This window comes from Raphanus sativus, chromosome 4, assembly GCF_000801105.2.
Source record: "Raphanus sativus cultivar WK10039 chromosome 4, ASM80110v3, whole genome shotgun sequence".
Classification (NCBI taxonomy): domain Eukaryota; kingdom Viridiplantae; phylum Streptophyta; class Magnoliopsida; order Brassicales; family Brassicaceae; genus Raphanus; species Raphanus sativus.
Window position 1 is genome coordinate 7,664,351 of NC_079514.1, and position 52,661 is coordinate 7,717,011.

At 37.3% G+C, this 52,661-nt stretch overlaps 11 protein-coding genes, 1 long non-coding RNA gene, 4 other non-coding genes and 1 pseudogene across 18 annotated transcripts; 6 read left to right on the forward strand and 11 right to left on the reverse strand.

Annotated features, from left to right (window-relative positions):
- Positions 1-6,682: 6,682 nt before the first annotated feature.
- Positions 6,683-7,757, forward strand: LOC130511815 (uncharacterized). Its single transcript, XR_008945338.1, has 3 exons — positions 6,683-7,179; positions 7,301-7,329; positions 7,408-7,757. It is a non-coding gene; the product is annotated as an uncharacterized LOC130511815 (long non-coding RNA).
- Positions 7,758-9,366: 1,609 nt separating this feature from the next.
- LOC108849158 (uncharacterized) lies at positions 9,367-10,593 on the reverse strand. Its single transcript, XM_018622671.2, has 2 exons — positions 10,461-10,593; positions 9,367-10,275 (listed from the first exon to the last, which is right to left on the reverse strand). The coding sequence occupies exon 2, from the start codon at positions 10,253-10,255 to the stop codon at positions 9,503-9,505; it is 753 nt and encodes a 250-aa protein (XP_018478173.1). The 5' UTR covers positions 10,256-10,275; positions 10,461-10,593; the 3' UTR covers positions 9,367-9,502.
- A 247-nt stretch (positions 10,594-10,840) lies between these two features.
- Positions 10,841-12,292, forward strand: LOC108849159 (autophagy-related protein 8f). The gene is made up of 6 exons (XM_018622672.2): positions 10,841-10,961; positions 11,196-11,244; positions 11,323-11,378; positions 11,694-11,746; positions 11,822-11,940; positions 12,048-12,292. Exons 2-6 carry the CDS (start codon positions 11,208-11,210, stop codon positions 12,146-12,148), a joined length of 366 nt encoding a protein of 121 aa, XP_018478174.1. The 5' UTR covers positions 10,841-10,961; positions 11,196-11,207; the 3' UTR covers positions 12,149-12,292.
- A 7,085-nt stretch (positions 12,293-19,377) lies between these two features.
- LOC130511089 (cysteine proteinase inhibitor 4-like) lies at positions 19,378-19,728 on the forward strand. Its single transcript, XM_057007920.1, has one exon. The coding sequence runs from the start codon at positions 19,378-19,380 to the stop codon at positions 19,726-19,728; it is 351 nt and encodes a 116-aa protein (XP_056863900.1).
- Positions 19,729-20,570: 842 nt separating this feature from the next.
- LOC130511780 (inositol transporter 4-like) lies at positions 20,571-22,987 on the reverse strand. The gene is made up of 3 exons (XM_057009382.1): positions 22,838-22,987; positions 22,026-22,654; positions 20,571-21,914 (listed from the first exon to the last, which is right to left on the reverse strand). Exons 2-3 carry the CDS (start codon positions 22,566-22,568, stop codon positions 20,709-20,711), a joined length of 1,749 nt encoding a protein of 582 aa, XP_056865362.1. The 5' UTR covers positions 22,569-22,654; positions 22,838-22,987; the 3' UTR covers positions 20,571-20,708.
- Positions 22,988-24,123: 1,136 nt separating this feature from the next.
- On the reverse strand, positions 24,124-24,204 carry TRNAL-CAG (transfer RNA leucine (anticodon CAG)). The gene has a single exon. It is a non-coding gene; the product is annotated as a tRNA-Leu (tRNA).
- Positions 24,205-25,396: 1,192 nt separating this feature from the next.
- On the reverse strand, positions 25,397-25,495 carry LOC130512066 (small nucleolar RNA R30/Z108). Its single transcript, XR_008945627.1, has one exon. It is a non-coding gene; the product is annotated as a small nucleolar RNA R30/Z108 (small nucleolar RNA).
- Positions 25,496-25,689: 194 nt separating this feature from the next.
- Positions 25,690-25,777, reverse strand: LOC130512180 (small nucleolar RNA Z221/R21b). The gene has a single exon (XR_008945740.1). It is a non-coding gene; the product is annotated as a small nucleolar RNA Z221/R21b (small nucleolar RNA).
- A 208-nt stretch (positions 25,778-25,985) lies between these two features.
- On the reverse strand, positions 25,986-26,059 carry TRNAT-AGU (transfer RNA threonine (anticodon AGU)). Its single transcript has one exon. It is a non-coding gene; the product is annotated as a tRNA-Thr (tRNA).
- A 624-nt stretch (positions 26,060-26,683) lies between these two features.
- On the reverse strand, positions 26,684-28,111 carry LOC108850156 (uncharacterized). 2 transcript variants are annotated; one of them, XM_057007700.1, is made up of 5 exons: positions 28,016-28,111; positions 27,388-27,698; positions 27,170-27,319; positions 26,982-27,080; positions 26,684-26,861 (listed from the first exon to the last, which is right to left on the reverse strand). In XM_057007700.1, the coding sequence occupies exons 2-5, from the start codon at positions 27,674-27,676 to the stop codon at positions 26,830-26,832; spliced, it is 570 nt and encodes a 189-aa protein (XP_056863680.1). In that variant the 5' UTR covers positions 27,677-27,698; positions 28,016-28,111; the 3' UTR covers positions 26,684-26,829. The 2 variants fall into 2 exon arrangements, with proteins under 2 accessions (XP_056863680.1, XP_056863679.1); XM_057007699.1 differs by having other exon boundaries at positions 27,388-27,677; positions 28,016-28,094.
- Positions 28,112-30,014: 1,903 nt separating this feature from the next.
- On the reverse strand, positions 30,015-30,687 carry LOC108849411 (NADH-ubiquinone oxidoreductase 20.9 kDa subunit). The gene is made up of 2 exons (XM_018622963.2): positions 30,447-30,687; positions 30,015-30,353 (listed from the first exon to the last, which is right to left on the reverse strand). The coding sequence occupies exons 1-2, from the start codon at positions 30,598-30,600 to the stop codon at positions 30,175-30,177; spliced, it is 333 nt and encodes a 110-aa protein (XP_018478465.1). The 5' UTR covers positions 30,601-30,687; the 3' UTR covers positions 30,015-30,174.
- Positions 30,688-36,825: 6,138 nt separating this feature from the next.
- Positions 36,826-38,283, forward strand: LOC108850157 (protein GET1-like). Of its 2 annotated transcripts, none has more exons than XM_057007903.1 (8): positions 36,826-36,951; positions 37,062-37,139; positions 37,215-37,306; positions 37,412-37,482; positions 37,637-37,701; positions 37,793-37,874; positions 37,951-38,000; positions 38,096-38,283. In XM_057007903.1, the coding sequence occupies exons 2-8, from the start codon at positions 37,083-37,085 to the stop codon at positions 38,165-38,167; spliced, it is 489 nt and encodes a 162-aa protein (XP_056863883.1). In that variant the 5' UTR covers positions 36,826-36,951; positions 37,062-37,082; the 3' UTR covers positions 38,168-38,283. The 2 variants fall into 2 exon arrangements, with proteins under 2 accessions (XP_056863883.1, XP_056863884.1); XM_057007904.1 differs by having other exon boundaries at positions 36,827-36,951; positions 37,218-37,306.
- Positions 38,284-38,845: 562 nt separating this feature from the next.
- Positions 38,846-40,100, forward strand: LOC108855332 (CASP-like protein 2B1). Its single transcript, XM_018629126.2, has 3 exons — positions 38,846-39,135; positions 39,248-39,380; positions 39,693-40,100. Exons 1-3 carry the CDS (start codon positions 38,933-38,935, stop codon positions 39,954-39,956), a joined length of 600 nt encoding a protein of 199 aa, XP_018484628.2. The 5' UTR covers positions 38,846-38,932; the 3' UTR covers positions 39,957-40,100.
- LOC108855331 (transcription factor bHLH3) lies at positions 40,013-41,866 on the reverse strand. The gene has a single exon (XM_018629125.2). It carries the CDS (start codon positions 41,531-41,533, stop codon positions 40,163-40,165), a length of 1,371 nt encoding a protein of 456 aa, XP_018484627.2. The 5' UTR covers positions 41,534-41,866; the 3' UTR covers positions 40,013-40,162.
- A 1,480-nt stretch (positions 41,867-43,346) lies between these two features.
- Positions 43,347-44,088, forward strand: LOC108848733 (uncharacterized). The gene has a single exon (XM_018622164.2). It carries the CDS (start codon positions 43,375-43,377, stop codon positions 43,948-43,950), a length of 576 nt encoding a protein of 191 aa, XP_018477666.1. The 5' UTR covers positions 43,347-43,374; the 3' UTR covers positions 43,951-44,088.
- Positions 44,089-45,331: 1,243 nt separating this feature from the next.
- Positions 45,332-46,969, reverse strand: LOC108855871 (pollen-specific leucine-rich repeat extensin-like protein 1). Its single transcript, XM_018629791.2, has 3 exons — positions 46,813-46,969; positions 46,322-46,403; positions 45,332-46,208 (listed from the first exon to the last, which is right to left on the reverse strand). The coding sequence occupies exons 1-3, from the start codon at positions 46,834-46,836 to the stop codon at positions 45,517-45,519; spliced, it is 798 nt and encodes a 265-aa protein (XP_018485293.1). The 5' UTR covers positions 46,837-46,969; the 3' UTR covers positions 45,332-45,516.
- Positions 46,970-49,368: 2,399 nt separating this feature from the next.
- Positions 49,369-50,966, reverse strand: LOC108850158 (SNF1-related protein kinase regulatory subunit beta-2-like; annotated as a pseudogene).
- Between the last annotated feature and the right edge of the window lie 1,695 nt (positions 50,967-52,661).

The following is a 52,661-nucleotide window of genomic DNA, read 5'->3' on the forward strand; positions in this document are numbered from 1 at the left end:
CTCCGTTCCATTGTGGATCTTTAAGAGCAGCAACCACTGAAGTAGGCAAAGGATCTGTTGGTCTGTGAGCCAGAAGAGCATATTTGGGATTCGGTTTTCTTATCCCTGCTTTCGATCTTGTCACCATGCTGTGCTGAGATGTTGATATCGGTATTGTCGTCTGTACGGTCCCACTAGTCCTTGAACCGGAGTCTACCGCTGAGGTACTAATAGATGGCCTGTCAGCTGCCTCTGCACTTATGTCTTCACGAGGCTGAGAGTTTCTCAACACACTTGTGTTACTCGTTAGAGGTGGAAAGTCTGCAGCATTGAACAGAGGAGGCGTTGATATTTGGACAGTTGATCTCAACACTGGTGGAGCTTGATGTGACCTGCATTCGGCCTGCACTGGTTCCTTTGACATGAAGCTTCGTTGCCATGCTTCTAGAGAAGGCGTGACAGTCGAAGAGTGATAGCTTTTGTACAGAGATCCGAAAGGAAAACTCAACTCATCGAACAACACATGTCTTGATATGTAGACACGTCCTGTTGGAGGGTAGAGGCACCTATAGCCTTTATATTTCTCATTGTATCCCAGAAAAACACAGTGAAGAGAGCGAGGATCGAACTTGTTTGCAGCGTAATCTCGTAGCATAGGATAGCAGGAACACCCAAATGATCGCAGAGCAGAGTAATCTGGTGCTTTTCCATAGAGAAGTTCATATGGAGTTCTTTTGTCTGACAACGCTGATGAGGGAAGTAGGTTACTCAAGAAGTTGGCTGTGTAGAAGGCTTCCACCCAGTACTGCTGTGGTGTTCTGCTTTGAAACATCATCGTCAGACCAATCTCTGTAACATGTCGATGTTTACGCTCTGCTAAACCATTTTGTTGCGGAGTGTAGGGGCAGGAGATGAATTGTTGAATCCCTTTGTCTCTGAGATGTTCCACAAACTTGTTGCTAGTGAACTCACCTCCTCCATCACACTGAAATATTTTGATTTTATGGGACAACTGGTTCTCGACTAACTTCTGGAACGACACAAATGTTGAGTAGAAATCAGCTTTGGTCTTTAAAGGAAACAACCAACAGAATCGAGAATAGTTGTCTATAAAGATGACATAAAATCTGAATCCTTGATTAGAGGTAACAGGTGATGGACCCCAGAGATCACAATGAACTCTCTCTAAGGGTCTAGAAGCAACAAAAGTAGAATCAACAAACGGCAACCTACAACTCTTCCCTAGTTGACATGACTCACACATCCTCATGGTACTTTTATTGATAGAAATGAACTTATTATGACTCAGATACTTCAAGGTCTGATCTTGTGGGTGTCCCAACCGCCTATGCCACACCTCATCACTCGCAGCAGTCTGTCTTGTTGAGTAGTGAGCTTGAGGCTTCGGAGATTGGAGACTGTACAGACCATCACGGGTGTTTCCTTGTTTCAGCAGATTTTGTGTTTGCTTGTCCTTCACAAACACTCGGTTAGCATCAAACTCAAAAGAGCAAGGACAGTCATTGGTGAGCTTAGACACAGACAACAACGATTTAGTAATACCAGGACACACTAATACATCTTTAAGTGGAAGTGATGTACCTGACGTTGAAGCAATGTCTGCTGATCCGACATGAGTAATCGGCAAGAAACTTCCATCACCAATGAGCACAGCATCGTTTCCTCTGTAAGGTTGAGCATAAGCCAGGTGCTGAGGTGAGTTTGTGATGTGAGAAGTGGCACCCGAGTCTGCTATCCACTCAGCACCACCAGAATCCGTGATGTCTGTAATGCGCATTGCTGCCATCGCTGCTGGCATCTCTTCTTCGCTGTAAGTGTTATCGAACCTGTGCCAGCATCTCAGTGCGGAATGACCATACAACCCACATATCTGACATGATGGTCTATCGTTGGAGGAGTTAGACGACACTGAAGAGCCAGACCGTGACCCTGAAGATGACAACTGCTGGTGAAATCCGCGGCCTCTTGTTGAAAACGACCCTCTACCTCTGTTACTACCGAAGCGTCTGTTAGATTGACCTCTTCCTCTGGAGTTGTAGTAGCTATTCTGGTTGTTAGAACGCTCTACATTGAAGGCCATGTGGGGAGACACTTCAGTAGGAACATTGTATCGTTGGATGCGAGAGTCATAGCTGTAGAGGCGAGGAATGTGATCTTCCAAGGTAGGGTTTGGTAGCATGTCAACGGATCCCTCAATACTGGTTATGAGAGGCTCATAATCCTTCCCCAAACCTTGAAGAGCAGCAAAAATTTTCATCCTTTCAGGTACAGGGCTTCCAATCGAGGCTAGCTGGTCACAGATGAGCTTGACTTCGGTGAGATACTCTGACATGGACCGTTCCTTCTTGGCCACTGTCTGGAGTTTTCGTTGGAGTTCAAACAGACGTGATGACGTCGGTCTGTTGTAGTGTTGGGCTAGCGCTACCCAGATCTCGTGAGAAGTGTTGCACGAGACAACAAGACTCTGGATTTCTTCAGAAAATGACCCTAACAGCCACGACTTGATCACTTGGTCAGTTTGAAACCAAGTGTAGTAGTCAGGGTTCGTCGCTGCTGTTGTTGTACCGTTGATTCCCGGAACGGCAAGCGTTGCTGGAGGTCGAGGAGAAGATCCATTTACAAACCCTAGCAAACGTTGACCGTTGAGGAAGGCTTCGAACTGATTCTTCCACAAGAGATAGTTTCTCTCGGAGAGTTTGACTGTGACACAGTTAACTATGTCTAGAGCTGGTGGCGTGTAAAGTTCAAGAGCTTCCATGGCTCTGATACCATAAAAGCTTTGATAGTGAAGACTCAGAAAAATGTTCTTTTATATTTCTTGATTCTTAAGGTTTTACAATGACTAGCATTTGCTTAAATACACAAGTGGGAAAACCCTAGTTCCTATTACACTTGTCTTCATCTTGCTTCTCCGAGAGATCCAAGGGCAGAGAATGAATTGTGCAGTTCAGGACCACACGGTTTCGTACATGACATCATGCTCTGCTTTTCCTTTCTCTTCTCCACTCCAACTCTGTCTTTGTCTTCTTGTGTAATAACCGTTGCAAGTGATTGAGCTGGAGTGGGCTTTTGCTGGTTTGAGAGTGGCGTGGGCTTTTCTGAGTTGGGCCTGCTAATAACCGACGGGGTTCTAAGGTAAAATAATGTGAAAGTGTTGTTGTTTATTGATGCCTATGGTTCCATACATATACATCGAGATATCTCCTAATACACTTAGAGATATGTACGTATAGATAAATACAACATTAGAGTTTATAGTCAACGATGATGGTGCCGATCGAGAAGCATTGACTCGACCACGACCACGAGAACTGTTACCACGACCCCCACGACCTCGTTGATACTGTCCAGAGTTCCGTTGTTGTTCGTTGAACCACTCAGGATACCCATGTAATAAGAAACACTCGGAGGCCTCGTGTCCTTTGCGATTGCAATGGGTACAGAAACGGTTGGGATCACGGCTTCTGTTGATCGGGACGACCGCAGTGGATGAAGTAGGAGTAGGAGAAGCAGACTCCGTCTTGACAGAAAAACCAAGGACATCTTGCTTGGTTTCATTTGTACGCATGGTAAGTAGGTGCTGCTCAGCCCGGACTACTCGTGAATAGGCAAGGTTGAGATCAGGTAGTGGATCTTCGTCGATGATTTGGGATCGGATGGAGCCAAACCTGGAGTCATCGAGACCAAAAAGAAACTTATGGACTTTAGCATCTTCACGTTCTTTGTCAATGTGTGATGATGCTTCACAGGTACAAGTGTAGAGGGATTTGAAATTCTGTAGTTCTTCCCATAACTTAGATAGGCGACCAAAGTAAAGAAGAACGGTTTCACCGTTCTGTTTGCAGTTGGAGATCTCATTCTCAAGGAGGTGCTTGCGTACACTGTTCTTCACAGAGAACCGTCGCTTGAGGGATTCCCATAGGAGAAACGCATCTGGAACATGACTAACTGTGGATCGGACTGCAGGATCAATTGATGTGCGCATCCATCCAACGATCATGGAGTTGGTAGAAGCCCATCAAGCTAGATCAGGGTTTGTAGAGGGTTTTACTATTGTACCATCGAGAAAACCAATCTTTTGTTTGGCTTGAAGGGAGTTCCAGAACTCGGTGGCCCACTCGGAGTAGTTGTCGCCCTTAAGAATCACTGGCGTAATCAAAGCGCCTGGATTGTCAGAGGGGTGTAGTGAGTAAGGAGATGTAGTAGCAGTAGTAGTAGAATCGGTAGGAGTAGACATCGTAGAAGGAGATGTAGCAGAATCAGTAGAAGAAGAAGTAGTGGCCATGATTGTTTCTTAACAAACACGTAACAAGATAGAAGGTAGAAGGCGGAAGCGAAGAAAAAATTAGGTCAGGAACGTTATTGCTCTGATACCACAAAATAATGTGAAAGTGTTATTGTTTATTGATGCCTATGGTTCCATATATATACATCGAGATATCTCCTAATACACTTAGAAATATGTACGTATAGATAAATACAACATTAGAGTTTATAGTTATCTCTAAGCTAATCCTTATCTCTATATAAGGCTACTCATCTCCACGACCCCCATCAGCATCGACGGGGTTCCAGGCTCTGCCGATGAATGTATTCTCTTTTCACATTTCATTTACAAGTCATCAACTTTTAAAATGTTTACCTCAATATTTGTTTTGTTTTTTGTTTTTTTTTTGTCAAAGCTGTTCACAGAGGTCCCCATCTCTATGACACGGACCCCAATGGTAATATTCATTCAAATTATTTTTATTACATTATATAGTAGTCAGTTTCAGTGTCTAATCGGGGATATTTGTTGTTGTGATCATTTGTGTGGAGCAGACCCGGAGAATACGGGTCAGATAGAGCAGCCACACCCAGGCTTGATCCAAGGACCGGATACGGCTTATGAGTATAAGCAGCTCCCAGACGGCAGCGCATACGTGCGTTTAGACATGCCTGGCGTTCCCAATGATGACTTCACTACCTACGTCGAGACTTGGAGAGTGAATGTGGTTGGTATCGCTCCTGCCGTTAGCCACGACTCAAGTGGTCGGTCCTACTCTGCTGACGCGGCTCTGCTCGACACTCCTGCCGGCACATTTCCCACTCCTAGGCTGAGGAGCCACGTCCAGAACGGTGTGATGCGCCTCTTCATCCATCCAGTTTGACTTCATTATGAAACACGTTTGTGTTTCTTAATTAGTTCCATATTCCGCAGAAGATCTCGGGATTATTTCGTTTTAATGTTTTTCATCAGTATATTTCAAAATACGAATATATAACGTATTTTTAGATCATTAATATCATAAAAGATTCCACCAATAAAAGACTCATGTGTCACGGTACGTAGCACAATGGTGTGTTGTTTAATGATATTACGTAACCACTCACCAGCATATCAAGGTAATCAGTAAATTGTAGAAATCAGAACTTAAAAGAGAGCGTCGAAAATAATTCAGTATTACATTTTTATCTTTTGAAAATCCGATAACAATGTCTAATTAAAATATTATATTTCGTTACTTTTGAAAGATCAGATTTACTCATCAAATTTCGAACTCAAACTCAAGCTTCGGGATGATGTACATGAAGTTTATTAAAGTAACATAGCATAGCAAAGCAAATTTCATAAATTTAATGTGAAGCACAGCGATGATACATTATTCTTGGTTCGATGAATAGACTCTATTTTGGCAACAAAGACGCTTTTATCTCATTTATATCACTAGCTTAATGTCAATTAAGGCTCCATTTAAGGTTACAGGTTGTTGTAATCTTCTTTGTATTCGGCAAATTTGTTGAACTCTATATGGCCTCAAAACCATATTTAAATTTAATGCATCAAAATAGTTAAAAACTCATTGAAGAATTCATTTAAGCGACAAGACTAAGAAGAAGAAGTTTACAAAAAAAAAGACTAAGAAGAAGATGCCAAGGCTTAATGGATCGATCGAAGAAGGGAACGTATAAACTATGATCTCTTCCAAGACACTATTTATTAGCGTCAACTACGATCAGAGCAAGACTAAGTCAAGTGGTGCAAAGGGATTTGGTTCACCTATGCTACACAAAAATTTGTTTCATCTCTTACAACAGGTGATCATATGATACAAATGAATCTTATCGAAATGTTTTATATGCAGAAATTACGAGACTAATCCTATTATCCTAATAACATGTGAAACGAAATTAACATTATTGTTTTTCTTTTATACCGTTCACTTTTGGGCACATTATAATTCTATGGACCGAAATTATATGGCACGTAGCGTGCATCTCTTATTATGTGTGAATGCCTCAGGTGTTACCTAGGGGCATGCCCAAATTCATTGATCTATGACATGGATATACATCAGTAGTGCATTATAATTTATAAATATTTGTATATTAATTTGCATTTCTTAAATGTTTTTTTCAGTAGATAGGAAAACATCGATAAACAATCGTGTGTTTGTCGACAAACCATCGATGCCAACGTCTCATAATAGTTGTCGTTAGGTAACTTTTTCTTAATTTGGGGTACATTACAAATTACACGGCTCTAACAAGTCCCAGTATATTTTTCAAAAGTTTCATATTACCCCTTATGTCAATGGCGCAGAAGTCAAAAGTATTTTTTCTACAATCCACATTTGGCTATTTATGCACATAATTTATTTTTGACTGAAACTATTTGTTAAGTACTTATATTTATTAGACCACCTGCAACGGAGGATGTTAGCAAATCCTTAGCATCAATTCCTAAGCTAAATGGATTAAAAAAATATTAAAACAATTCCTGTAGCTAAGAATGAATCTTTAGCTAAGGGAATTAAGGATTTGATCCTTAACTCTTCTGCTCATCCATCTCGCTCTTTTCTTCCTGTTCAGTTCTTCCTCACTTCCCATTCACTTCCCAATTCTTCTTCGCATCCATAACCTCATTTAATTTCAACACAACTTCTCCTCTCTCTCCCCGTCAATACTCATCCTCTCTCTCGCGACGAGATCCTCTCTCTCCGTCACGTCGATACGATCTTCATCGAATCCAGAAACTTTCGTTCAAGTGATTGAAGGCTCTTACCACTGTTCCCCTTCCGCCAGAGCCATCGATATGGAATAAGAGTATTTATTTTGTTACTAGAAGCTTTGATTGAGATCAGTCCCAATCTCACAAACGATCTGAATGAGTAATTAAGTTGTTTCCAGGGCAAACGGGTAAACACTGATCTTTTTCCTATCTTTTATCTCAGTTCTAATTTGGCACTTGCATGAATTAAAAAATCAAACTTGTTGTTCTTGTCTAATTCTGCTGTTTACGGGATGGGTAATACAAAAGTAATTGCGGCTGTTTATGGCACAAGAGAGGTACTCTATTACTCATTCTCTTAAGATTTGTGATGCTTTTATTTATCTGTGTTTAATTTCATATATGTTTCCGTTCAGATTCAATACAAAAGCCAACAAAAGAATGGTCATGTATTGGTATGTGTATGTTTGTGTATACTCTTCTTTGCATAAAGCTTTGTGAATTTGAAGTGCTTATGGATACGTCGCTGCAGCTTCTCTCAGACTTGTTTAAACATAAGAAATGAATATTGAATCATTGTTTAGTGTTGTCTTACTCTGTTCTTGTTCTTCATATGTTTAACAAAAAAAACTTTTTTTCTCCTAAGGATTCTTAAAAGGAATCCACCATTGGACTGCTTATTTTGCTAAGAATCCTTATCTATTCACTAAAAAAAAAATACTAAAATAGTCTCTAAAGACTCCACAATGGAATCCACCATTGTGGATGCTCTTAGGTAACCGCGTAGCGGCGTAGAAATCCACTACATAAAAAGTCATGTACAACAGGTGATTATATATTTTCGTCGAAATTACTTCTAAATAGTTTTTTTTTCTTTTGAACATAATTACCTCTAAATAGTTTTGTACATGACTTTTTATGTATTGATAAATCATTATCTTTTTAGGTTTATATATTTCATCAGATTTTGTGTCGTCGCATACGTCTCTTAGGTGTGAATAATAATTCATATTTTTATATATGAGATATAAGGGGAATGTGCGAAATTGCATGTATGTGATCCAACATAGGAAAATATATAACGGTTTCATATCTTCTCTTTTCAAAAGGTATACTATAATTTGCTTTTATTACCTCCTTTCTTAACAACTCTAAAATAAGATCTACCATATATTGATCTGTTTTTTCAGAAGAAACTTAAATTATTGACAGCACTAAGAATTATAATCACTTATTTGGATAAACAACTAAGGCTAAAAGACAAACTATATTTGAATTCATTGATTATAGCCATATATGCATGGACATACCTCAGTCGTGCATTATAGGTATTTCCATATTGAATTTCTTGGATTCTTTTCTATGTTCCATTAGATAGGAAAACATCCCAAAACTATCGTCGATTGTGAACAATGTATCAATGCCAGCCAGCACTTCATAATAGTTGTCATTAGGTATATTTTTCTTAGTTTAGGGTACAATAGCAACTAATGGCCAAGAGGTTAATCATATGAATCCGACCTAGGAATGTAGTCATGAATATTCTACTAGCTATGAATTTTTGATTCGTTGACTGTAATTGAATGTCGAGAGTTTTCTAAGCCTTTGCAAGAAATTGTATCTGGGGGCATCTGAAACATTTAATTTTGTTGGCCCATTGAGCCCAAGAACAAAATGTTTTGATAATTATAGGCCCATAACAATAATAGAATCAGATGGACAGCTGAGATCTCTTTTGTGAAAGAAGCTAATACTACTTGTACAACGATGATTTTGAAAGCCGCTTGTAACACAGTAGCAATATAGTGCGTTGTCTGATTTTAAGTTTCTCTGCTTCACACTCAATCCTAATTCTGGTATTGGTAGTGAAAATAATATGTTGGACAAACAGAAATGTGTTATCTGCCCCACATATTTTGTACAGACTTAGAGAAACAAGCACGAAAAAAACTAGCTGCGTAAGCCAGGCCTCTGCGGACACGACAATAGACTGTCATGTCTCCCAAACGCACTCTAAAGTTTCTTACCATGGTTTCTATCAGCACAACTAAGCAACAAATTAAGGTTTTACTTTCCATTTTTCCGATCTGTTGTAACATCTATAAAATGTGAAAAATCAGTCTTCTTTAATCGCTTGCATGTGATTCAATCACTGCCTACACAATTTCACAACCTAACTATTCTTCTGAGATGACTATAACTCTGATGTTCCAGTTCTAGTTTGAACCAAAGAGACTATCAGCTACCAAAACAGTTCTCAAACCCAACGTTGACACAAGTATACATATCAAACACACAGTTCCAATTTCGAAGTCTAAACGCTACAATAAAACTAACACAACAAAGCTTCTCTAAACTTTAAAAAAATGCTTGAGTCTAGCAACTGGTAAATTATTATAACACTCCAAACTATCAACACAAACGAAGTACAAGCATTAAGTTTTTAGATACTAATGTGATCATCAAGTGTGAATTAATATATAAGTAAGTACACCTTGAAGCTTTTCTCACCTACCTACGTGAAAAGCCACCGCTTCTCTGGCTCTGTTTCCTGAAAAGAGCCCTCTCTCTTTCCTTCTCAACCCTCTCCCTCTTCAACCTCTCTTCCCTCAGCTCCTTCAAGCTCTTCTTCCCACTCTTCTTCTTCTTAGATTCACTTCTACCATCCTCCTCCTCACCACCACCAACTCTATTATCTTCTGCATACTTGCGTTTGTTCTCAACGTACCAAGGAAGCTTCACCCCTTTACCAGCAACACCATACCCCAACCTATACTTCTCCTCATCCGGATCCCCTGCCCTCGCAGCAGCATCCTTCGCAGAGGCTCTCGCAGTCGCGGCGGCCTCTTTCCTCATCTTCTTCCTCCTGTGATCCTCCTCCTCCCCAGGCTTATCGCCATCCTTCTTCGGCAACTCGATGGGGTCGAAGATCTTGATCCCTTCGAAGAGGTTGATGTGGCCTGTCTTCGGCTCCTCCGGCTCAGCAATATTTACAGCTGTTGAAGCAATAGCGGGAGCGGGAGGAGCGGGAGTATCTTTTCCCTTGTCTGCGTCGGGAGAAGGTCGTTTGAGAGGAGCCAGGCCGCGGACGTTGCGGAGGACCTCGAGACGAGACTGGGCGTCGCGTTTCCTGGCTTCCTCGCGCTGGATCTGCGCTTCCTTGGCGGCGGCTTCCTCGTCTTTGCGGACTTTCTCTCTGTTGTCGAAGTTGTACACGTTCCACCGCTTCTGCGGCAGGATGTTCAAACCGCCGTGGCCTCCCATCGCTGACGATGATGAATCAACTGCGAGAAAGAAAAAAAATCGAATTGGTGAATTACGAAACCCTAATCTCGGGAAAAACTAGAGATAACGATCTCGTAGAAAACTAAAATTAGAGTTTCTGTTTGATTGGAACTGAATGAATCAAGAGATGGATGAAATCTTCGAAGCGGGTTAAGAATCGGATCGATAAGGAAAATTGGATTACCAGAATATCAACTCCGGCGGAGCTTGATCGGAAGGAGAGTGACGATGACGTTCTCGAGAAATTGGAATATTTTTTGGAATAAGTAGAGTTTTATATATTTTTACTTTAAGGCCCATTGGGTCGGACATGATATTTCGACAATTGTCTAACCCAATTATATGCGGTGCTTCTGCTTTATCCTTTTTTTTCTTAAGCAGTATTAAGGTGCACAGCTTCCTCGTACACCGTCAGCAATATGGACGGTTGTGATTTATTGTCCTGGTAATAACTAATATGTACCGTCAGATTCTCTTCGATTTTCTAGAAGCAAAATTCCACGTCAGCTGAGGAGTTTAGATGTTTATCATGCTCCGTCTGTATGCAATTCCTTGCCTTATCACAAATATTCAGACAGTTTTGGAGGTTGTTTGTTTTGCCTTTTTCTTTTTCTTGTTCTTTTTATTTATTATAAGCGTTTGATCAGAGAAGTGTTTGATCGCAGAAAAGCTTCGTCAACAACAGGTTCGATCATGGATTGTTTAATCCTCTTTTTCGGTCTTATTGCGATCTCTGACTTGTTTTAGATAAATTAAGGTTGTGTTTCTGTGTTGATCACTCGATCGAGGTTCGAAGACTGTGTAGCGTTTAGGACATCTCTGAGACTTTGGTTATTTCTGGGGCGTATTATTCGATTTTGAGTGGAGAATTTGTTTTTGATGGTGGTGTATGTAACTGGTTGCTTATGTATATCTATAGTGAGTGGAAGTAATGGCAAAGAGCACGTTCAAGGAAGAGCATGACCTAGGTTTGAATCGTACCTTCCTTCTTGGTTTTGGTGTTTTGATTCTCGACTTGAATCATGTTTTCTGTTTTGAACATTCAGAGAAGAGAAGTGCAGAGGCTGCTCGGATTAGAGAGAAATATTCAGATAGGATTCCGGTGAGATCTCAGTGTTTTCCTTAGTTACATATATTTAAAGTCTTTTTTTTTCATGTTCGGACCAATCCTTTGTGTTTCACTGAGTTTAATGGCCCTGTTTGAATTGTAGTTGTGTGCAACAACATTAGGACTTTAGTTTTCTTTGGAACCTAAATTGTTATCAAGTGCGAACTTAGTGACACTTAGGACTTACTGAGTTGATTGCTAATTCATGCATATAGTTAAGTGCTTAATGATATTCATATTTTTAAAAAGTGACAGTTTACTTGAGAGTGATGATTTGTCACACATTTGTTGTATATGTGTGGGATCCAGGTGATTGTTGAGAAGGCTGAGAAGAGTGATATACCAACCATCGACAAGAAAAAGTAAGCATGTCTACTAATATCAATCTTATTCGGACCTGACTTGTGAGATTGACAACTAAGCCTTTTTTTTGGTAGATACCTAGTCCCGGCTGATTTGACAGTGGGGCAATTCGTGTATGTCATTCGCAAAAGAATCAAACTCAGTTCAGAAAAGGCCATCTTTATATTTGTCGACAATGTCCTTCCTCCAACAGGTAAAACACAGATACGTTTCCTTCATTTAAAAAAGAAAAAGCAAAAAAGATACATTCAAAGACGTAGTCCCAGTGAACGTACGAAGTTTTATCTGATAACTTTGCAGGTGCTCTTATGTCTGCTGTGTATGAAGAGAAAAAGGACGATGATGGGTTCCTCTATGTCACTTACAGCGGAGAAAACACATTTGGATCTGCATCATCATAGACCTCTTAGCTCAATATTTCATCTTACCCTTTATTTGATTATATCTAAGCAAACAGCCTAATGTACTTCTCTAAGAACTGTCGGTTGGACGTTAATGTGTACAAAAGACATAAAATAATGTATATAATAATATGCTCTCTCGTATTCCCTTTTTCTTCCGTATGATCTGAAACTTACTTTCTGTGTACCATCACCACAAACTTGATTATGTGTGTTTTTGATGTCTTTCACTCTATTAGCCGACATCAAATGATGCCGTGAGGGCACATAGTGGTTTACAAAACGCAGAAAGGCCTATATGCCCAATTAAATAGAAACAGCACCAGGAATTGTGCCATGTGACAAACACGATCGGTGTTCGGTTGAGGACGGCCGATGATGTTAAGAAAGAGCCCCACATTGTCGTTGACGGTCGGACCATGCTGTGTTGTCCTAATTTTTACACTTTCAATATTGATTTTGTTTCTTTTGTTAAAATTTTATCAAAAGTTTTAGCTAAGATATTGTATCATTTCGTTATTAGTCTATGATCCTCAAAGATTCTCATTAAGGTACCCAACCGGTCACGTGGAACATGAGAGACGCGGTCGTATGTTAGTTACTTTGACCGTTGAGTGGAAGTTGAATGCAAACTCATAAGAAAAGTTAAGTCATTTTGACAATCAAGTGAAAGTATGCAAAAAAAATTATAGCTAATATATACAGTGTTTAATCCAGAGACATCACTAGTAAGACTTTATTAACTGAATATAAGTGGAAGTTAACGTTCGTGACAAAAAAAAAAGTGGAAGTTAACGTAGTATATCCAATAATGTCCTAATAAGATAATTATCACGAAACTCAATTGAAAAATAGATATGTCAAGGCTTAGAGATCATAAAATATAGTGATCTTTGGGAAAGTTATGGGATTCGGTTCAGTCTCATAATAATCCAAAAAAATTGATTATCACTGACCAAGACTTGGGAGAGTGATGTTATAAATAGTTGGATACAATAATGATGGGTTACAATGGGAAGAATAAGCTTAAGAGATGAAAGAAGAAAAAACAGGAAACTGACCCCACAAAGACCCTCAAGTAGACAAAAGGTTTGGCCGATCAAGACACCCACTATGCATACGAATACGATAGATACTTGTATACAAATGCAAAAATGAATGTGAATATATTTGCAAAATTGGACAAGAGAAGAACAAGAGCATGTTATGATAATGAAGGACCTCCCCACCTGCATTCAATGTTTGTCTTACTCTCTTTACTCTCTTATTTATCTTTCTAATTCTGCCTACATATACTCCTTCCCCCATTCTCTTCTTTTACACTTAAACACACACATTTCAAACTAGATTTTATTCCTGCTCTCATCTCTCTTTACTAAAGAACATAAATATAAGTATTTGAAGAAAGAAAAAAGAGGTCATGTCTTTCTCTGTGAGAAGTAGACTCGCGATGTTGTTTTGTATCATTATTTTGCTTTTGTCATCTAATGTTGGATATGCCAGTGCTCGTCGGCTAGGGCTTCACAAGCATCACCACAAGGTTGCTTCTCTCATACATGGTGGAGGAAAGAGGAGGGTGCTTGGAGGAATCGAGACAGGGGAAGTAGTGGTCATGGATTATCCTCAGCCTCATCGTAAGCCTCCCATCCACAACGAGAAGGCTTAACTACCCGATCCATTCCTCTTATCTATATATAATACTGTTATATTCATATATATATATATGCATTCACCATGTTGCTGGTTGTAATGACTCTTGTTCTATACATAATAATATATACGTAACCAACGTTTCTGTCCTCGATATCCTTCGAACAAACAAGCTTCACTATATATTTTTTTTTTTTGGAATGAATTGCAAAATTTATTCAATCAAAATCATATTTACATCAAGTGCTATTTCTAAAGAAAAGAATCAAACAATGAAAAATTTTGAGAAACCAAAAAACAGTCTTCATGTTGATGAACTGCTTTGCATCCTCGTCCCAAACCAAACTTGCAGACATTTATCAAGATATCGATGTCCCTTGCCGTGAACTGATAGTAGCCGTAGTCTGATTATTTTATCCACAAACGAGACTAGACTACCTGCATCTCTCGGTTTCTCTCCATATACTATGTATAGCGGCCTGAAAGGTGTATCGGAGAAGATAGTCTTCAGTCTGTGCAAACTGTTTGGTAGAAAGAATCCTTATGAGTTTACTCCAAACTGTTGTAAATTTCTCTCTTATGATCCCTCATACTAGTGCTTTCCAAACTTTTGCCGAATAGGATCCCTCCACTATTTTTCTTCTAATTACAACGTTACATATGGATCTGTCACTTAAGAGCTCTTCACCACAAATTTAGCTTCAAGTAGCTTAAGTAGTAAGTAACTGAGCAGAGCCGGTGAGAGATAAACATTCATCTACGGTCCATAAAATATCGGTTAATGTGTGAATATCATTCGACCTCTAAACTGACTAAAAATATACGTCCTGATCATTTAATAGTTGTTTCGAACCACATAAATTTCAGGGCCAACAGACAGCATCATCGCAAGTTTGCAACTATACCATTGTCTTTGAGAGGTACACACCCTCATGCAGCTCAAATCTTAAGCTAGCCGTAACACTTCAGCAAATTACAATGGTAAACGGTTTAATTAGGACATGACGAAAATAATATTAAAGTCCAAATATGAAGCATTATTTTACATGCTCTCCAATAAACGATCTTCAAACTCTGTGAATACTTCCAAATAACAATTCACTCTGCCGAAAAAGAAGTGGAATCCATGATTTTATTAGAGAAAAAAAGCAACAAAGCTGATTACCCAAAAGGGAAAACCCATTAATACTGAGTGAGGTCTAAAGATGATTTTGAAAAAATATGATGTGTCACAATAGCACAAATAGTGTGATTGTCTGAAGTGGGCCACTTCCACATAAGGGAAACAAAGATAACATGATCAATGCGGTACGAGCCTAAGATTATTTATACACACTCAATAAGATTAACACCATTTAAATCTCTCTGCCTGATTCCAATTACCAACTCTGGTATTGGTAGTTTAAAGAAGGTATCAAACTGCGAAAAAGGAGGTTCTAATTTTCACTATTAATGCGAAAGTACTAAGGCAATGAGGCATGAACTCACAAGAAATGCTCAAGCAACTTAATATCAAATGCAAACAGTGTTAAAATGTACTACACCTCCGTTACAGACTTAGAGAAACAACCCGTTGGGCATTGTAACCTTCCCGGCCTCTGTGACAATTAGGACAGGCAATAGACTGTAATGTCTTGGAAACGCTTGGCAAGCACATGTGTGTGAATGAGAAAACTCTCTGTAATTGTCTATGAATACAAAAGACACCACAAAACTGTTTGTCTAATGGAATAAAACACAAGTGGGTAGAGGTTAGCCTCATGATACTCCCATGTCTTACACATGTCTAATATGTTATTAATAGCGTGTACAGAGACTGTTGTACCAGAAGTGAGCAAGCACCAAAAGATGATCACCACAATATGACAAATAAGTGGAGGATGCAGAAAAGTCGGTCAGCTTCAAACAGATATTTAATTCTGCCGTGGAAATAACGGTTTGAAAATAAAATTTACCGGTATGCTTGTTGTCCTCATACCTATACATGTTACAGCATTGTGCTCAAACCGAGTCAGTTTAACTGACGTCTCCTCAGAATCAAGTCTTACTACACAAAGATTAGAGAAACTCAACATACTCTATTTTGGTCTAAAGACTCTCACAGTACTTCACTCTCACAGTAAACCATCTTCTTGCACTCCTGAGAATCAAGGCCGGTCTTTAGTATAGTGAAACGAAATGTTAATTTAAGTGATTGATATGTATAGATTTTGAGCTCCCTAAGCTGAGAAACAAATATTTGTAAAATCATATAACTCCAAATTCTTGTTTTAAGCCTCACAAATCTCAGCTCGATCCTCCTCCTCACAATTTACTTCAAAACTTACATCTATACTATTAAAGCAGGATCCTATTTTATTTTTTACATAAACCTACCCTTCTATTATAAGGAAGTCGCAAGTTTCATTAAAGATATTTCTGTTATTTTGTATCATTTTCAATTAATAAGTCTCTTAATGATAGGCCCAAATTTTTTTATGTTCCTTTAATTTCACGGTTTTGGGCCATTTGGACCGATTATAATATTTATCTAAGTTCACATTTTTCGTTAGGGCCATTTGGGCCAAGTTTTAATATTGATATTAACAAATATTTACACATAATTATTATTATTTATTTTTTCAATATAAATAAAACTTTCTGTAAATATTTTAATATTGATAATGAAAGACTTAAAATTGTTAAAAGAATATAATATTAATTTATTCACAAGTTAAATCTGTTAAAAATTATATCTTTCAAAAATTCAGTACATAAAAGTGCAAATTGATTGAAAAAAATTTAAATACCACTTCAAATTTTTGAAAAAAACCAAGTTCAATTTTAAACATAAATATCCATTTATAAAATAAAAATAAAAATAAAACAATACAATAAAAATAAATGAAAATATTTCATTTCACAAACTTAATCAAAATTTATAAAAAAAAAAAACAAACTCGCGCTTTTAAAGCGCGGGTCAAAACCTAGTCAATACTATTAAAACATAAACACAAAGTTAGACCCAATTTGATTCTAGGTGAAATTATTTTTAAAAACTATACCCTATAATTAATACAGTTACAACATTATTTTAAGTCTAAGATAATATTTATAACAATAACTTCGGTGAAATTATTTATGGTAAGATATTAAATTGATAATTATTAATGACTAATTTTATAAGGTAACATTTTTTTATGGTAAGGCTTTAAAATATTTTAATTTGATACCAAATATATTTATATATCAAAACATTAAACCTTCCTATGTTATTTTATAAATTTCATATTGGTCAATTAGAGTGTTTTTTAAATCGTTTTACATAACATAATATTTTCTATCAAATGTTGAAAATATTATTAATAAAATATGAAACATTAAAATAATTGTTTCACCAATTTAAAATATGTTAAAATATTAACTATTTATTTCATATTACATCTTTTAAAAATAAAATAATTATTTTCATTTTCATATAAATAAAGTTATTCACATATGTTTTAATTATAAAATATGATATATTATAATACGGATTAAAATCTAACTCAATGATAAATATTTTTTTTATGTATAGCGAGTCAAAATTTTCTGCAGTTTTATTTAATTATTTAAAAAAATTTAAATATAACATGTACAAAAAATTACTTATTTTAAAATTTTTGTAGTTAATAAATCTTAATTTAAGGAAAAAACTGTACCCTATCAATAATACAGTTACAACATTATTTCAAGTCTAAGACAATATTTATAACAATAACTTTGGTGAATTTTAAAATGGTAAGGTATTAAATTGATAATTACTAAAGTAATGACTGATTTTATAAGGTAACAATTTTTATGGTGAGACATCAAAATATCTTAATTTAATACCAAATACTCCCTCTGTTTTTTTAAGATACATATTCTAGATTTTTTACATATATTAAGAAATCACATTAAAAATACATTGATTTTTGTGAATAACAATTTTCCATAACCTTTAACAAATAAAAATCCAATAAACACAATTAATTTTCTTGAAGTTAACAGATTTTCATTAAATAATACATTGAAAAAGTAAAAAATGTATCTTTTTAAAACAATTTTTTTTTCTAGAACATGGATCTTTAAAAAACAGAGATAGTATATTTATATAACAAAACATTAATACAATCTTCTGACGTTATTTTTAAATCGTGTACATAACATAATATTTTCTATCAAGGGTTGAAAATATTATTAATAAATCATAAAGTAAGTTGGTTGGAAGGTTGGTTTTGAAATTGAAAATTGTTGGGATTTTGAAAGTTAAACGGAACATTAGAAACATTTTGAGTGTTAAAAAAGATTATTATTGGGATCTATTTAACAAAAAAAAAGAATAAAACACTAAAATAGTTGATTGCAATGAAAAATGACGTTTTTTATCCGAATGAAATAAAAGTAGTCTGATGACAAAAAAATAGTCTCTCAATGAAAAAAAATGAATTTTGATATAATTTTTTTTGAAAGTTTTATTATATAATAACTGCGTCTAAATTATTGGGTGAAGATAAAAATTAAAAGAATATGTGTAGCCAATCAGAACACAATATTTTAAATCTTATTCAGATTTTAAAAAAAATGCGTTAAGCCCAGCCTGTATATTTTACCCAGTCACGAGGCGACACGTGACAATGCTGGGCCACAAGTTTCTTATTTAAACGGTTACTTTGTAACATGCGTTGAATCCACCTAGATAAACTCAATTTATCAATACCTTCATTGTAAAAGTTTCAACAGTTGAAAATGAGTTTCAACGTCTTCTTTATGGGTGGTTTTATGGTACATTTGTTAGGGTGATTTAGTTGTCAACTTCTAATTGTATTATACTATTATATTTATTCAGATCTTTTTCGAGTTCCCTATAAAAATAGTAAACCCGACGTAACTCAGTGTCCAGTCCCTCGAAGATTCAAGAATAAATTAGTTGATTGTAATGAAAAATGATGTTTTTATGTATCCAAATGAAATGAGAATGTTTCTATTTATAGATAAAAATTAAATTTTGATATAATTTTTATTTTAAAAAAAACTTTATTATATAATAAATGCGTTTGAATTATTGGGTGAAGATAAAAAATCAAAAGAAATCTGCACAGCCAATCAAAACACAATATTTTAAATCATATCTACATCTAAAAGAAATAAGTTTGAATTATTGGATGAGGATAAAAATCAAAAGAAATCTGCACAACCAATCAGAACACAATATTTAAATCTTATCTAGATTAAAAAAAATTGTGATGATGTACATACACACCCTCACCGTTTCTACCCAATCAGGAGGTGACACGTGGCAGTGCTGCACCACAAAAGAAAATTGACGGTTGAAACCACTTAAATAAACTCAATTTATCAATACCCTCGTTGGAAGGATTTCAAATGTTGAAAAGCAGTTTCAACATTTTCATTGTGAGTGGTCTTCTGGTAAATTTGTAAAGAATAAATTAGTTGTCAACTTTTAATTGTATTATACTATCATTATTATTCAGATCTTTTTCTGAGTTCCTTATAAAAACTGTAAACCGGAAGAAACTAAGTGCATAGTCCCTCAAAGATTCAAGAACAAATAAAAAATGATAAAGTATTTTATTTGTTTCTCTCTTATCCTCCTCCCTCTCGTCTATAACGTGGAAGGACTTAAAATTGAGCCTAGTCCCTGGAAGCCGATCAAGAATGTAACACTTGGCTACTACTTAGAGATCGGAAGGTTTGCGATTAATGAGCATAACAAGCACACGATGGATATTCTGGCGTTCGAGAATAACGTCCAGGGAAAAGAGCAATACGACAATGGCCTAAGGTATGCTCTGATAATCGCAACGAGGAATAGCGACCATATAGCACATAACTATGAGGCTGTCGTGTTTGAAAGGCATGTTAATCAAGAGAGGGTCCTTGAGTCTTTCAATGAGATATCGATCTAATATAATCTTTTTTATGTAAAAGTTGATCTCGAGAGATTATAATTAATTAATTATATCAGACTATCAGAAGTATGTTTCTTTGAGAATCAATAAGAGATCTGTTACTTGGAGTTTTGACTTGACCGACGAGGATGTGATGCATTTCCATGCATCCAGACGTAGATATGCAGTAGTTTTGTATCACCACATCATACAAAATAGTTGCTCTTTCCCCAAAGTTAAAATTTTCACGTACACATAATTATCTATTAAGGTTGGGATAGATTGGATATCTGAGAAATTTAAGGTATTCTTGCGATTCGGATTCATCAGATCCATAAGCTTAGTAACTGGATCCATATTCCAGATTTTCTGATATCCATCTAAATATTGTATTATTCGGGAGTGTCTGATCCGGATTCGTAAAAATATTTATTTTTTTCTAAATATTAAATTATAAAATAATACATAATTAAATATGTATACAAGATTATAAATATACATATGTATATAATATTTTTTAAAAAATATATATTATAAAATTAATTTTATGAATAAATATTAATATATCAATTAATTATTAATAAAACTTAAAATTTAATATATTGTATAAATACATATCCAGATATTCGAACCTAAAATTTGAGATATCCAAATCAGGATTCAGTTTTAACAGATCTGAGATTTTATTATCCGGATTAGATTCACATGTTCCGGATATCCTATTTTGGAACAGTTCTGGATTGGATTTCGGATCGGATCCTGGATAATAAATTTTGACGTACTGTCTGTTTTATTTAGAAGTATGCTTTTGCAAATCTTTTTGGTAAAATGACGCTAGTTGAGGTCAAATTACAGAGAAGTTTTGTATTAAATCATGTATTCTTTTGAGGTTTTAAAGAGTTCTTCTTGATACAGTGTATTCTTTCTGACTTCATTCAAAAGAAACTGGAATTGGTCGTAGTAGTAATAAGAAAAAGAAGAGAAAATGAAACTTCATCTTAAGCCGTATCAACACCTTTAGCCTTGTTTTTCCTCCGCCGCAACAGACTAGGTTTGTAGCCAGCCTCAAGCAACTTCTCGACCTCCTCAAACTGAAGTCCTTTTGTCTCAGGCACAAGCAGCCAAATGAAGAAGAGTCCAACCGCAGAAAACCCGGCAAAGAGAAGGAAAGTCCCAGAAGAGCCGAGAGCATGTGTTAGTGAGAGAAAGCTCTCACTCACAATCAGATTAGAGACCCAATTCGAGACCGCGGCTATTCCTCCTCCAATACCTCTATATCTAAGCGGATATATCTCAGAGTTAACAATCCATGGGACAGTACCCATACCTGGTGCATACACCACAATGTAAAGCCCCAAAAACACTATCGCCAAGAATCCAAACTTGCTTGGACATCCATCTTTGAAGTACGTTCTCCCCTTCGAGTGACACCTCGCCTTCATGTCGTCTGATAACACCACGCATGCTCCTGGCGCATACGGCTGCACTCCGCTGGCGCAGAACCCGCATTCGGATCTAAGACACTTCATGCAGTTCCACCCCGAGGGAGGAGCGTTTGGGGTTGCGAGGGGCGCAAACGCTGGACAAGTAGCGTTCGGAGAAAACGTGGTCGACTCCAAAGCATCGATCGTGGGGGCGTGAATGGCCGCTTGTGAGAACACTGTGGCTAAGATGATAAGACACGATATGATCCCAAACATAGAGATGATCATCAGCTTCCTTCTACCGTACCGATCCACAAACATCATGCTCACAATCGAACCAACCGCGTTCAGACCCGACGTTACGAGAGACAAAGCCATCGCCGTACTGTTGGACGCGTAACCAGCGAACTGCACAATGGAAGGACTATAATACATCACAGTGTTGATCCCAACGAACTGCTGCGCCACCTGGACAGTAACACCAGCCGCGAGTCCACGTCGGACGACAGGGTTCGCGAATGCTCCTTTGATTTTGGCGCCAAAACTATCTCCAATAACGGCCTCGTCCGCCTTCTCCGCCTCCACAGACTCTTTCAACGCCTCCATCTCCGCCTCCACCTCCTCCGCCGGGTAGATCCTCTCGAGGATCGCTCTCGACTCCGCAACCCTGTCTTTTCTGTAAAGCCACCGCGGAGACTCCGGTAAAGACAGCATCAGCACAAACTGAACTATCGCCGGAACACCCGCAACTCCCAACATCCACCTCCACGTTCCTTTAGTCTGTTAAACCGGAAGTAATTTAAATAAACCGGAAACTGATAAACTAATAACCAATAACCAATGAACAAAACCATTTATCTTAATAAGTTTAAAAGCGTTACGTTTACTTACATGGACAAAGGCGAGATTGATGAGGTAAGAGAAGAACTGTCCCCCGGTGATGAGAAGACCGTTGGTACTAACTAGCGCTCCCCTGATCCTCGCCGGAGAAGCTTCCGATATGTAAAGCGGCGACGTCATCGACGCCATACCGACGCCGAACCCGACGAAGATCCTTCCGACGATGATCACCCACGGAGCCGGAGCAAACGCCATGACGGCCGCTCCGATCAGGAAAAGCACGTCGGCGATCAGGATCGACGTCCTCCGGCCGAACCTGTCGTTGATCCAGCCTCCGACGGCTGCTCCGACGATGGCTCCGGCCACCGCCATGCTGACGATCGTCGACTGGAGCCATGTTTTCCTGTCGACTTCGTCGAAATCCTCTTTGATGAAGAGAAGAGCGCCGGAGATGACGCCGGTGTCGTAGCCGAAGAGGAGACCTCCGATTCCGGCGGAGAGAGCGAGGCGCATGATGTAAGGGGTTTTCCATGTCGTCCTCCAGCACTCTGTGAACTCTGTTTTGTCTGCTTTGGCTATTCCTCCTTCCACCATCTTTTTTGTCTGAAACTCTCTCTGTTTAGTTTATCTCACAGTGTAATAAAAAAAAGAAGAAGAAGAGATTCTCTCACGCTCGATGCCTGCGAACGAAACTAAAAAATGTTAGATAATATATACAGAGATATACACGAATAATCGAATCTTGAATTTTCCATACAGTAAAAGCTTTTGAGATTTTTATTTCCTTTTTCCAATTCAAACACGTTATAATCATCAAAGCGAAAATCATCATCTGAAGTTTGAATAAATTTGTCGAGTCTCACCAATTGTTCACAGAAAAGAATAATGTTACGGTGTTGACTGTTGTTGAGTGAGATGAGAGGATCCTATGATAGAAGAATAGAAGATGATGAGATGAATTAGATAAGATTCTCGTAACTAATAGTCTAGTTAAGTGGGAGATGAGATGAATTGGATAAGATTCTCTTAACTAATAGTCTAGTTAAGTGGGGCCCACATAGACTAATCTCCGTTGACTATATATCTCGTGTAATAAATGTTGGGACGGGTAGGCCCTAATTTCACGAGATTCTTTCAAAAAATACAAAAAAAAGGTAAATCTTAAAAACGTTGATTATCGTTACATTTTCTGGAAATGTTAATATTTTGTTGACCCTGCTAGAAGGTTATGCAACTCAATTTATTTTGCAGTGGATTTGATTATTGGATCTGATTTCTGTTTCTGTTTCAAGAGACTACCACAAGATATTTTTCTGAATAAAATTTTCAGTTAATTATTTATGGTTGCAAATCCTAAAAAAACTGAAATTATATACAATTTTTTTCGTCCTAAATATAATTAGTAAATAAGTTATTTTATCCAACTTACATCAGCCAGATGATTTACCAAGCAGCTGAAATTTACCTGGTCAATGTAACAGTTGAGTCTTCAAAATCTCAGTCGTTGTTTTAATAAAAAAGAAAAAATCCCGAAAAGATGATTAGTGTTTCAAACCAAATAATTACTGTTCAAGTCTTGATGTATATATAGAGAAGACACTAAGGTTAAAATTGCTAAGTTTAGAAGATAGAAAGAGACAGTTTAATGGTAAAAGAAGTGGTCTAATATCCAGTAAATAAGGATTAATTTTAGCTACACATGTGGGATAAGAACAATTCACTGGAAAATGGTCATGTTTAGTGGTTGTGTTTTCCTCTCAATTTCCCTTGGTTAAATTTCTTTCCTCAAGCTGTCTAGTGTTAGTTAGAAACTGTAATAGTTTGCCTATTACTGGCATATTAACAACACAAGTCAATACTCAAAAATTCAAGTTGAAAAAAGAATGTCTTCGCACGGAGCAATGACGTGAGACATTGAATTTCAGTTATCCACAAAGTATCATTTGAGCTCACTTCTGCTAAATTAACCTTCACTACTACAATAAAACACGTTCATCATCTTGGTAATAAGGCACTATACTAAGTTACTAACCTTCACTATTTATATCTTTATATTGTTAGGTTCAAATCCACAGAACAATACTTTTAGTTCCAACAGAACACAACTATTTACTTGCATATATAATAAAAGGAGAAAAAAGGAAAATATTGTCAAGAGTGGGATTTGAACCCACGCCCTTTCGGACCCGCACCTGAAGCGGGCGCCTTAGACCAACTCGGCCATCTTGACATTTGATAATCTGTGCCACAAATATTTATATTGAAATAAAACTTAGAACATAATAGGAAGGGTTCACGATCACGTTTGCTCTGTTCCGACAAGATGGGAAGTGAAGTAGTGATATCATTATTTCATTAAAAAAATAACAATGAGAAGACTGTCTTGAACTTAATCGTTGAACTTCAGGTTTCCTTTTCTTGCAAAGATGGGGGCCTCCCATGGTTAACTGACTCATCAGAAATTTGACTGTGATTATCTCTTATGAGAGTCGCAAAGTCTGAAACTTCCCTTTCAGAGATCAACGTTTGGTTCACCTGTAACTTGTTCCAGCTTTCAGGTGGAGCATTAGGGAAAGAAAGAAACATCACCTGGATAACACATTACAGGGTCTGTGTGTTACAAGGAGATTGAAAGAAGCTCTTGGCCTATTACGGTGCAGCGGGGTTACAAGTTGAGCACACAAGTATGCTCTCGTAGGAATGCATGATGCAAGGGAAGGATCAGATAAAGTACAAGAAAAACCGGATACAAGCTCAAAAGGTTCTTGTAAGGTTACAGTCTCCAAGTGAGTTTTTCAAAGTCAAGTAGTTAATACTTTAAAAAACCTTATCGTGAGGGGGATCTTCAAACAGCTAGGATTCACTTTCCGCAGAACGCAATGATATTCGTTAAAAGGGGTCTCAAACAAGAAGGGCTTTATATGTATCTATGATATATAAAGAGCTGTTTTTAAGTCTAACACCGGAGTGGAGTCAACAGCCTTGTTGATAGGTACTTTAACTGCAGCAGTGTCTCTCTGATGGGCAAAGTGCTTGATCTGTACATGGACCTAAATGACGTCTGGTTATGGGTTTCACGGACAAGTTTCAGATGAAGGAAGAAGTTTGTAGCACAAATTCTGTTACGTTTTGGTGGTTATAAATGCATATAGCCATGGCAGTTCAGTTGACAGGTACTTGTATGAAAAGAAATTGGGTTGTCATCTTGAGTCATTGTTTGGATGGATATAAGAAATTTATTGATTATAGTTTATGGGTTTAGCTGAAGAATGTGAATTTGATTTTGGAAATTTCAAGAGGTTCGTAAGAGAACCGTTATAGCTCCAATCATGGGGACAGATTAAAAAGCTAAAGTATTTGTAACATAAATTCAAAGTGTTAATTGATTCATCATCAAATATATGTGAGGGGGAACTAGGAGATGACTCAGTGGTGGCTAGTGATAATTAGGTTCGATTCTGCCAGCAAGTGACTTCAGCTGAACTCAGAATAGGGAGCATTATATCCTCATCGTCATCTCCAAACCCCTACTCGCTCAATTTCAAAACCAAATAATTTTTTTGATATAGATGTGAAAAAATTAGTGATTGGTAAAACAAAACCCCAAATTAAAACAAAAGAATCAAACAGTTAAACTAAAATCTATTTGCAATGACAAAATGTTCAAATCAACAAATGAAAACTTTAAGCAATATATACAAATGTTAAGTAAGAGAGGCTCAGAAGAAATATGGTAAGAGAAATTCTCAGCACTGATTAAATCAGAGTGGTCCATGACTATCTCGATTTACTCATCACTGCCTCACAAATTTTTTGTTATAAAATAGAGAAGAAACTGATCGGGAACATAAGATAAACAGTTAAAATAAGATGATTTTTTTTGTAATCTGCGTGACTATTTATATTGATGACGGCTTAAGCCCCAATCTGTTATTTGGACAGATAATTCGAATTTTGCCCCTAGACTCTACCTAGCCCAAAAATACAGCCAATAAATAGTAAAATATAAATTGCTTTCATTGAGAGTTGAACTCAAGACCTCCCGCTTACTAAACGGGTGCTCTAACCAACTGAGCTATGAAAGCTAGACGTTTACTAATTTTAAAGTTAAAGAACTAAACGTTTCTTCAACCTTTGGTGGCCATGATGTAAGTAAGAACATGACTTGGTGCAACAACTCATGTAAGTCATGATTGTTGAAATCTGTGTTTACTAAAACTAAATGGGAAAGGTAAAGTATGAAAAGTTGTGTATACCAAATCTGTTTTCATCAATTATCCTATTAAACTTTTACTTTCGCATATGCTGATCTTGGTTTCCTTGATTTATTTGAATTTAGAACTGTTAGTTTTATATATATTCCACAAAACTTAATCTTATAAATGTCAGCAATATCCATTTTTTCTGTGATTTGTTCTTAGCAAATCTAAGTCAGAAATTGAACATTCATGTGTAGTATCTCTCAAATTTGAAGACGTACATATCAGTTCACGTGCAGATACATATATACATACAACCAAATCAAAACTGTTTATACTACAAGTGTTTTTTTTTTCTTTTGGTTGAGTCCTTTGTGATATATTAGTGGTACTTGTTTTGTTGCAAACTTCAACACTGAAATAAGCTTTGAAATTGCCTTACCATATTCATATTTCTATTTTTGCGTTACCAGTAAAAAATGATATATGTTTTGGATAGGAAACGGCTACGACAAAAACAAAAATTTTGTATAAAATGTAGTGTATTCCCAGTTGTATTGTAAAACAAAATTGGTAAGCTTCAAAGATATGTCTCCAAAAAGATAATGTGTTCGCTTTTACAAACACGCTAACATATATGATAATGAGGCTGGCGTTCAAGTTTGTGAACTCGACTGAAGCAGGGGCCCTGTTGACACAAAGAAGAAGACAAGCAGCTTGTAAATTATATAGAATGGAAGATTTGTGGCGGGAGAGTAATCATCAATCTCAACCTTCTCTTAAATAATTTACAAGTTATCTAACGAACCTTGTGTTGGTGAGTTTTGAGACAACAACCCCTCCTGCTGGCCCTTTGATCTCACCAGTCGTTTCACTCGACTCAGACGTAGCCCACTTGACATTGCACCTGTCCACCATTTCCAACAAATCGAATAAAGAACTCTCTAAAAAACATATGTATACATGTGAGTTAGCTTAGCCATATAGCTTAATTACATCTTGTCATTGCGTTTGTTGCACCAGAACTGCTGCTTGCCTCTGCACCAGTATTACTCCACTTTCTCAGTGTCCTCGCCAGATGTTTCACACGGCTGAGTCGTATAGTTCCCACTAGTTTACCGAACTCCTCCACTGATATTCCCACACCTACAACACACATACATTATCATACACTTTCACAACCTATATAAATCCCTTAGTTGTGAGAGACTCACTCTGATCAGAATCAAACAAGGAAGGGACAGTACTGCTGTCTCCGGAATGAAGAGGCGAGATGACTGCAGCTAACTGGCTCCCTTCTCCGGTGATCTCTTGGATCTGAGAGCCGATGCGGCTTACCTCAGCTCTCTGCCTTCGTAGCTGGTAGTTCTTGCGGCGCCGAGCCAAATGCCTTTCCCTCTCGTCTTGGCTCATAGATTGTCTTCTCTCTCTGTCTCTTAGACGCCGCCTTTCCATCTCCTTCTCCTTCCTGCTTTTCCTCGATTCGTCTCTCTCTTCCTCCATTCTATATTATCACTCGCAGCAGCTACTCAAACAAATAATACAACGAGAGATCGTGATAAAGAAAACGGATCCAACATTTACATTTGCATGTGCAACAAACCCTAGGCGAATACTACTTGACGAATACGTTACATAACAGACGAGAGACGTGATTTCGAGAAATCAAGAAACGAATTTTATAACCAAAGAGACTATCATTGTAAAGAAAGCATACGAAGACGAATGCACTCGCGCGAAGCCGTGACGAGAGTGGATCAGAGCTATACGAAGACGTTATATATTGTGGGTGACTGATTCCAACATTGACATAGGAAACGAGAAACCGATTCTAGAACTGACCTGAACATACGACGGCGATCAAGGGAATGAAGAGGAGGAGGAGGATTCGACGAACGTTTCTCCCTACAAAATACTTTCCTCTAAGACTATAAATTTCTATTAATTCGATTTAACCGCTATATATCATATAACTCTGATTTATATGACCTTCCATATCACATCTTATTTGCTTTATATACCCCTATAGCTGCATTCCATTTTAATTTACTTGTTTGATCGTTTTTTTTCTTACTTTTTACAATAAAGCGGGTTTACTCTCGACTTAATAATGATAATACTTCCTCCGTTTTTAATATAGATCGTTTTAAAGAAAAAAATTGTTTCAAATTATATGATGTTTTCTATTTTCTATGTAAAATTTATTAACATTCAATATATTTTTTATTTTTATTGGTTGATTTGTAGTTAGATAAATGATTAATGATGTTTTTGTTTAGAAAATATAAGAAATTAATGATTTTCTTAATCTATGTGCATAATTCTAAAACGATTTATATTGAAAACGGAGAGAGTAGTATTTTACTTTTATTGAAAAGAAATACATTTGTGTTTTATGCATATCTTAAAGATTAAAAACACAAATATATTTCCCTTCTTTATTTGTAAAGTAAATTACCGACGACAAATGTGTTAATAATGTATTAAACACTAGATAGTACTCTCTCCGTTTCATATTAAGTGTCGTTGTAGAGAATTTTTTTCGTTGCAAAATAAGTGTCGTTTTAAGTTTTCAATGCAAAATTTATTAATTTTATTATGCATTTTATTTTTCTATTGGTTGAGATGTATGAGTAATGATGTTTTTGTATGGAAAATATGTAAAATTTAATGATTTTTTAATCCGTGTGCATAATTTTAAAATGACACTTATTAAGAAACAGAGGGATTACTCAATAGTACAACCGAACTCATTTCAAATAAGAGAGGTGGTGTGATTCGATTCCCAAGGAGATAGTGATATCAATCCTTTTCCGTAATATAAGGTCAATAGAGGACTAATCCACCACGAAATGAATCATAAATTCATCAAACCACGAAAACTTTTCTGCATTAACCAATCAACTGTAAAACGATGGCGAAAATGACGATTAAAAGTTAAGATAAAGGGCAGGTCTTATATTGAGTTATATTCAAAGTTCTCTGAGTTTAGTAATCGGATTTGAATTTCACTGATTTTGATTAATGATTTTTTAGATATTTTAATTTAAACAGTTTCTATTGGACATATATGTCATAGGCTTTATGATCATCACCTTTTTCATTTAACTACTTAGAGTTAGAGCATAATGTAGTAGTAACACTAAAGACGGTATGTACTTTCATTTCACTATAAAGGTATGGATGCACACCACAAAAACTGCACTGCAATCCAAAACCATAAACATCAAGAATAGTATAACAGTTGAGCAAATAGCTATGAACAAAAGGGACATACTCATGACAAATAAAGAAGAATCCAAACACTACGAGGTGGAGAGAAGAACGGAAGGAAAAAAAAGAAGGTTTTGTTTATCCATAGAAAGGTCTCGTACACATATCACTCGTTGAATACATCCTGTGAAGAAGCTGCACAACAACTAACCAAATCCAAACAAACCACGTGTGAAGAAGCAATCACATCTTGTTTGCTTGTAAAAAAAATCGACTCAAGGACTCTTGTTATACTCCAAATACAATCACAATCCTAAAAAAGGCTAGCTAACTACCCCCGATACAGCAAGTGAATTCGCACCTAAATGTCAAACGGAGATACTGAAAGCTAGCTTACCCGCAAACCCTAAAAAAGGATTTCAAAGCTAGATAGATAGTGAGCACCAATACCATGAAGTGATGCAGAATCAATCTTACAGACTCAAATGCAGCTGCCCCATTGTTCATAAATCTCTCTGCAAACCAATACTTACACAAACTACGCTAAACTAAATCCTACAAGATTAGTCTAAATGCAGAAGTAATGAACCCTCATTGCAACATCACAAATCACAGAACCGTTCATACATTTCCGAGAAAGCTCAGTTTTTTTTTATTATTAACCGTAAGTCATCATAACAAACAAACAGAGGCAAATGTATCCTCAAACAGAAACGAAAATCAATCCAATTACAGGAAAAGATATAGTTTTTATTTTTTCGAAGGACCCAGGAAAAACCCTAGAAGATTCAATTGAAGGAACCAGCAGCACCACGCTTCTGCTTCTGGTGAGCAGCGACCTCTCCTTCGTTAGGGAAAAATCCCATGAGCCGACCCGCGGAGTTCTGGTAAGCGTACATGAAACCACCCATGACTCCGATCAATCCTCCCGTCACCATCGACGGTCCCTTGATCCCTGGTTTTATCCCTACACATCCCCAAATCCACCGTATACACACCCATATCAGGACAATGAAAATGCAAAAGTAGTTTCGAGAGAGAGAGAGAGAGAGGTGGAGACCTGATAGGTAGCCGACGGTTACGGAAACGCCGGTGATGGTGGAGAAACGGAGGTAATCGAGTACGCTGAAGTTTCCGACGACTTTCGTGAACGGAGGGTTCCGATCTACGACTGGGTATTGGGGCTTTTCCAAGGCTGTGATGTCAGTGTTCATCTTCGATCGATCTACGAATCTCTCTCTGCTATGAACTGTGAATCTATCGTCCTCTCTCTCTCTCTCTTAGGTTATTCAATTACAACAGAAGCAGGAGGAGACTCTGTTTCATTTAGAAGCTCCTCTCAGACCTTATCTCACTAGGAACACTGGATTCACAGACCCAGAAACTTCTTTGTTGGGCTTCTGGATCTCTCTCGACGGATCCGAATAGGCCCATTTATGGATGGAACATCTACTAATTCCTCCTCACCCACTAATTAGATTCTCTTATGCACAAGTTAAGCTAGCTAGAGATCAAACTAGTTTCAATTTAGCCTTTCGACAAAACCATACCAGTTTACACATTTGTTAATTCTCACTTAGAACCAAGGATAACACCTATAACTTCAAATTGTTTGATACATAATTTTCAAGTATAACGTCCCATAACACCAAATTTAGCTGTGTGATTTATAATCAACTAATAAATCATGATGGATTATATTTGAATGTATTATTTTTCTTTCATAACTTTTTTTTATTCAAATCTAGCAATGATTGAATGGAACTTTAGTATCGAGCTGTCTCTCATAAATATTACTGACAAATAAAAGAGTTAAAAGAGTACTGGCTCAAATGCATGCAAATAAGTTTGATTGCGATTGACAAGTTTTTTTTGTCATGACTTGTATGAGAATTTCTTACTTTTTTAAGAAAAATGATAAAAACAAAAATTCTTAAAAATAAAAACAGGGTTTGAACAAGTGCAAGAGGGAAGATCTAAGTCAAATTTCAAGTACATGTATGCTTCTTTACGATGTCTTTTTTTTGGCGGAAGTTCAGGTATAACTTAAAAGTATACATAAAATATACGAAACATATACAGGGATATGAATAGGTAGATTAACTTGAGAATTGATGGTAACCATCCCAAAACAATAATCAATAGCTCAATGAGTACGTAGATCGTTAAGTACCATCGTAGTATAAATTTAGCTTCGACTTTTTTTTTAAAGCTTTGAAATGATTATTACTATATATGTGATCGCATTCGAACAACATATATATCATTACCAGGATAATATAATAAGTACTATCATTAATTAATAACTCAGTGAGTACGTAGATCGTTAATCTTTGTTGTTGTCAACGATTGTTAATTATCATCGCAACATTTTAAAATATAGCTTCCAGATTATTAATACTATATATGATTGCAGTTGAACCATACATATCATTACCACCTACAGGACTCCTTAAAAGAGCATAGACCAAAAATAAAAGGTTATACATACATATTTATAAATTAAAAGACAAAATAGATGGAGGAGCTGTTTTATTATTTCAGAGACGTAGAGACGTATCAACGTCGTCGTATCGATCAATGCCAAAAACCTTCTTGTCTTCTTTATTTGGCCAGTGATGACAAAACGTAGGCTTTTCGATGGGATCAGAGGTGGAGTGGGGGCATAAAGAGAGGGAGAGGAGCTTCTGCGACGAGGCTGTTTGAGAGTTTAGAGGTAGAAACTGGTAGAAACCAAAGCTCGCGGGTTCACTGTAATATTGTAAGATTTTGGTGTCTTGGTGGTTTGGTTTAGGGTTAAGGAGCTCTCTCTCAGCTCTCAACTCTCGCGCTCTCTGAAGTTGTCTGAATCTTTCTTGAAGCATGGCGATAGAAGACTGGATTACTATTTGTTCATTTCGGTCTCTTGCCATTGAACTCATGACGTACAAAGTATAATAACAATGGTAATGATATGCGTCGTGGAGAGTGTGTTGCTATAGGGTTTGGGGCCATGTTACGTGCGTTGTTGTCTATTTATATATGGAGGAAAAAGGTAGATATTTGTTAGTATTATTTAATTTGCATGAGAATATAATAAATAAATAAAAATTGTATAGGGTTAATGAGTAGTTCGATGAAATTCCGAAAGGAAGAGAATCATGAGTAAAGTTGGAAGAGAACAAGAGGAAGAAGGCAAAAGGGACAATCTAAGGATTGTAAAAAGAGAATGTGTTATGTGTGAGTGGAGACTTGCATATTTGAATTTCTTTTCAAAAGCAGAAAAAGTTGGCCAAAATAGAAGATGGTTGGGAGGAAAATTACAACAAGAATGTTTGAAGGGAAGCACATGGATTGATTTGTTTGGATGATTATTGAGTTATTACAAACCTCTTTTTATTATGCGTCCCACTTACCTCCTTCTACGGACTCTTTTCCTAAAGGAAACTTAATTGTTTTCCCACGAATCTGGACTGTATACATAGTTGTCTTTTTAATGCTTGATTTGAATCTTGATTACATATATAATCGTCTTCTTATTGCTTGAATCGAATATCGTATCAAGGGCAACCTTGCTTATGTAATGCAATGAGAATGCATCAATACAGACTAGTTCAAAAGCTTAAATTCAAGAAAACTCAGATGAAATTTTACTTTTTTTTTATCACTAATGAAATTTTACTATTAATTGGAAGAAAAGAGAATAAGAAAAGAGAGTGACAAAAAGGGTTTAGGAGAGATTTTGGTGGCTTGGGAGATGGTGAAATGGAGCCACTTCTTTGTCTCCACATCAAATCTTCTCGGTGGAATTTAAAGTTATATCAGTGGCATACAATTTTAAATGAAACACACTTTATAGAAGATTGTCAAAAGTTGTTAATGGTTTCTATAAATTAGTTAAACCACTTTTGTGTTTTAACTTCTTATGATTTGGCAATTAGGAAAAAGTATATAAAATGTTGGCCTATATATAATGAAATTAAAGACAAAATGTTCAATAGTAGGGAATAAGATCACCCACAATGAAAAAAAAAAAAAAAAAAAAAAAAAAAAAGATCACCCACAATGGGAGTATTTCAAAGTTTATATCCAATATAAAAAAAAAATAAAAAAGAACGAAACAGAGTGTAGAGATGTTAAAAGATTCTTTCAAATGAGATATTCAAATTTTTTTTTGTGAAATCCATGTACACATGTCATAATATAACTGATTTAGAATACCTTTTTTTGTTTGATTGAATTTTAATAAAAATATGAGAATATATCACTGTTGAAACTAAAATGCTTTAATGATATCAGCATATGATAGGATGTATTTTAACTAATCAAAAGTTGTGAAAAGAGCATTTTTTTAACGCAAAAGACATTCTCTCTCGATCTTCTCGTTTTATCTCTCGATCGAAATGCTATCACTAAAAAAATGCTATCACTAAGCTCCCTTCCCATGATGAAAAACATCCATGCATGCACATTACTAACTATATTTTTTCATGTGACAAAGAAAAACGTAAATGTAGAGCCGTCGCAAACATTTGGCTAATTATACTAACAGTTTCTAACAAAAAGAAGCGAGACGGTATAGCTAGAAGATGGAACCAGTGCCGGTTCATAAATTTTTGTGGTCCTATACAAAATTATAAAATATACCCTTAAATAATACATAAAAATTTAATCCATAAAAACTTAAGTTTATAACAAATTTGCAATATCTTCTAAACTAGTAAAATTTTTATGAGTTCTTAAAAATTTCCTTTTGCATTTTCATCAAATTTTCATTATCAAGATAGTATTGATAGTATAATTTAACTTATCTTCTATTCATTCTAATATTAATTTATCTAGAAAGAATATACAAGGTTACAAATCGTGTTACTCAGTAGAAGTAGGGTTTACAAGGTTCCACCACCCCATTAAACTGTACAACAAATAAACAACAATTGACAAAAAAAATTAGGCCACAAAAATTTTAGACAAATCAGAGGCCCCGTGCAATTATTTCATGCGGATGTGTTCAACGCCGGCACTGGATGGAGCGGGGGTTGAAAAGATAGACGTAGACATGGGGATGTACGTAAAGTCTGAAAGCGCACATCAAAAGTGGTCGGAGCAAATGTATTTGTCGGGAAGTAATTGGAATGTAATGGCATGCATACACCAAAGCTGAAGATGCTACGACGTTTAGGATTTGGATTTACATTGTTCCTGCTTCGGTATCTGCGAACTCATCGTCCATCGATAATGCTCTGATTTGATGATAAACCCAATTAGATAGATGTTTAACATAACTATAATTAATTAAGTGGGATCGGATGAGACAAAACATAAAATGTCTTTAGATTAGTTGAGAGACATTAGAGACAACGCGTGCCTACTTCTTCTACTCCCATTACAACCACTCCCACGTTAAAAAGTAAACATGTCACAGTTACGTTTTAACATATCTCCATGCTGTACTTTTAGCTCTCATTTTAGCCTTAGATGACATTCTAACTTTGGATACCACCCTTTCTTTTCTTGTCCTTACGATGGAGGCCAACATTTTTTGCTACTTAAATGATTTATCGCATACCAACATTTCAATTCATTACTTGGACCGTTCATCGGGAATAATAGCAAGACTTATTATAACCCCCATCATATGGATGGGCAAGTACATGTAGGATATCATAATTAACACAATTTGTTTTGACGAGGTTAATTAGTAATCAATGCGTGTACTTCGACAAAATATATATTCCCTCTGTTTTTTTAAGATACATATTTTAAACTTTTCACATATATTAAAAAATCACATTAAAAATGCATTGATTTTTGTAAATAACAATTTTCTATAATTTTTAACCAATAAAAATCCATTAAACACAATTAATTTTCTTGAAGTTAACATATTTTCATTAAATAATACATTGAAAAAGTAAAAAATGTATCTTTTTAAAACAAATTTTTTTCCTAGAACATGAATCTTTAAAAAACGGAGGGAGTACTACTTAGCAATCATAAAGGCAAAATTACAATAAAATCCAGCTTAATTGAAATCACGATTTACAGTAACACTCAAGAGATATTAATTTACAAAATTAATAATGTTGAGACTTTAAAATTTTATTGACTTATAGAGATATTAATTTACAAAAAATATCTTTTTAATTTTTTTTTCTATTTTTTCTACTTTTGTTATAAAATAAGAAAATATTTGATTTTACCATATATACATTGTTTAAATTTTAGAAATTTGACTTTCATATGGTTTTATTATTTTATTTGGTGTATGTTTCATAGAATTGTTCGATATAATTTTACTAAATATTATCAAAATATATTGAACTATTAAAAAAATAGATGTATTTTCATTGTAAATATAAAACCAACAATATAATGTTTAGTTTATACTTATATAAAAATATATATTGATATATTATTAATTTATTATTTCAATGGATTATATATGTACATGAAAGTTTTAAAAATATTATTATCGTATTATTTTATCGATTTGTATCATATTTTACACCAGTTCTCAAGTTGAGACCGATGAAATTTATTAATTTATAGAAATTATTAATTTATCGAGTATTAATTTATAGATGTTATATTGTAGTTGGCTTTTAATCAATAAAGGATATTCAGATTCAAAATATTAAAAAGGTTAGATTTTTTTTTGAATGAACTAATGTTAAATTTATTCAAAAGAACAAAATACTTTTTTTACAAGAGTTTGTTTTCTCTAAAAGAGATAAAAACAGAGTTTGGAGATCAAAACAGAGCTTAGCTTTGTGTGGGGACTTTCTTTTTTTTTTTTTGAAAAAAGCTTTGTGTGGGGACTTGAGCAACTAATTTTCTTGAACTTGTGGAGTGGCAAACCACATCCGGAGTCCGGAGACCTCCTTCCGACTTATTAAGAAAACAATATCAAGCTTTTTAGTATCTCTCCTCGCAATTCCGTCTTTGAGACTCGTGCTCCGCTCCACTTGTAGTAAATTTGTACTCGCCTAAAAGACTCGTCTATTCATATTGGTGCAACTCTTGTCCCAGTTTTCTTTACTATCCATGTCTCCCTTCTTTACAAGCTAATTATCTTCCTAAATCACTTTGAGAGGTGCATATATATAACCGTCATAGATTTAGAGAAAATCAATCTAGACACATCACTTTTTTTTTTTTGAATTATACAGAGGTATCCTGATCCTACAGAAGTGGTCTAGACTAGTCACGTGCTGCCACATGTCGGTCCTCTGTCCCTGGCGATGCCGAAATGTTAATTCCCCAGTGGCCGGGATACATCACTTTTAACTTATCTTACAACAAGTTATGTTCAAATAGTTAATGAGTCTATTCCAGCAGCCTATGAAACAAAAAGAGTGTGTAACAAGGTGACGAACCCAAACAACAGTTTGGTCTTTTTATTTTATTTTAGTCCAATGAAAGCCTGTTAAGAAGGTTTAACTCATAAGTTTTTACACTTTAAGGGCTTGAATTTAAAGAGTTAATTTTGAAAAAATCCAAATCCAACTCATAATCCTCTTGTTAGTTGCAGACGTAACACATATATCAGCTCCTCCGCTTTGAAATTCTCGACGACTGAGAATGTAAGTTCCGATTTTGTCATCTACCCTCGTCGTACAATCTATACACGGATCGAATAACGGTTCCCTATTTGTGAATTTTGGATATTTAAGTTTTCTGTTTGCTCTATTAGCCATCAGAAGGGGGTTAGTTAATGGAAGGAGAGAAAGTGATAGAAGAAAGTGGCTTTTTGGCCGCGCCTCTGAAGAAGGTAATAACTAATAATAATTAACAAAACGTTTCTGCTGTTTCTCATGAGTAAAAAAAACTTGTGATAATTTTTAAGCAGAAAGGGTCGAATGATAATAATAATAGCAAGGAAGCAGAGCTGCGATCAGAAATTAAGCAGCTTTTGAGAGAGGCCACTGCATTGTCTCAGTAAGTAAGCACTACATCTTTTCTCTTTTTTTTTATCAGACTCTCTGTGGTTTTTGTGTCTGTGTTTGTGTTTGATTAAAGAGTGATTCACTCGCTCGCGCGCAGGCCAGCCACGTTTGCGCAAGCTGCTAAACTTAGGAGGTCAGCAGCTACTAAAGAGAAAGAACTTGCACACTGTGAGTATTGCTTTCAGTCTCTATGGTGATCTTGAGGTTTTGATAGTATGATGCAATAGGGTTGTTAGATTTAGAAATGCATTGCAATCTTTTTGGTCTTGTATTAGGTGTGTGTGTGTGTGTGTATCTGTTAATAGTCTTTTGTGAAATTCAGATGTGGAGCAGCATAACAAAGAACTGTCATACGATCTGTATGGAAACGTTCTGATTGCTTCAAAGGTAATCTTCTAAGTTGTGTGTGTTGAAGCTTTTTTCTTTTCTTTCAGAAACTACTTATGTGAGAAGATGTTGCTAAGAACTTTGTCTCTAGGTTGTGATGTACTTAATCTTGGTATTTTGGTTCTGGAGGACCCCAATTGCCATGATTGCTAAGCAACTTGTTCAACCCTTTGGTGAGTTAGTTTATTTTGCCGGTTTGACAAAGGTATATCGGTTTCAAAAACTGAATGTGGTGTCTTTCTTTCTCAGGGAGGTTGTTATCTTGGGGAACAGGAGGTCACTTGACAGGCCATGCGATGGTAGATTCCTTCTTCTCTTGCTTGCTTCTCAATTCATTTGTTTTGGTATGCTGTTGTGGGAATGAGATTGTTAGTTGGTTGTGTGAAAAATGCAGGTTGGGATCATACCGTGGCTGATACTCTCAACCAGAGTGAGCAAATATGTGTGGAAGTTCGTTGAGTTCTAAAAATCACATTCCTCAAGAAAATTAATGTTTTTTTTCAGTCTTGAAGTTGTAGCCTTTTTAGGAGACACTTGTGCCATAATTGTTCTTTTCCTAATCTAACTTGGCATTTTTGTACATTATATGGATCCCTATTTTCCAGTTTATGCTGGATTTTTACCAATAACAATGGCAATGATAGCATATTGAAGGACCAACTATGGGTTTGGTTTAAGAGGGGCTAATTGGGAGAGTTTTGAAGTGTAATAAATAAAAAGAAGAAGGGACAAGACAATGGTGTTCATTAAATACTAGCAGTGTTGTAGTACAGAGCATGTGTGTGTGTGTGGCCATACAAAGTCCCCATCTTAGAAGTTAACCATTCTTTTCCACTTTCCTAGAACATTAAAAGACAAACATAGAGAGTACTCTCATAATAATCCTTTGATTAAAGATCCTAAAACTTCATTTGTGATACTTCACTTTCGTATTAAATGCATCTTTAAATACGCTTACAAGAGATCTTCTACCACTTGGCAGCTTCTGGGACTATATGTTTCTGCGTAATGATCAAAAAGGGTTTCAGACAGTAACTAAAGTGTTATTAGGACAACACAATCTTAATTTAGATCAAGTTTGAAAGCATGAAGCGTATTTTTTTCTTATAAGTGGGACACTGAGCAAACTCCTTTTAAAGACCGTTCAAACCCAAACTAGTCTTTTTATTTCTCTCTGGTCTCTCTACGGACTGTGTGTTCTGTCCTAAAGTTTATATTTTTAAGGGCACAAATGAGTCCAGGAAACGTAGCCGTCTTCCACGGAGGCAAGATGAAGCTGATTGATCGGAGACTGAAGCTAACAGAGCTGCTCCTAAGGTGCTCCGCTACTGCTCTCGCTCTGCTCGCGCTTATTCTGATAGTGACAAACACTCAGGTCAAGCAAATCTTCACAATTGAGAAGAGAGCCAAGTACACCGACATGAAGGCCCTTGTGTTAGCTCTATTAAAACCTCCCTTTTTTTCAGTTTTAGTAAACCCAACTAACACCAGTTCACTTTGTAAAGTCTGAAACTTTTTTTTTTGGTTTCTTACTTGATGGATGCAGGTTCTTGGTGGTCGCTAATGGGATAGCTGCGGCTTATTCCTTGTTGCAGTCAGTTCGTTGCGTGGTGGGTTCGATGAAAGGAAGCGTTTTGCTCGACAAGTCCCTTGCTTGGGCCATTTTCTTAGGCGATCAGGTGAGTTAGTCTTAGTCTAGTCTTGTGTGTTCTTTCTCTATACATCTTGTTGTTTACCAAAAGTAGCTGTGGAAGTTTGTGGGTATGGCTTTGTCGTTTTTGATCTCTCATGGTCGGCTGGGTGTCAGGTTTGAGTGAAGTAGGGTTTTTGCTATGTTGAAAAGTCTTTACAAGCATTTAATGGGTTTGGTTGGATATGAGATGGGAGTGTACTTTTTAGGTAGAGAATGTTTGCTTGTTTTGTTGAATCTAGGAGAGACTGAGGTAGTAAACTTGAAAGCTGTGTAATTGGTTTGTTAATATAATGAGCAGGCGATGGCTTACATAAGTGTGGCAGCAATAGCAGCATCAGCAGAGTCTGGTTTGATTGGAATAAGAGGCGAGGAAAAGCTGCAGTGGATGAAGCTGTGCAATATGTTTGGCAAGTTCTGCAACCGATCCGCTGGAGGAACCGCAACCGCCTTGCTTGCCTCTGTTGCTTTGGTTTTCGTCTCTTGCATCTCTGCTTTTAGTCTATTCCGGTTGTACGGTGGTGGTGCCACCCAAAGACACCCAAACCTTTCCGTGACGAAGTGAAAACAGCTCCTTAGTAGTGTTGAAATGTTGTTAAGAAACCAAAAAGAAAGTGAAAGTGCATGCATCTTTTTTGTCTTCCACCTTATGTTAAACTGATTATGTTCTCTGTGACATATTATATAATTTTGATGCCAGAGTTTGTTTTGGTTTGGCTAGTAATAAAAGTACATTTGATACAACCCCAATAACAACACTGTTACAGTTTTTTACATATCAACGACACTACTGTGAGAGAGAGAGGCAAGGAGCTTGTCCTTCAACTCCTCAGCTGTGCAGCCACCTTGAGGCCGGATACTGAACGTATGAACCACACCCTCCTCCGTCACAGCCACGTTCGTATCACGAGGCGTAACCTCATTCTCCCTGAACATCCGTATCGCTTTCGAAACCGGATGACTCTCCAACGCACAGCTCACCCTCACCACCGCCCCGTCCTCCTCCTGCCTCTCTTGATAATCAACATCCCCCGGAGTGATCTGATTAGTCTCCCTCCTCTTCATCACCATCTTCTCCGTCTCGTAAACCCTAATCTTCTTCTGCATATCCGTGATGTACGTGATCGCGTCAGCGAGGAGCGAAGCCTTGTCCATCTTGGAGATGTTAGGCACCACAGCTCTCAACGCGTAGAATCTCTGGTTCAGCTTCTCCCTCCTCTGCCTCTCCGCTTCCACGTGGTTCAACGCCTCTTCTCTCCCGTTCGCCGGCTTCCTCCCTCTCTTCCTCGGCTTCTGCTCGTCAGTCAGATGGTTCGAACCTCCGACCTCGTATGCGTCCAGGGAGAAACCACCAGTAGTGTCGTCCTCCATCTTAGGCGAGAAGTTAATACTCATAGACCGCGGTTTCAGACTCAGCTGTCTACCAAAGATCTTGGGAGGAGCTTCTTTACCACAGCCGAACACTGACTTCACCATCTCGATCACGCTCTTATCCTCCGGGATCAGTTTCAACGAACCGAGCTCGACAACTCCAGAGTTAACCGGGACAGACAAGACAGTCTTGAAACCAGCGGATCTAGCTAAAAACGACCTAACCCTGTAGTAACTCAAACAGCTAGGCAAATCCGACGCCCAAAGCGCCTTCCCGGAGACGTAAGTTCCCGCGGGACCGTACTTGGTGGAATCACACCTAAAGTAGAAATACAAAGACGCGAAGTAAAACACGTCGAGATCAGTGAGACCACCCTCTGACTTCGCCAGAAGACGACGGTCTTCTAAGAAGAAGGAGGAGTGGAGCTTCCGAAGCACGAGCCGTTTGGTCTCGTCTTCTTCTTTTGTTTCTTCAGAGTTTTTCTTGTGGGGACGGTAATGGCCGTCTCCCCAGATCAAGACGCAGCCGTCGGAGGAGGAGGTGTTGGCGTTGGAAGCTAGCCAGAAGACGGCGTAGTCCCAGTCGGAGGAGCCTTCGACGAGGTGACGCAGGCCTTGTTGAAGATTGGGATCGGTTGGAGGATGCGGAGGAGGAGGGAGGAGCTTGGAAGTGTTTGAAGAGATGAAGAAGTCGCAAGCTTCGGTGCCTATGGTGGATTCCACCATCGCTCGGTCTTCTTGATTCTCCCAGAACTTTTGACCGCCGCCCATTGATTCTCTCCGACGAAATGGATGATTAGGGATTAGAGAGAGAGAGAGAGAGTTGAGGTATGGAGGTTGAGATCGCTGCTTTACTGAGTTTGTGAGGAAGAAGGAGAATCACGTGTTTCTTGTTTGGGTTTGATGATGTGGTAGAAAGGGCGAAGGAGTTTGTAAAGTTTGAATATTTAATTTCTTTTGAGGAGAAAGTAATTGAACCAAAGAGAAAGACAAAAACCTGAGCTTTGATTTTGACTCAGATCTGTAGTGACGAAGAAAGAAGAGAGAAGAAACGAGGAAGATGAGACAAACGTACTAGTGTCTGAAATTGAATCGTCTAGTGTCTGAATTAAAAACGTTTCCCTTTGTAACTGCTGCAAACGTTATTTACCTTTTTACATGTGTGGTTGGTCAGATGGCCAAAAAAAAAAAGTAATACATGTGTGGTGTGGTGTCTAATCGAATCATAATAGGCTGCGGGTTCGGGTAGTTCGGTTTATTTGATTCTTGGTTAGCACAAAATATGATTGATCTTAACCGACCAATTTCTTTTTTCTTTTTACTTGGGTTTCGGTTGTAAAAAAGAGTTTGATTCACCAAGAAAGCGTCTCTGAACCAGATAAGAGTTGGTTTTGTTTTATGTCAGGGAAATCTAACTTTCCCGCTTATTTCTCCGGACTGGAGTGCTGATGATGAAGTGCTTCTCCTTGGGGTACTGCTACTACTACTCCCTTCTTTCAACATCTCCTAAAGGCCTATGTTTTTTTTTTCTTCAGGAAATTGTAGTTTTATGTTTAACTTAATTCAGGGACTTGAGATTCATGGGGCAGAGGTCGCGGAGCATGTGAGTACTAAGTGTAAACAACAGTGTCTTGACCACCACAGATACATTTACTTGAACTCCCCGTTTTTCCCACTTCCAGTAATTGCCTGTATCCATCCATCTTATAAAACGTATATCCGCCACAGTTGTGGGTGCTAGCCTCTTTTGTTATGTTGTTAATCTTAGAGGCAACATTGGTTTTTGTCTCTCCAGGATAATGTCACATGTAGCAGGGAAGAGCAAAAAAAAAAGGTTCAAGCCATGGCAAAAGTAGGAACAGTTGAAGATAAGAAAGGTCTGCACTACTTCGCTTGATTCTTTCTTGAATGGTATTACTCTCTTAGTTCTTGAAATTAATGCGGCTTCTTCTTTTACAGCAGAGCAGAACATGAAAGAAGAGTACCCCTTTTCTCCTCCTAAAGTCAAGTATGTCTCTCCTTCTCAGATACTCTACAGTCTCACAGAAGAGTAGAGTACCCGTTTTCTCATTTCTTATTCAAGCTTCTTGCAGAGTTGAAAGAAGCTAATTTGATCCACCATATTTTATCAATCCAACAAAAAAAAGGCTCAATAATTGTCATTGTGTCTATCCATTCTCCTTTGTTTCTATGTTTTGATGTGTTTTGTGGTCAGAGTCTCATACAGACAGAAGCTTTGGAGGAAAGAAACCTGTTACCCCTGGAAACAACTCTTTGGTTGAACTGAGTAGTTACAAGTTACAACCACAAAAGACAAGAGTTCAACACTGAATATGACACAATGATGCTGAGCAGCAGCCCTGGGCCGAGATGGAGTTCAAACAGAACGATACTCCTGAAGATAAAAAGGCTGAAGCTACGTGTGTATTGCTTAGCTTTAAGATCACAAGTAGAAGAAGGGTATTGCTCAGTTTTTAAGGCTTGTGTAAAATGTAATTTATAATAAAAAAAAAATGATTCAGTTATCCGCAGAGATAAGGTGCAGGAGAGCCACACAATCTAAAAGTATATAAGATTTAGAATCAGACTCCCCACACGGAAGAAGTGAGAGGATGATGAATATGACGATGTCTCTCCCCAAAATGAAACTATCTTCTCTGCAACCTCATCTCCATTTGAGCAGTAGCAGGTTACTAGCACCAGCAGCAAAGGCGGTGTCTCCGAGCTCAAGCATAAGCACCAGAACACCGTGCCGCCGTGTTCAGTGCCAAGCATCCACAAGAAGAAGAAGATCAACGGTGGAAAGATCCACCAGAACCAATCTTGAAAAGACACAACCTTTAGGGCTGGAGAAGAAGCAACTGAGACAAGCTCTGGTGACCGGTGTCTCCGTAGGTTTGATGATGGCTCTGGTAATGGGAATAGATGGAGAAAAGGCGATGGCTTTGGGACCGGAAGGTCCTCTGATGGAAGAGTTCTGGGACAACGTGAGAAGGTACGGTCTTTACGCACTCACCGTCAGCACGGGAGCTCTCTCCGCCGTGTTCGAGCCCATCTTCGAACTCCTCAAGAACCCAATCTCCGCCGTTCTCATCGTGATCATCTTAGGTGGAAGCTTCTACATCGTCTCCCAAGTCGTCTCGGCCATGGTTGGTGTCAACGAGTTCGCTTATGATTATGGATACTGAGAGTTAAATACTCTGTTTCTTTGAATACTCTGTTTCTACTACATGTTATGGTCATCGATACTCTGTTTCTGCATTAGTCTTATGAACTTAATGAGTCAGTGACATTTTATTTGACATTAAAGAGATCAACTTTGTACATTGTTTTGAGATGGGTACATATTCTTTCAATTATATTTGTGAAAATCTTCAGGCAGTCCGGCGACGTAATCCATGATTCCCTCGCCGGTAGGTTCATCTGAGAGTTGTTGAAAGCCACCGGAGGTGATTGCCATGGCTAATAAGGCGGCAGTTGACGCAAACAGAGGCCAGAAGTAAGCTAATAAGTCGAGGATTCTTGGTGCTGCGTACAGGAGGGACGACACGACCACGGTCACGATGATTGAGGCCATGACGTGGAACTTGTACTCCATTAGTCTTGCTTGAATCTCCATTTCTTGTTGATCCAGAGAGAGAGAGAGAGAGAATATGAGAGATGTTGAAGATGAGAACTCTGATGAATGCAGTTTGTAAGGAAGGAGAATGAGATGGTTTTTAACGTCAGCTTTGTTGATCAACGCAAGTTCTCTGGTCCTTTTCTTTAGTGGCTGTGTTCTTTGCTTGGTGAAGTTTCCCCTTTGTTTACCCAATTAGTTTAACCGAAGATTCATAACTACTCTACCTGCAATGACATGAAGACCCCTGCAGTTTTAGAGGATGTGAAGGGGCATAACCGTCATTTTAGGAATGATGGATGAGACATTGGAGATGCCTTTGTCCAGGGGGAATGGGTTTTGTCTCTTTTCTTCATTTTGATTACCAAACACAAAGACTTTGTTTAAAAGCTTTTAAGAGGAGAATGAAGGAACAAGAACCGAATCGAATCGAGTCGCTTTGCAAAGTTTCGTACTTTTCATCATTTCCTCTGGAAAGGCATCAACTTTGTAATTACCTCACAAGTGATTGATTTTACTATTAAACAATTCAAAATATCAACTTAAATAGGTTTACCAAAAACAAACCCATTAAAGGAACTGTAAGTTGAACACTTTACAGATCACAAGATTTACAAAGGAGAATCCAATTACTAGACTGAGTTATTATTATCAAAACTCTTTCCTTCTGCTACTCAGTTAAAGTATACAGCAACATGACTAAGAAGCCACATCATTAGTTATCTACCTCTACTATTGTCTGTATAAAATAACCAAAAGAAGCTAACTTCCCATAACAAGAAATCGAGATCATCTCTAACCAAATTTTTCTGAGCATATGTGAATGTTAGTGATCAATCATCAAAACTATAAACTAGTGTTATAAGAACTAGTAGCTTCGTAAGAATAAGGTACAACACAGGATATAGATATAACTGATAAAGGGTAATATATATTATTCTTGGTTCATATTTAAGAAATAAAACAGTTTTCTTATAATGTTTACAGTTACAGCCTTTTTTAAAAATACAACGTTACATTTAAACATCTCTCTATATATTCTTTTTATTATTTGTATCAGAAGAAAAGAAAGATTTTGAAGGAAAATATAATAAGGATACAAAGAGAGTGAATAAGGGAAGGAATCATAATAATATCACATGATGGAGCAGCTTTGTGGGTTCTCTTCGCTGAAGTAATCGCATCTGTTGAGGTTGCATTGTCGGTAACTAGGTGGTGGTCCTCCTCCCCAGCTGTCATAGACAGGTCGGCCATAAGTCTCGTACTGATGCTGTGGTGGCTGCGGCATTCCGTATCCACTGAACGCTGGCCCACCTCCAAAACCGTCATAGTATGATGGCCCATAATACATAGCTGCTACTGGTTGCCCCTGTGACATCATCGGCATCGCTTGTGGTGGTGGTCCAGCCTGCTTTGGTGCTGCAGCAGGTGCCTGTGCCTGCTGTGCAGGAGCTGGTGCGGCGGGTTTAGCCGCTGCCGGTTTGTCGGATTCTTTGGGTTTCTCTGCTTGCTTAGGCTTCTCAGCTTCCTTCGGTTTTTCAGCCTGTTTAGGCTTTTCAGACTCTTTGGGCTTTTCAGGTTGCTTAGGCTTCTCGCCGGCCTCTTTGGGCTTCTCGGCGGGTTTGGGAGCATCTTTGGGCTTTTGGGCAGGAGGAGGCTGAGCTTGTGGCTGAGGCTGAGGCGGTTTGGGTGGCTGGACGATCTCGATGGTCTTGATAGAGCCACCACCTTTAGAACAGAGTTTGTCCATGATCTTCTCAGGGCTGCAGCAGACCACCTTGATGATGACTATGTTGGACTTCTCATCAAACAGTTGGTCTCTGATTTCTCTTGTTCAAAACCCACACAAATCATCATCCACTCAGTCCATTTCCTCAATCAAATCAAACAACTAATAATCCACAAGAATCTTTTTTGAGAAAAAGACAGAAGGAACTCACGAGGGATCTGGCAAAGAACCTTCTTGACCTTCTTGTAACACTTGGCACACTCAAGATCCACCTTCAACTTCATCATAGTTACCTGTTTTTTTTTTTTTTTGGATATTGACATCATTAAAATCCTCAGATTCTCTTATTAGTGGTAAAAGTGGAAACAACACACTTCACGTTTCTAAGCATCTAATTACTGAGACAGAACTGATTCGTTCTCTGTCTGACACAAAGTAAGAAAGAAAGAGAGATTCTCTTATCACTTGCACGAGTTTTACCTTTATAAAATGGTTTGATCGCATTATTTTAGTCCATACCAAACCAACATATCTCACAAATACAAAAAATATATTTTATAAACAAGAAATGAGCAGAAAAGGAGAGAATCAAAAGCTCCACAAGATAGTTAATTCTTAAGACCCACCCACGTACATAAACCACAACTTTCTCTGTCTACTGAAAGTAAAACAAAACAAGAATGAGAGAGAGAAGAAAGCTACCTTCTCCTTCCCCTTCTCGGCCATGGCTTGGAACGGAGAGCTGAGATCTTAGATCTGACGGTGGCTTAGACTCTACTTCAAGATAGAGAGAGATGGGTGGTGGTAAGTGTAGCCTTTTATATAAACACAGACTCAAACCATATTCAACTAATGGCAGCACGACACGCGTATGGTTTTATCGAAAACTCTGTCAATCTCTTTTTGTTGTCTGTATTATTTTCTTGGTTTTATTTTTAAAAAGAAAAAAATGGTGAAGGTACAATAATGCATCACTGAAGAAAACCTTTTCACATCACTAACTTTCATAGTTGCCATTTATTGACCTGACCTATTTTTCATTCTTATTTTTCTTTTTAGTTTTATTACATTAATTCACATGAAAAGTTTAAATGAACTATTTAAAGCACCAGTCGGCGGCTATTTCATTTAATATATTAGTATTATCAGACTGAAATTCTTAAATTAAAGTACATATACAATTTTATTGTTATTTGTATTATTTTATTTTATAAGAATCTTATTAAGAATCTTGTCAGCTATTTCATTTGAAATATTACTAGATTGACAATAACCCATTTTTTGTTAATTAGTGTATGTATTGCCATGTCGGTGTTCTCATTCTTTTTTTGACTGAACGGTGTTCTCATTCTGCCTCCGGTGAAACTCTCTTTGTCTCCTTTTCTCTCTTATTTTTATTTTGTGGAGATTTGCTGTATAAAAATGGTAGAGAATCTCTGTAAATGTTAGTTCAACTCCAGTTCTAGTAGTTTAACCACTCCAACTTCTACATTATAGTATATCACTAAGAAACAAATAGAACAATCATCATCACCAATTGATCATACCTAAGAAGAAAATAGAAAGAAGGAAAACAACAAAAAACAAAGGAGCTGGAAGATTCGTCACATGCGGATTTAGTTGGTAACTAACAAATGTGCCTTTTGTTTTGTCTTTCAAAAAAGCTAAACTGAAAAAGACACTTAAGAATTATGATAATTATTAAATAGATGGGGGAGCAGATGGCAAATATCGAAAGGAGAACCTCTTATTTGAATCTTTATCTTCTTATCTCTATAACCCAGTGGGCCGTTTCACGTTCTTCTTCAGACAATAGTTTATCTTTAAATACTCATCTTATTTTGAAGTTTGTCCAGCACTGTTATGAGCAAATGGTCGGATATGTTCATTAGTCTTAGTCGGTATTCTTTCATGAAGACAATAAGCTTTTTAACAATCTGACTTTTGGTTCATATTTTAATTCCACAGATGCACATAAACACACACACATAATTGCTTTTAATGTAACAATCATGTCAAGGTTTGCCTTAAACCGTTTAGGAGCTTTCATGTCCCCCACAAAATTACATCATCAGATCATTGATAATTTTGTGTGAAATTATTAGCTAAGATGTCTGATCTCTTGAATGATGATTTTTTTTTCATTCTTTAATCTGAAAACGAAGCTTACGTTAAGATTTAAAACACTGTGCTTTCATACTATGTATGAAAAACTGGTGGAAATGTCTTTCACAGTAAACAAGCTCCGATACTCGTAGCATCATTAATATGGGCTAAGTATCATAGTATGTAAGAAGAAACTGGTCTGGTACATGTGCTACGTTATAATTTATACTAAACAAGCTCCAAATCCAATATCTAGAAAATATAATTATTACCCTACAAAGCGATTATTCACAGGAAATAGAAAACGAGATATGTCAAAACATTTGAATATCTTACCACATCGTATTGGTAACGATACATATCACTGTAACGTCCAAAAATTGGAAAGAAAAAGTACACGTAAAGACTAAAGGTCAGTTTATATATGATGATATATAATCATATCTAAAATGTGACGTGTTTTGACTTTTTAAATAAGTAGAAAACTAATTTAGCGATTGAGTTCACATTGTTGTCACATGCATGGTGGAGAATAGGGATATTGTTAAGGCCTTAAGGGTTTAACAATAGTGTTGTATTCCAACTAAAGATCATGCCAATCAAAACTGTGGTCCTCTCTAAGTACCAAAGTGGCTATGCTATTGTTAGTTATGACGCACCTCACGATTGGTCTTTTAAGTAAACTTTTGAAACTTGCATCTCTGTTTCTTCAATTGTGCTGGTGCCTATATAAACATATCTGCATTTGAAATTATTATCTCTGTCTCTTTAAGTACAACTGTTATATATGTACTCTCTGCAGCGCTGGACGCATCATGGACTGCATTCATGGGGGTGCTCCTGCTCTTCTCCTTGTAGAATGCTGGACACGGAAGTAGACCACTGCCCTCCACAGGTCATGGAACCAGAGGCAAAGGCTGTCCCATTTTCTAAACTCAGGAACTCTTTTTATTAGATTCAATCGTATAAACAAGTTCTTCTTTTTCTTTTGTTGCTTCTTTCTGTACAGCCTTTTATACTTGCTAGAAATAAAATTGAGATAATGAGGCTACTAATTTGAGAAGGCATGTCATCTTTTGTTTTTTTCACCCGTTATATTTGTGGTCTGCAGATATAATCATCATCTGTCACAGTCACACATGACTTAAGCTAGATTTAAAAGCCAAACAATAATATAGTAAGACTAGCAGGTGTGAGACAACTGTTGTGAAAACTTGAAAGCCAAACAAACCAAAACCCAAAAAAAAGAAGAGAGATTTGTCGGCCTTACAACAATAACTTTGCTAGCAATTACCAATCTCTCACCCATTCTCCATGAGTTAACTTTTAAAAACACCAAACTTAGATAAGAGAATGTAAATTAGATGAATTTGCATATCACCTCTGGAGGGACTTGTAGAGCACCACAGTTACATACTTGGCCAAAAAGCGGTTAGTGGAACCAAGGGCAACCACAGAAGGACCGCTCTTGCCCTTCTGCATGTAGAGATGATTGAGAATGACATGCTGAGGTCTCGGCAGCGGCGGCGAGGGACCGTCAGGGTTGTTGCCTGGCGGGAGGTTGAGCAGAGTCATCTGCAAGTGAGGCGGAACGAGAGGCGGTTCTTTGGAGTAGTCCTCAGCTCCCAGAAGCAAGCTGCTGTAACTAGCCTCTGGAGATTGCGGAGGCTCGAACCCTGATATGCTTTGAATGTCTTCAGGAACATAGTCCTGCACCAAACCAAAGTATAAAGATCTCTTCTGCATTCCCTAAAACAACTCAATAGGAAGGTATGGTTAACCTGGAGGTCCAAGAGGTTGAAAGTGTTGCCAGCGTCATCACGAGCAAAAGGGAGCTCAGGGGCGTGCATCCACTGACCATCGACGATGAACCTGTACTCATAGACACCTGAAGGAAGCACTTTCATTATAGTAAAGTCTTTACCAGATCTCTGCAGCCGACTTCTGAACAAAGAAACAAGAATGAGAGAGATTATTACTTGTTAGAAATAAATGATTTATAACAAAAAAAAATGAATTAATTAATAAAAAAAAAGGTAAGACCTTGACTTCCAATTATCCAAGATCCTTCAACAGAGATGTCTTTGCCGCCGTGGCACCAAGTGATCATAGTGGGGATCCCTTGCTCGTTGGGAGCCTCTTCGTAAGGAGGCGATTGCTGCATCCAGGAAGGGTTTGGGATGTGGATTTCGTCTGGTCTTTGCAGAGGAATCACCGGTACCTTTTTTTATTTATTTATTTATTTTTCAGATCTTTTTTTGATTCCATCCAAAAGTTTGAATCTGAGGGGAGAGAGAGGAGAGAACCTGAGGAGCGAACATGAGAGGAGATTGAGTGGCGCGAGGGCTGTGAGGAGGAGATTGATGACCACCCATGGGTGCTGCAAAGTCGGAAGCTTGATGATGATGAGAGCTGCTAATCTCAGTTGCAGCGTTGTCGTCGTTCTGGTGGTGGTTACTATTCGCTTCTTCTTCTCTCCCGTTCACGTTTCCCATATCACACACACACAACACACACAACCAAAAAAAGAACAAAAAAAATATCTATCTGTGACCTTTTATTAATAAAAAGTTTTACTCTCTCTTATTAACCGGATCTCTCATCAGAATTTTTAGGACATAGTATTTGATTATAAAGACAGGACCGGACCCCCTCTCACTGGTTTTTTTTTTAAAGATTCGTGCTTTTCGTACAAAACTTGATCGAAACTTTAGTTGGGACGGAGAATTTGATGTGAGGGGGAACACACAGTAAAAAGCGTCCTTACATCACACAGACACAAGTAAAAACCTTTTTTTTTTATAATCGAACAACCTTTTGTTGTTTACACTCTCTTCCTTCTTCCCCCCACTCTTCCTTCTCTTTTACTTTTATTGGTTCTGTTTATTGCAATTTGTCACCCCTTTACTTTTAATTTTGTTACTAATTTCCCCCCACATTTGATCTCACTCAAATCGATCGATCCTTTATTGCAACTTTGAACCGATTTCAATTTAGTACTCAGATGATGAAAACCATAATAATAATTAAAGCATACATAGCCTTGGGACTTGGGACTTGGGCACTTGTCCTCTAACTAACCCAAACAAATCACCTTTTACAACTTAAAAGGCTGAAAGGTGGGCTTATTTGATGGTACAGAAGGCCGTGCCTTTTGGGCCATTCATAAACCGACAGTTTGGACAAACTCTAAACACACAACTTCGGTCAACTCCCCCCTTTTGTGACTGAACTTACAGAATAATGTTGGAGAAGAAAATGGAAGTCATATGAGTTTGTTTTTTTTTGCCTGATTGAGTAACGGCCTCCGCTTCTATTTACCTGGAGACGATGAGGAGCTACGAAGAGAGATTAGTAACATATTATATGGATCACGTACAAGAAAATGGCTATAGCTGTAACTTAGGCCAAGAAGTGGATTAGCCAATGGTATAGCTTCTCCGACTAAACTCATAAAAACATTTAGAGACTACAGTGCGAATACCAAAACCCCTAAGATCGCAACTGAATTAATGATATAAATCCATACTAAACGTGATCCTTTCTCAAATGTAAATGCAAATACATAATTTATATAAAAAAATGGTAAGCTCAATGGAAATACTAAAAACAATCTGCATGAGTTGAAAAACAAGTATCATCTGAGGGAATAACTAATGAAAGACACATCCACTTGATGTAAAACCCTGATCAGAAACTCCTCAGAACATTGCCCGCAGGTAAAGGAGAGAAGATGCTTCACCCATACCTTGCAATATTGCAGGACCAAGATGTAAGAAAATATAAAAATATCCCTAAGTCAAAACATATATATGATATACTCAATGGAAAGAAACACACATTAGAAGTGACAAAAACTTAATCGCTCTGGAACCACATCATCATCTGTTATTCTATATGATCGGATCAATAGTACAATCCAAGAGCTTTCAGTCTTTTTCTAAACAGTCGTTCTCGTATTCTTCTAATCTTCTTCTTCTTCTTAGTTTCCTGCAAATTAAGAAAAATGAAAAAAAGTAAACTGGGACTGCTCATTAACAAGTAGAGTTGAAGCTCTGCACAATCAAAGGAAACTGACTTTTTCCTCTACTCGGAGCAAAAGCAAACGCTCTATCTACTTAGACGAATTTTGGGAGTAAAGGTAAACTCAAACAGACCTGTACGGTACCAGGAGCGTCTTCTTCTTCTTCTTCTTCTTCATCATCATCATCCGATTTATAGACCTCGTCATGATCTTGGTCTTGTGCTCTGCTTTGCGGCATATTATTAGTAGTCATCTTCGATATCCATGGAGGTATGGCTGGTGCAATATAATCTCCACCTTTTCTAGGTATAACATCTTCTTTTTCTTCCTCAACCTAAACCCAACCCAATGCGTAAGAAGACCAATCAAAGAGGATCGATCGTTTTCTAATAACATTTGAATTTCTAATTTCTAATTAGAG

What these genes read in the sequence shown, in the direction of transcription:
- LOC108855331 (XM_018629125.2), bottom strand. Translation starts at nt 41,533, where the DNA reads ATGGGCGGCGGTCAAAAGTTCTGGGAGAATCAAGAAGACCGAGCGATG.
- LOC108849411 (XM_018622963.2), bottom strand. Translation starts at nt 30,600, where the DNA reads ATGAACACTGACATCACAGCCTTGGAAAAGCCCCAATACCCAGTCGTA. An exon ending in AACCGTCGGCTACCTATCAG is followed by an intron (nt 30,354 to 30,446) that starts GTCTCCACCTCT and finishes GGGGATGTGTAG; the next exon opens with GGATAAAACCAGGGATCAAG.
- LOC130511089 (XM_057007920.1), top strand. Translation starts at nt 19,378, where the DNA reads ATGATAAAGTATTTTATTTGTTTCTCTCTTATCCTCCTCCCTCTCGTC.
- LOC108855332 (XM_018629126.2), top strand. Translation starts at nt 38,933, where the DNA reads ATGAGTCCAGGAAACGTAGCCGTCTTCCACGGAGGCAAGATGAAGCTG. An exon ending in ACCGACATGAAGGCCCTTGT is followed by an intron (nt 39,136 to 39,247) that starts GTTAGCTCTATT and finishes TGATGGATGCAG; the next exon opens with GTTCTTGGTGGTCGCTAATG. An exon ending in CCATTTTCTTAGGCGATCAG is followed by an intron (nt 39,381 to 39,692) that starts GTGAGTTAGTCT and finishes TATAATGAGCAG; the next exon opens with GCGATGGCTTACATAAGTGT.
- LOC108850156 (XM_057007699.1), bottom strand. An exon ending in AACAAACGCAATGACAAGAT is followed by an intron (nt 27,081 to 27,169) that starts GTAATTAAGCTA and finishes AATGGTGGACAG; the next exon opens with GTGCAATGTCAAGTGGGCTA. An exon ending in TCAAAACTCACCAACACAAG is followed by an intron (nt 26,862 to 26,981) that starts GTTCGTTAGATA and finishes TTGTGTCAACAG; the next exon opens with GGCCCCTGCTTCAGTCGAGT.
- LOC108849158 (XM_018622671.2), bottom strand. Translation starts at nt 10,255, where the DNA reads ATGGGAGGCCACGGCGGTTTGAACATCCTGCCGCAGAAGCGGTGGAAC.
- LOC108849159 (XM_018622672.2), top strand. Translation starts at nt 11,208, where the DNA reads ATGGCAAAGAGCACGTTCAAGGAAGAGCATGACCTAG. An exon ending in AATATTCAGATAGGATTCCG is followed by an intron (nt 11,379 to 11,693) that starts GTGAGATCTCAG and finishes TGTGGGATCCAG; the next exon opens with GTGATTGTTGAGAAGGCTGA. An exon ending in CCAACCATCGACAAGAAAAA is followed by an intron (nt 11,747 to 11,821) that starts GTAAGCATGTCT and finishes TTTTTTTGGTAG; the next exon opens with ATACCTAGTCCCGGCTGATT.
- LOC108848733 (XM_018622164.2), top strand. Translation starts at nt 43,375, where the DNA reads ATGATGAATATGACGATGTCTCTCCCCAAAATGAAACTATCTTCTCTG.
- LOC108855871 (XM_018629791.2), bottom strand. Translation starts at nt 46,836, where the DNA reads ATGGCCGAGAAGGGGAAGGAGAAG. An exon ending in CCGAGAAGGGGAAGGAGAAG is followed by an intron (nt 46,404 to 46,812) that starts GTAGCTTTCTTC and finishes AAAAAAAAACAG; the next exon opens with GTAACTATGATGAAGTTGAA. An exon ending in GGTTCTTTGCCAGATCCCTC is followed by an intron (nt 46,209 to 46,321) that starts GTGAGTTCCTTC and finishes TTTGAACAAGAG; the next exon opens with AAATCAGAGACCAACTGTTT.
- LOC130511780 (XM_057009382.1), bottom strand. Translation starts at nt 22,568, where the DNA reads ATGGTGGAAGGAGGAATAGCCAAAGCAGACAAAACAGAGTTCACAGAG. An exon ending in TCAATCTCGCCTTTGTCCAT is followed by an intron (nt 21,915 to 22,025) that starts GTAAGTAAACGT and finishes CCGGTTTAACAG; the next exon opens with ACTAAAGGAACGTGGAGGTG.
- LOC108850157 (XM_057007903.1), top strand. Translation starts at nt 37,083, where the DNA reads ATGGAAGGAGAGAAAGTGATAGAAGAAAGTGGCTTTTTGGCCGCGCCT. An exon ending in GAGGCCACTGCATTGTCTCA is followed by an intron (nt 37,307 to 37,411) that starts GTAAGTAAGCAC and finishes GCTCGCGCGCAG; the next exon opens with GCCAGCCACGTTTGCGCAAG. An exon ending in GCAACTTGTTCAACCCTTTG is followed by an intron (nt 37,875 to 37,950) that starts GTGAGTTAGTTT and finishes TTTCTTTCTCAG; the next exon opens with GGAGGTTGTTATCTTGGGGA.